The sequence below is a fragment of the Miscanthus floridulus genome, chromosome 10 (assembly GCF_019320115.1).
Source record: "Miscanthus floridulus cultivar M001 chromosome 10, ASM1932011v1, whole genome shotgun sequence".
Lineage (NCBI taxonomy): Eukaryota > Viridiplantae > Streptophyta > Magnoliopsida > Poales > Poaceae > Miscanthus > Miscanthus floridulus.
In genome coordinates, this window is record NC_089589.1 from 133,796,246 (window position 1) to 133,868,334 (window position 72,089).

General features: G+C 45.7%; 3 protein-coding genes and 1 pseudogene across 3 annotated transcripts; 3 read left to right on the forward strand and 1 right to left on the reverse strand.

Annotated features, from left to right (window-relative positions):
* Positions 1 to 1,156: 1,156 nt before the first annotated feature.
* Positions 1,157 to 7,311, forward strand: LOC136489707 (putative disease resistance protein RGA3). Its single transcript, XM_066486272.1, has 3 exons — positions 1,157 to 1,463; positions 1,555 to 2,165; positions 5,218 to 7,311. Exons 1-3 carry the CDS (start codon positions 1,157 to 1,159, stop codon positions 7,309 to 7,311), a joined length of 3,012 nt encoding a protein of 1,003 aa, XP_066342369.1.
* An 18,448-nt stretch (positions 7,312 to 25,759) lies between these two features.
* Positions 25,760 to 27,623, reverse strand: LOC136485765 (uncharacterized). The gene has a single exon (XM_066482607.1). The coding sequence runs from the start codon at positions 27,004 to 27,006 to the stop codon at positions 26,203 to 26,205; it is 804 nt and encodes a 267-aa protein (XP_066338704.1). The 5' UTR covers positions 27,007 to 27,623; the 3' UTR covers positions 25,760 to 26,202.
* A 12,737-nt stretch (positions 27,624 to 40,360) lies between these two features.
* Positions 40,361 to 42,541, forward strand: LOC136489708 (glutaredoxin-C8-like; annotated as a pseudogene).
* Positions 42,542 to 44,014: 1,473 nt separating this feature from the next.
* On the forward strand, positions 44,015 to 46,633 carry LOC136485767 (vacuolar protein sorting-associated protein 2 homolog 1-like). Its single transcript, XM_066482608.1, has 5 exons — positions 44,015 to 44,303; positions 44,878 to 45,008; positions 45,657 to 45,761; positions 45,956 to 46,216; positions 46,318 to 46,633. The coding sequence occupies exons 1-5, from the start codon at positions 44,267 to 44,269 to the stop codon at positions 46,456 to 46,458; spliced, it is 675 nt and encodes a 224-aa protein (XP_066338705.1). The 5' UTR covers positions 44,015 to 44,266; the 3' UTR covers positions 46,459 to 46,633.
* Positions 46,634 to 72,089: the final 25,456 nt, after the last annotated feature.

Sequence of the window (72,089 nt, forward strand, 5' to 3'; positions counted from 1 at the left end):
AGCATGCAGGTTCCATTCTAAGTTTGGTACTCGATTCTTGTAGTGTGTAGCAAGGATTGGATCGTCGCCTTTTTTTTTCCATTTTCCAGCTGGTCCATCTTATATATATAAGCTAAGGCTCATGCCTGATGCCTTGCCATTTGCCTTACACCCTCAAGAGCAGTTAGCCCAACTGAGACGCAAGCAGTACCTGCAAATTGAGGTGCCTCCATCCTCTATCCCGAAACTATATATGCAGTGAATACTTTAAAGTTCATTTCTGTAATGTCTTCTTACTTGCTTGCTTGCATTGTTCGACCATCCTTTTCCATTATATTCTCTAAACTTCACCTATATCTGTATTTAGAGAACCATGCCATAAATATTTCCCACATATATCTCTAGGTTTTGTTCTGTATACTGTAATACCTTATCACCATTTTTCTTGTGTGAAAATTTCATGAGAGAACTACCATATCTTGAATTTAGAGAGCAGTGCAGCCTCGCCATTTTCATCAAAAGCGTAGCCTCTCTATTGATGGAGAGTGAGAAGCGTGGTTTTAGATTGCAAAAGAGATGGAGAGTGCTTTAGAGAGTCTATAGGAGTCTGCCTTTTTGTTTTGTTTTCTAAATTTTATGATAAAGCGGTGTGTAGAGATACTCTTGGAGAAGTTTGTTTCTCTAGCTAGCTATACATGCATGCATGTTCTATTCACATTAATGCAGGATCATGCCTATAAAATGTACCTGTAGCAAATCTACATGTTAACTGCAAGTTCTATCCTTCTAAAAAAAGGGAAAAAAGAATGAGCGAAATAGGTAGCTTGAGCGAGGCTGGTTCTTTTCCAGCGTTAGTTTTAAACTCCCCGTTGCTCGCCTTTTGGTGTAAGTATAAGCATACTAACGTCTTGATCTTTGAACTCCCAGTTGCTCGCCCTTTTGGTGTAAGTAAGCATACTAAACGTCTAGTATCCCTTGGCAAATCTTAATTCACTTTAAAACAATAGATCTAGATTGAAAAAAAGAATTATCATGATCCAAATTATATGAGGGTCTAGAATAAGGTGATTTAGTACAAGTGGCACAAAAGAATAAATGATCATGTGGTTGTTCTGATGAAACAAGTGTATGATTCTGATGTAATTGTATATGTATAGGACGGACGTCTGGGGGAGCCATGGCCGCAATCTTGGATGCTATGGGACCCTACGTGATGCAGCTGATAGCCGACATGGCAACAGAAGAGGTGAAGATGTTGCTGGGCATATCTGGCGATATTGAGAAGCTAGAGAACAACATGGAAAGTATCAAATGCTTCCTTGCTGATGCTGAGAGGAAGCGCATCAATGAAAAGAGGGTGCAAAGATGGGTTCAGATGCTCAAGAACGCCATCTATGACGCCACTGACATCCTAGACCTATGTCAAATTGAAGCTGACAAGCAGAGGGAGTCGAAAGGTAGCAGCATGGTTGAAAAGGCTCCAGGTTGCTGCCGGCCATTGCTCTCCTGCCTACGGAATCCTATGTTCGCACATATACAAAGAGGCTCACAAGTTCAACTTCGTCATCAATCTAGGCTCCCACCCGGAGCAGAGGATGTCCACTAGCGAGAAGATGACATCTGAGTTTGTTGAGTCAGCTATTGTTGGTGAGAAAATTGAGAGGGAGACAAGGGAGCTTGCTCAAATGCTAACCATCAATGGACACCATGACATCAAAGTGGTGGCCATTGTGGGCCCAGGTGGCATGGGCAAAACCACCTTGGCCCAGAAGATCTTCAATGAGACCACCGTCCAAGGACACTTCAAAGTGAAGATATGGCTAAGCATCACCCAACACTTTGATGAGGTTGAGCTTCTCAGGACAGCAATTGAGCATGCTGGGGGTGTCCATTGTGGGGTGCAAGACAAGACCCTCCTCTTACGGAGGCTCACCAACACCTTGTCCGTGGGTAGGTTTCTCCTGGTCCTGGATGATGTGTGGAGTAATGTATCATGGAGCAATGTGCTTAGTGTTCCAGTCATAAATGCAAGTAAAAATCAACAGGGCAACTGGGTGCTAATCACTACAAGATTAGAAGACCTAGCCCTAAGGACCGGAGCCTCCTACCAACATCATGTCAGCCCACTCAACGAAGATGATGCTTGGTCCTTGCTCAACAAACAATTGCCTCCAACACCTGGCCAAGTTAGTGAACACATATACCATTTATTTTGCAGTTTAATGCACATTATTCCCTTAACTCTATCTATTCAGGGCCTATTTTGACATAGTAGGTTTAGAAAACTATGGTGTTACAAACTAGTTACAATATACAACTCCTAGTAAAGCCATAAGTACGCATCCAAATTATCGTGCTTTGTTGTTGAATCTAAAGTGACGCATGAATATGCATCTAAATAATCCACACTAATCCATTACGTGTCCACTTATACAGGTTTGAACCTTTGAGATATAAGTCTTAGAAGTTTGTGGAAATGTTTAGTACCTATATCTAATCAAATTGCTTGTCTTTGTGCCCTTTATCTCTCTTTTATTCTTTATACATAATAACCATATAGATACTCTGTTACCTCTACCGAAGTGTGATAATTTGACCAAGTAATCTATATGTTTTTCATCAATATTCACTATTTCTTCCTTTTTGTATCACAAAGTTGTGTGTCCGCAATGGTTGTAGTCCATGATGAGCTACGATGTCATGGACTACATCTTTTATCCTATTATTAGTCATTTGTAATTTTCTATGCATATATCTTAAGTTGAAACTCTAGTTGTATATTCACCTATTAAGAAAAAATAGCAGATATTAGGGAATGACCCCCATTACATGGAAGGAGCCACCTTGCAACAAGACATAAAAGCTTAAGAGATCCTAAAGACAACATCCACAGTGATAACCTAAACAACACATATTTGACAATGATTTCCAAGTTAAATCCCAAAAAAGTGCCAGAAAGTTTTGATAATGGCTCATTGGAAACATGGTGAACATTGTGTAACACACCAGCCTGTTAGAAGCATGTAGTTGTGTTGTTGGCCCATGCGTCCCATCTGCCAAATGAGGAGTTATAGTTGGTGTGTTTAGTACCACCTTGGAAGCTTAGGAGCGTGAGGGCGCGTGAGGGCTAGCTTATAATCCTTTTCATTCCAATTGTAGCACCTCTGGGTTAACCTTTTTATTATATAAAGTGATGACGAAAGTGCAAGAGATGTGTTATGCAGACCCATTCCACATGTGGAGCTGGGCTGTAAGCAGATTTCGAACATATGGTGTTATATGTAGTATTCAGAGCATCAACTCTTTTGGCATGTGACCAGGGAGGGGTGTACCAAGGGGTGGTTCTAGGCATCTGCTGTGTGTGGTGAGCTACCAAGTACATCAACCCTTCATGGGATGAATGTAACACCTCAGCCTGTTAGATGCATGGTGTTGGCCCATGTGGCACATGAGCAGTTACAATTGGTGGGTTTATTACCACCTTATATATTTATTAGTGTGAAGGCTTGTCATTGGAAAAATAGCATCTTTGGGTTAATCCTTTTACACAAATTGAGGACTGAAGTGCAAGAGAGTTGCTATGTGTATGCAGGCCCGTTGCACTTGAGGAGCTGGGTCAAATAAGCAAATTCTGGATGCAGAGTATTACACATTGTCATCGGATAATGGCACCAAAAACTTCCTAGTGATGCCCTTGAAACTGTATTAATTATTGCTTCCGTCATTCAAAAATAATTCTCATTTTTTGTTTTATTTAAAAACTTGTCCGGACAAATGACACATCTTTTTTCAAAACTCTTAGGCATTCTTTCATAGCAACGCACGGGCCTTCTTTCATATATTAAAGGCCAAAAAGTTTCTTTATCTTTCATCAATCACATTTGCCCGATGGGATCCAACAGACTCAATCTATTCCATTTGTGTACAACTTAGAGTAGGATGTCTAAGCATGATGCAGAGTCTATTTCCAAAACAAATTGGAATACAAAAGTGTTACCATGGTCCACCACATTTACCTATGTCTGTACAAGTTAAGTGTACGTTTAGGCGTGGTGCATAGCCCGATTCCAAAATGAAATGGAACAAATAACATGATTGTTGAGAGTTTCCTCCCGTACACATATGAGTAAAAATATAGCATGTGTCAAGGCACAATATAGAGTTTGATTTTAGATGAATTGAAACACATGAAGTGATTACTAAATAGATATCCAGCACTACATGAGTAATCTAACTACATGACAAAGTTCCCATTGCAACGCACAGGTATGTTTGCTAGTAATAACCTAAAGAAAACCCCTTATATGCATTTAATTATCCATCTCTATCATCATGAAAATAACAAAAGTAACACCTAAATATGCATCTAAATTACCCATATTTTTCATTAGTAAAAATAATCTAGGTAACATAAACATCTGCATCTAAATTATCGACTTGTACGACTATAAAAAGGTAATAAATGTACCTCTAAATTTGCATCAATATTATTATTTTTTTAGTATTAAACATAATCTAAGGTCACTTATAAGTCTCCAATAAATTACTCATCTCTCCCATCTACATGTAAGATTGGCCACTAAATCATAATTTGATTTTGGCAATTTATGCATTTTTAAGGCATGCTTGATTGGCTCTCGAAATTTTCCATGCCAAATATTCAGTTGTGAAAAGTTGCACAAAAATATTTGTCATCGATTTGTCAACCTAAATGTGCGATGTAGGCAAATTTAGGTAGCAAATTGAATGGAAACCAAAAATTTAGCGTCCATCAACAAATCAGCCAATGCTCCTAATGTGAGGTGGGCCCACAAATTCCAAACTGAACCTTTCTACTCCCTCTGTTCCATAAATAATTCAATTCTCACTTCCCAAGAAGTCAAGTAATTTAAATTTTGATCAAAATTATATAAGAAACTACTAACATTTATGATACAAAGTAAGTGCCATTAAATTATTACAGAATATATTTTCATAATAAATTTGTAGGGAGACATAAATGCTAATATTATTTATTAAAATTTTGTCACTGGAGCTATTTCGGCTAGCGCGAATCCCATAATTGCTCTTTTTGTGACAGGGAGTATTTATCATTTTAGCTTCTTCCGTCCGCGCAAGCGGGGCAGCATATACAAAAGATTATATAGTACAACAAATCGGCTAACTGCTTACCATTATTTTACAAATTAAATATTGTAAATATGTTTTATGAATGGAAATGGTTGTTTGTGCTGGTAGGTACATGGAACAGATCACCTAAAAGTTGTCGGGATGAAAATTATCAGTAAGTATGGAGGTTTACCACTTGCTATCAAAGTGATGGGAGGACTGCTAAGTACGAAGCCCCGAAGCGAGGGTGACTGGGAGGCTGTTTTGAAGCATCATGCATGGTCAGTAGCTGGATTGCCTAAGGAACTGGACAACGCGATCTACTTGAGCTATGAGGATTTGTCTCCCCAGCTGAAGCAGTGCTTCCTATACTGCTCACTTTTCCCTAAAGGTACAACTATTTATCAACGTGAAGTTGTTCCGATGTGGATCAGTGAGGGATTTATCCATCCACCAGACAGAAGCAGTAGTTCATATGATGATTGGCTAGAAGAAATAGCAGAAGGGTATTACCAGGAGCTAATCACGAGGAATCTTATTGAACCAAAATCAGCTCTCACTCGATACTCATGCACCATGCATGACGTGGTGCGATCTTTTGCAGAGTTTATGTCTAAAGAAGAATCATTGGTGGTCCAGGATCAGCAAGATGATGGTGGTAGCAAGATCAGCCATGTACGTCACTTGTCTATAGGATCAACCAAGTCAGCACTAGAATGGGATATTCTACAGAAGCACAAATCAGTAAGAACATTAATTATAAATAAAAGAATTAATGTTCAGCCTAGTGACTCATTTGGGAGATTGTCTACCCTAAGAGTGCTTTTTATAAGGGGTACTGATTGTGATAGATTGGTTGAATCTCTATGTCAGCTGAGGCACCTGAGATACCTTCACTTCCAAGATACAAATATATCTAGGCTACCTGGAGACATTCATAGGATGAAGTTCTTGCAGCACATTGTGGTTAACAGATGTCCACAGCTAGACCATCTTCCTAGCTGCATTACACAGCTTCTGCATCTAAGAACTCTTAACATGTATCTTTCCCATGACAATGTTTTAATACCCAAGGGGTTTGGTCAGTTAAAAAATCTAAGAACACTTTATGGGTTCCGAGTACATTTGGACAAGAATGGGGGCACGGGCTGGTGCAGCTTGGAAGAGATAGGGCCTCTGTCCCAGCTGAGGAAGCTTTCTTTACATGGTCTAGAAAATGTGTCTGCTAGCTCGTCCGCTGGAATGGCCATGATTAGTAGCAAGGAGCACCTTGATTACTTGGAACTAAATTGGACTAGCAGCGGATTCATGGGATTGAGTGATGAAACCAACAAGCAGCAGCAGCAGAGAGTAGTGGAGGAGGTAATTGAGAAGCTCAGCCTTCCATCCAGCATACGACATCTATACATTAAAGGAGGATACTTTGGTAGCCGGCTACCAAATTGGATGATGGCTCCAGCTACATGTGGCTTTAAGAGCCTGAGGATTTTAAGGATGGACAAACTTCATTATTGCACCCAACTCCCTGACGGTCTGTGCCAGCTCCCTAGCTTGGAGACTCTGGCCATTAATGACGCACCTGCCATCAAGAGTGTTGGTCCTGAGTTCCAGTCACCCTCCTCCCTAGCAGTGGGCGGAGTTATTGTCACTACTGGATCAGTAGTAGGTTTTCTTAACCTGGCAACTCTTCGTCTGGCTGGCTTGTGCGAATGGGAGGAGTGGGAATGGGAGGAGCAGGGTGAGGATGCAACAGTAGATGCCATGGCAATGCCTGCACTCAAGGAGCTCATAATTGAAAGCTGCAAGCTAACTTGTCTTCCACCAGGGCTCGCCAGTAGAAGGAGGCATGCTCTAAGAGAAGTGCGCCTGTACAGGCTGAGCAACCTGACATATATAGAGAACTTCCCTTCAGTTGTGGATCTTAGAGTATTGGACTGCCCGGAGCTGAGAAGGATCAGTGATATCTCTAAGTTGCAGAAAATCATTATCTTACACTGCCGAAATCTGGAGGTGCTAGAAGGAGTCTCGTCACTTGACAGCATGGAGATGTATGACGCCACCATGGAGACACTTCCGGAATATGTGACAACAGTAAGACCAAGATATCTCAAATTGACTTGCAGCAAGGAGTTGTATGAGTCCTTGTTAACAGGAAGCTCATCTGAGTACGACAAGATCAGCCATATCAAGTCACGGACCATTTCTGCTGAAGATGAAGATTAATTGCTGCACGACCATACCAGAAATAAATCACGTACTAATATTTTCAGGTAACAAGTGTTCCACATTACTTTTGGTTCACAGTGCAGTGCACCGCACACCTACATGTGCAGTCGTAGTACTTACTACGTAGTAGTACCGCTTAATACGCACTCAATTTTGAAGTATCATTATCCATTGATCCTGTATGTAACTAATATATATGCAGGGATCCTTATGGCGGAGCCGCATCCTGCTAGCTTGCAGCAGCCAGTACTCTGTTTTGCTCAATTGCTCTGCTTGATGCTGCCGGTGGGTGTGGTCAGTGGTCACACCCAGACTGTGTACAGAGGCCTACGAACGACATACTGAGGAATCATTGTAACCGGAGGCACTCTTGTTTTTCTTGGGCCTCTATATTTTATCTACTATGTATGTTTTTATTGAAGTAATGGACCTATGTATATTTGTACAAGTAATGGACCTGAGGTGCAGGACTTGTAATAAACAGGGAGCAGACATGGGAGCACCATAATGGTGATTATGATGTGCTCTGCTTTCTGACGCAGACAGGGCAAATGTCCAGAACGAGCCTTCCTTGTGAGTTGTGGATAATAGACGAACCAAGCATGGTGGCTTTGGTGGCCAAATCGACACTATTTGTCCGTCATTCTTTTTGTCTTAAATCTCGTTCTAACATTGTGAAGCAAAATCGTCTAAAAAAAACTTGTGAAGCAAAATGAACAAAACAAATAAAAGCCACCCTGTATTGCCCGACAGACCAATTCACAATTCCACTTGTAGAAGAAGATATCCGTCAAGTAGCATGTACATAATCTTTTTGAAAAAGAAAAAAGTAGCATGTACATAATGATCTTGTTCTTCCCAGCCCATTCGTGTAAAGCAAACAGATACTTGGATGACAACTACACTGAATGGATTTTTTGTATGAGTCCTTGTTAATACGCAGCAGCTCATCTGAGTACAACAAGATGAGCCATATCAAGTCGCCCACTATCGACTACTCCCATAGTCCCAAAAAGACCGTTGTTTTAAAAATGAACCTGAACAAGCACCTGTCCAGATTCATTCCTAAAACAACGGTCTTTTTTCTGGAACGGAGGGAGTACAATAAGATGAAGATTAATTGCTGCACGGCCATAACAGAAATAAATCACGTAGATATTCAGGTAACTAGTACATATTACTTTTGGCTCACAAGGCAGTGTGCGGTCATACTACTTTACGCAGTACCGCTTAGTACGCACTTTATTTTTTTCAATTATCTCTATGCATGGTTCTTCAGTTATGGCCAAATAGTGTAACGGATTAACAACAGCCACAGTTAAGGAGAGACTGCCCTCCTGGTGGCCCATCCAAACACGCCTGGTTGGACTGCGTAGATGTCAAAGTGTGTGAGCTAGGCCTTAAAGCACAGTCCAGTCTGCCCGAAGGAAAATCCAGATCAAGGCTGGATCCATTGAACCCCCTACTGGGCCCAAGAGCAGATAGGGTGTATTATTGTGTTGCAGGGCCCATAATCTGCTCGACGCTACCCAGGAACTCCGATGTTGGCGCAGGCGGCTGAATGAGCGCCTCCAGCAACATAGGATCCACGCCCATGCCCCCTGCAGGCCCCGACTCATCTCTGGACAGGAGTTCCATCACGGGGAGGGGCTCGGCGCAAACCTCGCGCACGCCCTACGTGTGTATGTACACAATTAATGGAATGGAATCCAACAAAACATGCCAGCTTAGAGCATCGGCAGTGTGTGTCCAAGCCAGTTCTATGCATTTAATGCATGTATAGGACCCGGTACGTTACACTGTGGCGTGGTTTCGATGGAGGAGCAAGTCCAAGATATAGAACCCACCCCCCTTTGCAATAAAAAATATATCACTCTGACACATGACAAATCTCCAACGGTTTCAACTGCCATGAGCTGATGAGCATTTAGATTTCAACGGTCAAGTGAAATGTAGCGTCAAGTGAAATGCAGCGTCACTTGACCATTGCCTTAAAAAAACAGTGTTCCTTGTTGCTTGCTACAGCACAGCGCTTCTTCAAAAGGAGCCCTAGCAGCCTGCTTCCTTCCTCCCAACAATCCCCCCTGCCTCCTTGTTCCCAGCAGCCTCTTCCTTTGCTCCCATCAATCTTTCCCTGCCTCCTTGTTCCCAACAGCCTACACAAAAATAGTGAAGCAAAATCAAAACAACTCAATACTCATGTTTCTTAGTTCATATGGAGCCCTCAGAGGGAAGTTTTGGTAGGTTGCTCGCCACTGATCCCAGAAATCCAAGAGCAGATAACACATGCTTCCAGCACATGCCAAATTTCGCACCCAACACTTTCAACTAGACTCAGTTCCCCACCCCACCACCACCATTCAACCACTCCCATTATCCCCAACATAGTCAACCTACTCATGCCATGCACAACTTGAATCCCTTCGTTGGTGTAGGCAACCTCCAACAGTATGCCCAGTGTTCACCAAGTTATCAAGGTTTTCAACCACTACCCAACTTTAGCTTCCTAGGTGGGATGTTTGTAGATGCTGCTGGTGGTGCATCTTCGCATGGCTTAGATTCAGTAACCCCGCAATCGCAAATAGGAGAGCTGGAGCAAGATGAAGAAAAGGAAGATTCAAGCGCCAGCAACCCTGATGAAGGAAGGAGGGCTGTGAGAATTAATTACACTGAGGACGAGAACCTACGCCTTGTAAGTCTTTGGATTAAGCATTCAGTAGATCCAATTCGTGGCACAGATCAGAGCAGAGAGGCCTACTAGAACAAGATAGCAAAAGCGTTCAATTCGGGCCTGGCTGAAGGTGCAAGAAGAATGTCAAAGGGATAGCTCAAAAGCCATTAGGGAAGAATTAATGCAGTTATTACCAAGTTCAATGGGATCTATGGTCGAATGACCTTTTGTAGTGAGGAATATGATGACATGCTAATGGACAAAGCACGTGCTGCATTCAAAAGAGAAAACAAGAAAAAGTCATTTACACTTGAATATGTCTGGAAGATTATGAGGAAGGAACCCAAATGGTATAGAAGTATACGGTATACCTGGTATGGATTGTTCAGAGAAGAACAAAAGGACAAAAGTAGATGAATCTGGAGCATACACTTCATCTTCCAACCAAGACACAGACAAGGGGGAGACATTCAAAAAAGTACGCCTAGAGGGGCAGAAGAAAGCAAAAGCTAGGAGGAGAGGAAAAGGAAAGGGAAAGGCCATACCACAACCTCCCCTTGGCTCGCAGCCAGATGAAGACATGGTTTTGTTTCACGATGCTATGTTGAAGAGAGCAAGTGCACTAGAGAAAACAGCAGAAGCACCAAAGGAAAAGGTTAGAATGGAAAAGATATGAAAGTACATGCAAATTTCGGGTGAGAAAGCACATATTTTTACAAATTGTGGAAGCATTAGAAAATTGGTCCCCCGTATTTTCAGTTAAGGAGAGATGCATTCGGTAAGGTTGGTCTTTCACCGCTGCAGAAATGCACGGCTGCACTCCGAATGTTAGCATATGGATCACCAGCAGACCTTATGGATGAAGCATTTGGAATTGCTGAAACCACAGCTTTAGAGTGTGTAATCAAGTTTGTTCAAGGTATTAGACACATATATGGGGAGAAATATCTTAGAAGACCTAATGGTGAGGATATCGAATGGTTACTTCAAGTTGGAGAGGCACGAGGGTTCCCAACGTTGGGAAGTCTAGATTCCATGCATTGGCGATGGGGAAATTGCCCAGTTGCATAGAAGGGACCGTTTACCCGTTGTGACTATAAGGTACCCACTATCATGCTCAAAGCTGTTGTCTCCTATGCCGCTGGATTTGGCATGCCTTTTTTGGCACACCTGGTTCGCACAAAAAAAAAAAGACGAAAGTGAAATGGAGGCGGATAGATTACTTGCAACAGCTAAAGCAGTAGCAGCTGGAGGTGGAATCTGACAAGCTCGACTCCAACGGGCCAGATTAAAGTAGATTCTCAAGACAAAATGACGCAGCTATCTACTGCACTTTTTGATATCGCAAGTAACATGATCTAGTCTTACCAGCTCTTGACAGAGATCCACACTGCCTGCTTCCTTGGCTTCACAGAGAATCAGAGTTGAGCCACAGATTCCAAAGGAGAGCAAGGAGAGTCTTCGTTCCATCATGGCAAGTTGGCAACATGCTCGTCACAGCCTTCAAATAGTAACCTCTAAAACTCAGTAGTACTGGATTACTATGTTACTGTAACATGCTACCGTAATTGCTTGAGATTGCTGACTCCTTTGCCTGAATCATATTAGGCCTGTCTGTCTATCAGCAGTTCAGTAGCACCTGAACCTGAATCTTTGCAAACTTGGCAGGCCATCAGATAAAAAAAAATCGACTGTCATCTGAGATACTTTTTTTTTATTGCCGACGTCAGATGCATAGAGTCATAGACAGCATGACGGCATGACACTTTCATTCGTCAACGTTGCCTGATGAGCCACCACCTATTCAAAATTAATGCAGGAAACAGTATGTGTTATGGATGTACCTAGAAAGATGTAAATCTAGATTTGGTCAGAGTCAAACTAATCTTAATCTGACTGAGTTTATGTAAATAGTATCAGTGTTTAACACTCCAAGCAGGTATATTATGAAGATATATTCAATGAAAAATCTCATGAATGCTTACTTAGTAGTATGATAAGTAGTAATATATTTTTATACAAATTTAGTCAAATTTTTTGTCTAATGCTATTTTGAGAATTGAATCCATTTTGGAACGGAGGTAGCAGTATATTGTCGTCGAGCCTTGGCTTGAAGGACCGTTAGTAGGATACCATAGTATATATCAAGACGCACATGCTTAAATTAAAATGACCATATCACAACACACACGTCATTATAATTAAAAGTGATGACTGATCAGATATGGCTTGGAGATATAATTCAGAGAGTGTGGCATATATAAGCCATGTTTCAGCCTTGCCAATAGTATCAGCACATGAAAGTAGTAGATCACGGTAAAATGTCTGCTTGCTCTGCATAGATTCTTAAGATAAAGGTATAATTGAATTTGCATCCAACGGGGGTATATGCTCTTAAGGGCAAATTTTCTGCATTCCCAAGACAAAATGCAGCTGCTATATGCCTATATCCTGTACTTTTTGGCATGGCAAGGAACATACTCATACCAGCTCTGATCTTAACTGATCCACAATTGGGTCAACATACAGTGCTTGCTTTCTTAGCTTCCTTGGCTTTCTTCCTTCCATGGCTTCAAAGCTCAAAGTTGAGCCACAGACCAGATCCATTCCAATTTCCAATGCAGGCAGTGAAAGGAGTCAACACATCTGCAACATTATCGTACCAACCTTCAAATAGTAACCTCTGCAATTAACAGTAATAGACCTGGACTACTGAATTGTGAATTCAGATATTATCAATAACTGGTGAGGTGAGTTAGTACATAGATAGGTATGTCTGCATAAGTACCACCTAAATCCTGCACACATGGCATGAGTTTAGATAATGAAGGACCAAAAACGGCGACCAGGGGTGAATGAGAGCCTCAAATTTCTTTCGAAATATTTAGCCGTTGTCCCAAAATCAAATCCTAAAAGCAAACGCACGCAAGATCGACTTGTTCATGAGCGAACAGGGGGCTAGGTACCTCCGGTGATGACCACAGAGTACTTCGAAACAATCGAGAACCAACGGAAACAAGCACACGATGGAACGCGAAAAATCAGCACACACTGGACAGGGGCGGACAGTCTGCGGTCTAGGCCCGGACTATCTGCAGTTCCACTCCCGGACTGTCTGCAGTCCAACCCGGACTGTCTAGCGTTCAAACTCCGAAAAACGACTGAGAGAAAATAGTTCTAGTCTCGACGTGCACTGCAGCGGCAGACTGTCCGCACCCTGAGCCTGAGCTGAGGGACGCTTCCTGGACGAGAACGACGGGGACCGAGCAGTCGCGGGTCTGCTCACTGGTGCCCAACCCTGATACCTCGACACATCCAATAGAGCACTCGTGCGCAAGGAACAGAAAGGGGCGAGGAAAAGAATGAATGGGAAACTAACAGAAGGGCCGGAGGAAAACAGGTGCTCGCCTGGAGGATTGATGCACGCTGCTGCCAAAGCAACTTGGCCAGGAGATGCACATGACCAGGATGCTAGCACTGGCAGCTCACAGGTGCCCTCACGGAACCACAGCAAGAACCTGATGAAGAACAGTAAAGAACGAACAGGGAAGGCGGCACCAAGAAATTCAACCAAATCCTACCCAAACCTCCATGATTCATCCCCAGAATTTGCATAGGAGAAATTCGACTTGCTTCAAATCTATCCCCAAGAAATCATCACCTGGGATTAACCCAAACTCCGAGAAAAATTCAGATTGCAGACAAGAACGAGTTTTTCTCCTCAAAAGCGAAAACCAGATCGATCTACGAGCTCGTGCCAAATTGATTTGAATCACTGGAGGGATTAGTTCAGCACATATCCTATCTCGTCATGGATCAACCAAAAACTCCCCAAAACATCTCAATCCAAAAACATGAAGCAAGAAAGGGGAGGGAGAAGGACGACGAACATAGAACGGCAAACACAAAAATACACAGCTCAAAGAGATGAACCCCGGAGGGGAACGTGAGGTAAGGGCCTCACTTTCCAGCAAATCTCATGTTCCAAACTCGAATTACACAGTTGAGTGAATAATCTGTGGACCTCTCTCAAGAACACTAAAGGGAGGGGGAAACCTAGGGCAAGGAGAAAATGAAATGGGCGAGGTAAGGGTGATTGGGCACCCTCGTCCTATTTAACAGGGCTATTACACAATCCCAATTTTACTGTAGATACTTTTGAGTCGAACCACTTAACCCAGGGACGTTATGGTCTAACCCGAGATAGTCTTCATCCGATGGCCACCGCGCCCTTCATGAGATAGTTTCGCCTCGACGCGAACTCCTCGATGCAGCCACGTGTCGTCCATTCCTCCTTGGAACCTCCGCCCGGGTTTTGAGGCCAAACCCGCGAAACCGTCACCTAGTGGTTTTGAGGCTCAAGCCACCAAACCGCTGCGAGTAGCGTACTCCATCCTCGACCGCCCGGGCTCCATGTCTTCCAGAGCCTCGCTCGACTTGCACGTCCGCCTTCTTGACTCGGTCAACACGGTCACTCCTCTATGTACACTTGCGCTTTTCGATGTCCCCAGATGTCAGCCACCGCAGCTGGTCACCCGGCCTCCTGGTCCCTCGGTCCAAGCCTCACGTCCGTCCTTCACTGCTCCCAGTCCATCGGCACGGCACGTCCCTACTTGACATTCACCTTGCCGTCAACCACCGCCTCCGAGCTCCACACCTGCGCACCACAAGCCAAGAGACATGTTGCACAACCCAACTCACGCTATGGTTAGTTCACAAACTCAACCCAAGACGCAAGTCACGTTGACAATTACTCATCACAAATCCGAACCACAAGGGCACATATCTATCAACCATGTGTTCGCAGACAAAAGATTTGACTTTCCGCACAACAACAAGGCTTGAATCGTCTTTCTTCAGAGATATGGTTCAGTTGTCACACACACATTTCCCGCTTGCCAAAATCAGATGCCCTTGAAACGAAATGAATTGACCCTTGCTTCATTCATCGGTCTTCAGTCTTCACTAATGAGGTGAGGCGTGTTGGTCCCTGGCTGCCCTGCACAGGTAAGCAACTAGCTTACCAGCACACACACTCACTCACTATGGCTAGAGATAGAAGAAGAGATTGAGAACAGCGCACACACACTCAGCACAAGCACCAGCGTTGGCCGAAGCCCTGCCTTTTGGTTTGTGGCAACTGAACTGAGTATTCCATTGCCCTTTGGATGGAATATATACAACTCTAACTGTACCTCTACCAAGTACATAGTTGTTGGACAACTAACTACTCCTGAGTACAAGAGTACACCAACTACCTACTCCTAAGGTACATAGTTGTTGGTCAACTGCCTACTCCTGAATACAAGAGTACACCAACTACCTACTCCTAAGGTATAGGGTATACCAATTAATCCTAGCAGTACAAAGCTTACCTCAGCCCACAACCAAGACATGGCTAATATAATAGCTACCAACTAATGTACTAGAGGTGGCCTCTTGCAACACTGCTACAGTACAGGAACTGGTCGGCAGAGCCTATCAATCCCTAACTCCCAACAGGGAGTGGTCGGCCGAGCCGACCAGTCTCCAACCAAGAAGAAATGGGGAGCAGCAAATTATGTCTAACAAGGCGCCCCTATTCTAGAGTCAGGGGACAGTAACCTATATATCATCATCCAGCTTATATTTATGAAGGACTACTGTTAGTAGGATAGCAGAGTAGGACGCACATGCTTAATTAATTTGACAGGACACCCATTTCAAATCACACACGTCATTAAGCCATGACTGATGAGATGTGGCTTGGAGTTGGAGATATATATAATTCAGAGATTAGTAGTATCTCAAAAGCCATGTCTCTCAGGTCAGGTCAGGTCATTCAGTGATGACATACAGTGTGAGGCTTCTGAATGATCGCTCTAGTGCTTTCTGCACAAAACTGGTTTTCAGAATGCCGAATGCGTGGATTCTTGGACGGATGGTGCAGTTGTAGGTATCTGTTAACGTACATCACCTACAAATCCCTGACGACTCCTTTTCCTGAAAGTTAAGACACATCAATTTCCCATGGTGGGTAAGAAAGACAGTGGCAGCAGACACATAAGCACAACTCATTCCACTTTCTCCAAGAACAACTCTGCTTCTCTGCACACTGCTACTATAAGAAAAAAAGGCTCAGATTTATGGATAGTACAAAGACCTTTAGTATAGTTTAATTTAACCTGCTGCGGATTTTTGCTGCCTGCTAGTTTCAGAATAAACAAGGGGCCAGCCGGCTTCACATGATCACTTGCATGCATGCATGATTTGCAGATCGCAATCTGTGTCGGGTGAGAAGAGAAGAAGCTTTGGCTTGGATGTAGACACGTCGTCATGTTCATCTGCTTTGGATTGGCAGCTCCTGGAGTAGCATAGCATTGCCATTTGGCATTTGCCATCCCCTTCCCCTGCTAGGCTACCAGACGAATCTTACGTTCGCTTAAAGCCTACAGAAAGGGCAATCAGTCCATTTCACGCACCCTCGATTGGTGTCTATCTACATGTTGCAGAATGCAGAGCACACTACACATCCAATCCAGGGTATCTATCTATCTACACACTAACTGGCACCAAACTGCGTGCTGCTAAGATTACGAACAATGATTGACTTGCTGCTTTGTTGCTAATATTCAGGTTTTTTTTGAAAGATCCGGTTACCCGGCATTTCATTGATAATAAGAACGGAGTAGCAATACAGCTTGGTTTACATGCGCGAGAAGCACTACCTATAGCAGCCTAAGCTGCGTAGGTAATGAAGAGCTAAAGTGTTGCTAATATTCAGTTACTGTAGAGGAAAGGAACAGCTGAGGACGCAGATGACGTTTCTTGCAGCGCCACCATGTTCTTGTTGCCTTCCTCACCACTCGTCTACTCTAAAAAAAAAACTACTCCCTCTATTTCAAATTATAAATTGCTTTGACTTTTTTAGTATATCTATTTTGTTATGCATATAGATAAATAATATGTCTAGATACATAGCAAAATGAAAGAACCAAAAAAGTCAAAGCGACTTATAATTTGGAACAACTCCGCCTATGTTGTCTCAATATAGCAGGTCCCAAGCCCTGGTAAAGGAGGAGGGTTGTGATAGGCATGGCGAGCCAACGTTAAATCTAGTCATTCTAATGGAGATGAAACCCGAAAGAAAACCGTTGGGGCGTAACCCTCTTAGCGACACGTCATATCGGAACCCGGGTATGGTGTTAAATGGGCAAGGGCCGGGTCGGCACCCCCTTGGTGACGCGTCGTGTCGCGATCTGGGCATGGTGTCAAGTGAGCAAGGATCGGGTCATCACTTCCTTAGTGGTGCGCTACATCGGCGCCCGGGTGTAGTGAAAAATGAGCAAGGGTCTTCACATCTGAGTCGACGGGTGCGAAGGGTAAGAAATCTAGTCAAACCAACTAGGATCCGTTTAAGTAATTGAAATGTAGGGTCGCTTACAGGTAAGTTAAGAGAATAAGTTGATACCGCGACTAGGAGGTGTGTAAATATATTATGCGTTCAAGAGACTAAATGGAAGGGTCATAAGGCAAAGGAGGTGGACAATACATGTTTCAAGCTTTGGTACACAGGGCCAGTCGCGAATAGAAATGGAGTAGGAGTTTTGATTTATAAGAGCCTCAAGAATGGTGTGGTGGGAGTGAGAAGGCAAAGAGATAGGATTATCTTAGTCAAGCTTGTCGTTGGTGATATGGTCTTGAACGTAATTAGTGCGTATGCCCCCCAAGTAGGCCTTGACGAGAGTGCTAAGAGACAGTTCTGGGAAGACTTAGATGGCCTGATTAGAGCTGTACCTAGTAGTGAGAAGCTTTTTATAGGAGATTTCAATGGGCATGTAGGTACTACAAGCGCAGGTTTCGAGACAGTTCATGGATATTTTGGGTATGGTAGTAGGAATCAGGAGGGGGAGGAAGTTCTGGACTTCGCGGTAGCTTTTGACCTGATGATAGCCAACACTTTCTTTAGAAAGAGAGAATCTCATCTAGTGACCTTCAGCAGCGGACAACACTCTAGCCAGATTAACTTTGTCCTCGCAAGAATAAAGGACAAACGAGCATGCTTAGGTTGCAAGGTGATACCAGGGGTGTGTGTTATTTCTCAACATAAGCTTTTGGTGGTAGACTTTCGTTTTCAGGTGCGTGCCCATAGGGATAAACAAGCTAAGATTGAAAGAACAAAGTGGTGGAAACTGAAAGGGGAGACGTCAGAGGTATTCAGGGAAAGGGTTATCAAAGAGAGTTCTTAGAAGGAAGAAGAGGACATAAACAACATCTGGGAGAAGATGGCAACCAACATTTGGAAGGTGGCCTCGGAGGTGTGTGGAGTAACCAAAGGAAGTGGAGGCGAGCCTAAAGATACTTGGTGGTGGAACAAGGAAGTCCAAAGGGCTATTAAGGAGAAGAAAGAATGCTATAGACGCTTGTACCATGACAGGAGTGTGGACAACATAGAGAAGTACTGTGGCAGAACCGCCTAATCCAATGCCTCCCAGGAGTACTTGTCTTCCATTAGACACTAAGCACCCAAAGGAGAACACTAAATTACTCGGTTCCGTCAGGCACACCCCAGGGGAGAACCCGAAAATCCACATTTTTGCCATCAGGATCATAAATGAGAGAATAAAGCTTACATCATTCTGAACCATTTCTTACATCACTTTTAATAGAACATCAGAGTATAATATTTATTAATATAACAGTGAAATGAGATCATATTATTAGAGTTATGAACAATTTAATTGAACAGCGAAATATAAACATGTGATCAGAATTACAGCGGAAATGAATATCTAATCATGACATGATGAAGTATTGATATATAAACTATGACAACAGATTATGAAACTTTCATTTATAAAAACATTTGGTGTGAGTTATAAATAACAACTACGATCGCAGCGTAAAGGAATCCTCGCTGAACCCACCAGGAGAAATCCACACACAAGAGTCAGCTCTAGCATCCACCTGTCACCTGCAACAGGGGGAATAAAACCCTGAGTACTCAATTGTACTCAGCAAGACTTACCTGACAGGAGAAAAGAAAAGACTCTAAGGATATGCAAGGCTATTTGGCTTGTGGGTTTATTGCATTTGCAGGAAGCATTACTAAACGTACGTCCTTATATTCAATTTTTTATTAATAGCCACATTGGTTCATTAACTAACCATTCTATGTAAGCACCTGTGCTACTTTCAAGCAGGCGATAAGCAATCAGATTTCATTTTTCCACCTTCCATCTTTCATCTTCAGTTCTTACTACGGTGCTAGGCCGCAGACGAGTCGTACCGGATTTCCCGGCGATTCGTGAATCAATGCCCCCAGCTGGGTACCCCGGAAACACACGCCCTGCTTGTACCCTAGGCACAAGCAGGACCAACCCATCACTCTCCTGTCCCGGGTGTCCAGGTCTCCGTCTAAACTGGGACTCTAAGCCCCCGCCCCTGAGTCTCGGACTCAGTGCGGTGCAAGGACCTCCTCCACCAAAATAAAACCCTGACAGTCGGTCCGGAAAGAGCCGGATCCACGACAAGAGAGCAACAAGTCTTTCAAGCGCCCATACCCAAGTATGTGCTCGGGATAATAAGTCTGTGACTTGCCTAGAGCCTTATGCAATGACCGGTCCTTAATTGACACAGGCATGGAAAACAGTGTAACCAAGCCATGCCCCGCGTCCACGGCGACACAACCTCTTACACCCACCAATACCCAAACCATATTCCTGCCCGGTCACCATTTATCCTTTCCACCATTTATATTTTTCCAAGTGATAATAATGCAGTAATATATTTCCTATAACTCGCGAGTGACAGACAATCACTCGACTTCTACCAAAATCCTGTAGCGTAGCATTCTACACGATCCTATCATACTAGTAAGACTCATAGGATATATATATGCAAGTGAGTTTCATTCAACTCCTTAAAACTTAATGCACAAATATAATTTAAACTACAGAAAAGTAGGGGTTATACACCGAGGCTTGCCTGGGTAAGATATATATTAACAAGTTAGTATCTGCATCTTCAGATCATCCACCATCAACTGAATAGAAAGCCCACTGCATCATCTCATGGAGAGAATACCATTACACCATATTCGGATTCCCAATCATCCTTCAATTGATTCGTTGATCCATCATCGTACCTATATGATATGCATGTGATGCAATGCAAAGATGTAATTAATCAACTGCAACCGTGACTCGTAAAATACGACGTACGCCTCTCAAGTTAATAGGCTAATTCTAATGACAACCGTACTTAGGCTACATATACACGTTGTCGGATAAGGCGTCATTTCCCAACAATTATTTTAGTTCTATAAACCAAGGTGTTTCTTTATTTTATTCTATCGATTTAATCTTTATTTGAAATAGGGCATCATTATCTTATTTAGCAAACTAATTATTCTAGAGCTACAAAAATTACAGTGAGTACCTAATATTGCTAGGAGCCTACTGTATAAATTTCAGATTCAACAATATTACCAATTGATCACAACAAATCCTACTAGTTTATACTTTTACAATATTAAGTACCTTAAATTAATTATATAACTTCCAAGAATATTATCAAACTATGTGAACCAAATATACTAACAGGTATATCATGATTTTTGGAACTAAACAAAACTAGTTTGGCATTTTTATGATTTTTCTACTATTTATTTTGAATTTCCAAGCATGCAGCCGGTTATTAAAATTGCAAAACACCAAAAAAGAAAGCTAAAACTCCTTGGGCCCGAAACGGCCCAGCTCAGCCTAGCCCAGCGAGCAAGCAGCCCAGGTGGGGCTGTCGCGCAATGCAAGCGGCCCAACGGGGACCGATGGTCCGTAGACGCGCGGCCCAGGCGCGGCACTAGCCGGTAGTGACACCCGACCGGCCCAGGCGCAAGCGGACCAAGGCCGGCCCAGGCGGTGGCGCGCAGAGCAGGCCACGGCCGTGGGGCGCAGGGCGAGTGGCCCAATAGGCCGGCGCGCATGACAGTTTTAAAAGTACATCCCTATGCTTCCATTTATTTTGTACGCCACTGTTCTAGTGAGTCTCAGTCATTACGCCTAGAACCCTAGAAAGATCATCTTCTTACACCGCAGTCCCCCTCGTCTTCTTCCCAAGCAGAGCATGAGCAGATGACGGCAGCTTCGGCCGATTCCTGCCGGAGGGACGGTGACCAGGCGGCACATGAGTAGTAGGGGGGCCGGTCGTGCATGCGGTTGACGATGACATGGCCCGAGGCGATGGCGACGGAGGTGAAACGGCTCCACGGCGGGGGCGTTTCGCCGGCTCCAGGCAGCAGGCGGACCCGACCGAGCTCGGCGTGGCCCCAGCGGGCGCTGCGGGGAGGGCAAACCGAAGGTGGAGCGGCCCAGCGCGGGTCGCGGGAACTCACGCGCGCACGCACATGACGGCCATGGTCGGAGCAGCAGGCCCCAACACGGACCTGAGGAGCGCGGGCGCGCTCGCTCGCGGGAATGAGCCAGCATCGGCGGGGCGCTGGCGTGCGGAACTGGGATGACGGCTCCTGCGTGGCACCAAGGGGCACGCTCGAGGCGGCAGGGAACTGGAAGGTGGGTGTGGCCATGGCGTGCGGAGGAGGCGCATCGGAATGGCAGTGTAGTGGAGCTCGCGCTGGGGAGCGAGTCGAGCAAAGCCACGCGCGGCACTGGTGCGTGGAAGGAGAGTGGCTTGGTGCAGCGGGGAGGTACAACGCTGTGGGCAGTTGGCCCAGCGTGGACCGCAGAACAACGCTGTGGGCAGTTGGCCCAGCGTGGACCGCAGAACTCACGTGCGCGAGGTGGGGAAAAAGAAGGGCACCGGTGCACACGTGGATGAGCAGCGCAGCGGGGCTCGGTCGACGACGGACTGGAGCTAGGGGCGCTTCCACCTCGGCAGCAGAAAAAGAGAGGGAGGGAGGAACAGCGTGAGGTTCGGCCTCCATGAGTTGACTCGACGCGGAATCGACAGCGCAGCACAGGCATCGACACGGCATGGCCAGACGGCGCTCGGCTCGGCTCTGCGCGCGACCCAGCGTACGAGGCAACAGCGGCAGTAGGCCACGGCTTGGAAAATCAATCGGAGACAGAGACAGACAGAGCAGAGAAGGACGGGGAGGATTTGGCCTGGCCCAAGGTGGCCGGCAGAGCGTGTCGGTTGGCACGGACAGCTCCAAAGAGGTGCTCCTACGCGCGGTCAACTACAACAGCGACGTGGCCGGCAACGCGACGACGTCGAGAACAGGCGAGGATGAGACCGCGTAAGGCAGGCAAAGAGACAAGGAAAGGGCCATTGAAAAGCAGGCGCGCGAGATAGAGCGGGGAAAAAGAGAAAGGACCTGGCGCACCGCCGCTCACAAAAAAAAACAAAAAAATAGCGTATGCGATAGCTCATACTAGTACCAAGCCATGGAACAAAATATTAAAGCGTTATGTGTTTATTTTACGCAAAACAAATCGCCACAAACCGCGCTTTAAAATATACCTTCCAAATTTATACCGATGACGCGAAAAGCTGGTTTTTAAATTTTGTTTTAAAATCCGGAAAAATCATTTCAGTAATTTTTCTTAGGCCAGAATCGTGGTGTTAAACGAGATCGTAACACCGGGGTGTTACAAGTACAAGGTGGCAAAGAAGACTGCAAAGCGAACTGTAAGTATGGTAAAGGGTAGAGCGTACGAGGATCTTTACCAACATTTGAGTACGAAGGAAGGTATGAAGGACATTTATAGGATGCCTAGGGTTCGTGAGAGAAAGACAAGGGACTTCAACCAAGTTAAGTGCATTAAGGATGAAAGAGAGCATCTCTTGGTGAAGGAGGATGAGATCCGACAGCGATGGCAAGAGTATTTTGACAAATTGTTTAATGGTGAGAATATGGACACAACCTTTCAGTTGGATGACTCTTTTGATGACACCAATAGGCGCTTTGTGCGGAGAATTCAAGAATCTGAGGTCAGAGCGGCGTTGAAAAGGATGAAAGGAGGTAAGGCAATGGGACTGGATGGTATCCCAATCGAGGTGTGGAGATGCCTCAGGGACATAGCTATAGTATGGCTAACCAAGTTGTTCAACTATATTTTTCGATCAAACAAGATGCCTGATGAGTGGAGGAGAAGTATATTGATACCGATCTACAAGAATAAAGGGGATATTCAAAGTTGTACTAGTTACCGGGGAATTAAGTTGATGAGCTATACTATGAAGCTATGAGAGAGAGTTACCGAGCATCGCTTCAGAGCAATAACGCGGGTCTCTATGAACCAATTTGGTTTCATACCCAGAAGGTCAACCATGGAAGCCATTTTCTTAATAAGACAAGTTATGGAGCGGTATAGGGAGAAGAAGAAGGACCTACACATGGTTTTTATTGACTTGGAGAAGGCTTATGATAAAATACCAAGGAATGTTATGTGGTGGGCTTTGGACAAACATAAAGTCCCAACGAAAAACGTCGGGCTCATTAAGGACAGGTACAATAATGTTGTGACTAGTGTTTGAACAAGTGATGGAGACACGGATGACTTCCCGATTAGGATAGGACTACATCAAGGGTCAGCTTTGAGCCCTTATCTGTTTGCCTTAGTGATGGATGAGGTCACAAGGGACATACAAGGGGACATCCCTTGGTGTATGCTTTTCGCGGACGATGTAGTGCTAGTTGATGAAAGCCGGACAGGAGTGAATCAGAAACTGGAGTTATGGCAGGAGACTTTGGAGTCCAAAGGTTTTAGACTCGGTAGAACTAAAACCGAGTATATGAGATGTGACTTCGGCACTACTACTAGGGAGGAGGAAGATATTAGTTTGGAAGGTCAAGTAGTGTCTAGGAAGGATACCTTTCAATATTTAGGATCAATGCTACAGAGAGACGGGGATATTGATGAAGATGTTAGCCATAGAATCAAACCAGGGTGGATGAAGTGGCGCCAAGCATCTGATGTCCTATGTGACAAAAGGGTACCACAGAAGCTAAAATGCAAGTTTTATAGGACGGCGATTAGACCTGCTATGTTGTATGTTGTAGAATGTTGGCATACGAAAAGACGACATGTTCAACAGATAAGTGTCGCGGAAATACGTATGTTGCGTTGGATTTGCGGTCATACAAGAAGGGATCGAGTTCGGAATGATGATATACGTGATAGATTAGGGGTAGCACAAATTGAAGAAAAGCTTATCCAACACCGGTTGAGATGGTTTGGACATGTCAAACGGAGACCTCCAGAGGCACCGATGCGTAGTGGAATCCAAAGCTAGGATAGTAACGTGAAGAGAGGCAGAAGAAGATCGAAGTTGACTTAGGTAGAGGCAATAAAAGGAGACTTGAAAGGATGGAATATATCCAAAGACTTAGCCTTAAATAGGAGTGCTTGGAAAATAGCTATTCATGTGCCTGAACCTTGATTGCTTCTGCTGGGTTTCAACTTTAGCCTACCCTAACTTGTTTGTGACTTAAAGGCTTTGTTGTTGTTGTTATTATTATTGTTGATTTATAATTTGGAACGGAGGAAGTAGCATATAGTAGTAGTATGCATCATTGTGTCATTGACACGGTGTTCTGGTGTGTTCCTAGTCTTCACACACTGGACTGAAATACTACTGGCTCAGCGTGACTGATAGAGTGAAGTCATTACTCAGCTTTTAAAAATGGAAAAGGTTGTTACAAGTGCCTAATTCCAGATAAGCATTCTGAAGTGACGGCAAAAGGTGGTTAACAACCGCCAAAATGACAGCTGCAGCCTGGATCTGTCCATTTATGCTTGCGCTTCTGAAAATTCCAAGCAGGACTTGACAGTTTCTGACTTGTGGATCATTGTGAATATAGCCCCAACCACTACCATCAGGAAGACGGGCACTGATGTTACCTTGTAATGTGCACTGCTAGTTGATTAGTCCACTATGCAATCACATTTCCATGGAAATAGCTTGTACCACCCTATTGGGTGAGGTTAAAGAATACTGCATGTGTCTGATATTGGTCAAGGAATCTTTTCTCTGAATCCTCCAAATAAACTTTGACTGTGCACAGCAATGTAATCAGAGAAGAATACATGGGAACAAACAAAGATGGCAGGCTTCTGGCGTGTGCACTCTGGTCACAAAACTCAAAGAGAGCTTATTTGTTTATTGAGGTTTATTCATTTATTTTTTTTGAGCTCTCTGCACTGGCGAAACTTAAAGAGTTGGAAGGGAATAATACTAAGGTAAATTCTAAAGTGGATAAAGGACACAAGCGTGGAGGTGCAACTGCACTGCACATGAAGGCATCATCGACAGCAATGGGAATATGGAGCCTTTTTCCTGAAGCTTTTTTCCCGGCAAGAACTTTTCTGAATGCTTTCACTGCAGAAATTAATAAAAAAAGGCTCTATGCTTTGGAACTTCAGGAGGAAAGGCAAGCCTGAAAAAATGCCTGCTACCATCACATAAAGGGTTCAACAATGGTCTGAAAAGATGGCATTGCTTATTTCTTGACACATGTTCGCCCTCTTTGTTCTAGAGGCGGTCTGAACAAAGGTGTGCCCAAAGGGACTTGAGAAGAAGACTTGGAAAAAATTTGCACTCTGAACAAACTCAAGTCTAAAAGGTTTTTGGCTTCAGATATGCGAAGCTACCGGAATTGTAAGCAACGACTGAATCAGCAAAGTTGATACGAATTGCAAGGGAAATGTATTAGGACATGTACGTCTGACAAATTGATTATCAGAAAGTGTAAAGTTGCACTTTCAGACAAGTCAGTGTGGGCTTTCAGACATCATAATCCACTAGTCATCCTCATATCATGTGCACGAACAGCTGTATACATCCTTCCATACATTTCTACAAGTACAATCAAACACCAAGGAAAAAGATATACCAAACAAGCTCCACTGAAGCACTACATCAAATTGGCTTCAAACATTTGTACCAAAAAAAATGAACACCTCACAAGGTCGCAAATTGGCATGTAGGATAGTAGTACTTACTGACAAATATGAAGAGAAACATATTGATCTGAACTGAAATTGTCAATTCCTCATCGGTTTGATGTTATATACATCCAATCACTGGTTCAAATTTGGCGTGGTCACAAGACCATAGACCAAACAAAAAGAAAAGAAAAAAAAAGTTTTACTACATCACAAGAGCTACTACAATAGCAGAACACTGAAGAATGCACAGGGAGGGAGTATGAAGAAAGTCGTTAATCCATCAAAACCTCATGTCCATCTGAACAGCTCTGCTCATCAGTCGCGCGCTCACTGATGGCCGCCGCTGGCGGCGGCCGCGGCGTTGGGTGGCGAAGGCGACGACGACGGCATGGGGATGACGCGGTTGTTCTTGGCCACCACGATGGTGATGTACCCGCCATCCTCGTCAGCAGCGGCCGCCGGCGACCTCCGCGCTCTCATGGCCTCCTCCTCGGCGAGCGCGCGGCGGTAGAGCTTCTCCTCGGCGTCCCTGAGGAACTGGAACTTGGGCGGCGGCGACACCGCCGGGGCAGCGCTCAGGCCCGGGCTGGCCGCGGGGGACTTGAACAGCGGGTTGTAGGAGTTGTCCATTGCGGCCGTGGGCACGGGCGACGGCGAGGCCCTGGGCGTGAGGAACGGCGGCGTCTCGGCGCAATGCAGCAGCTCGCCGAGGCTGCGGCTCCGGCCGCACCGCCCTCCGTCCTCGGACTCCAGGTCTTCCCGGGTCTCCTCCTTGATGGTGAACAGCAGGCGCGTGGGCCCTACGATGCTTCCCAGCCGCATCAGCTGCGCCTCCACCGTCTCGTCGTCGTCGTCGCCGCCGCTGCCGTCGACGGCCACCGCCACGGCGGAGGCCGGCTTGGGGACGGCGTAGGTAGACGCGAGCGCCGCCGGCGGCTTCTTGAAGCAGAAGAGCTGGAACAGCTCGCGCGAGGAGGAGGACGGGGACGACGCCGCGTCGGAGATGGCCGCGGCGCGCCGCCGCTGCCGGCGCTTGTGCACGAAGATGTAGTAGAGCTCGGTGGTGAGCGCCAGCAGGAGTAGCGACGACACCACGGCCAGCCCGACGCCGACGCTGCTCAAAGCTCTCATTTCTCCTCTCCTTGCTTTATCTTATCCAGTGGCGTCTCCTCCGTTTGGCAGAAAGAAAACTAAAAGCTAGCTTGGATCCACCATTAGAGACAGAGGAAGGGAGGAATGCGGAGGTGAACGGAAGAGCAAGAAAGCAGAGCAGCAAGAACTGAAAGCTCTGCGGCCTCGAAAGATTGACAGGGAGTTGCAGCCAGCAGGGAATGGAGCTGAATCTACAGGGCGCTGGATTTTGCCACCTATGCCTGGCTGTCAGAAGGAAGAACCGTTAGAAACTGAAACAACCACCAGTCAGAACAGACTGCTAAGAAGAGCTGCAGCAGTGGGATGAAGCAATGAAAGAGCTGAGGCTGAGCAGGAAGAAGAAGGAGAGCACAGCACGGACAGTTGACCCAAGCAGCCAAGCCTGCAGCTGCAGCGTCAGGGGAGGAGTGGAGGAGGAAGACAGAGGACCAAGAAGGCAAACCAGAGCAGGGATGGAGGGAGGGACAGAGTGCACCGAAACAGATGTAGCAGTGACTGACTCGTATGGTGAATTGGAGGTGATAAGGCGACGGCTCTGCGTCCAACGGAGAAGAGAGAGAGAAGCAGAGAGGTAGTAGGGGACGCGGCTTCACATCACATGGGGGAGGTGGTGCTGAGTGAGACCCGAGAGAGAGAGATGAGTGTGAGTGCTGTTTGCTTATGCAAAAGCCGAGGTATCGTTTAGTTGTACTTCATTTTGCAAAAATTTTTAAGATTTCTCGTCACATCGAATCTTTGGACGCATGCATGAAGCATTAAATATAAATAAAAAATAAAACTAATTACACAGTTTAGACGAAATTCACGAGACGAATCTTTTAAGCCTAATTAGACTATGATTGGACACTACCATTTCGTCAAAAAATTTGCAAACTAAACAAGCCCCGCAAAAATTGTGTCTGAGACTGAGAGAGAGGAGAGAGAGAGGAGGAGGAGGAGGAGGAAACAGTTGAATAAAAAAAAAACAAATGGATGTGTCTGGATTTGGAGCAGTCTTGATTAGATTGCGGACGCTGATGCTGATGGCCACGATGATTAGCATTAGCTTAGGTGACCTATTCAGAGCTCATGGATCCATCCGAGCTAAGTTTATATATTCTAGAACACCCAACTCGATTCTCTGAATATTTTTTGGGCCATGTTGGTGACCTTGCCTGCCTGAATTTTTCATCGTTGCAACTGGGAGGTCCAAGATTCTCTCACCAGTCACCAGCCAAAGGATCTGACGACGCCAAATAAACTGACCGATGAAATTCCACTGGTTTTCATCTGCAGGTTGCAAAGACCGTGCCTTGCCGTTACAAATGGTGCTCCATCTAGCTTTTGAAAGGGGTTTAGTGCTTTAATCACATCGAGACAAGGGCTGTGCATGCATTTTCTGATGAAATTCCACTGGTTTTTCATATGCAGGTTGCAAAAAGGCTGTCACAGACTTACAGTCACCCTGAAAGGCTGAAACTGAAACTGCATTGCAGCACGTCTCAGTTCAGTGCACTAATGATGGTCCACGAAGGGGTTTAGAGCTTTAATCACCTCAAGACAAGGGCTATGATTTTCACACTTTAAAAACACATGCAACACTAGACATAATCCATTGCACTAACATGCATATACTAGTACCAGACTACTACTAATAGTAGACTCAATCCATTGCATGCACTGGCCGACCCCTTAATTAAAGTAAGCAATCTTCCACAAGATTCATTGCCATTTCAAAATTTCAGGAAGTGGGTTTGATTTGTAGGTGAGGAGGGGCACTGGACACGGCATCTCCTTATCTGGTCCCAAACTCCCATTTGGGAGCACCTAGCTAGCTTCACACGCTGAAAATTGAAATGCTTGCGCAACCAAACAAATGGTTCAGCTCATTCTTCAGCAGCTTCTCACCAACCGTGTAAATGCGGATGTGTACAGGCGCGCATACGGACAGAAGAGTATGTACTGTGTAGTAGGACTGTACAGCACTGTGGTCCTTGTCAATTTTCAGTATGCCAACCTTCAGTGTTAAAAGGTGCAAGTTTGTAGATATGCATGAGTTCTGTAATCCAGCCTAGCTCTGTACATAATGTTTTCTTATTAGCAAGTAGTAAGTAGCATGGTTCTAAGATTTACTTGGAGCTAGAGAGATCAGCTTATTACTAATTAAAGTGTATGTACCACTCACTCACTCAACATGTGCTCAATTAGCCGTTGCGCCATCACAAGATTGGTTGACTGTTGCTTTTCTTTCATTCTTTTTACTTTAAAAAAGAGGAAATATCATCCATGATGAGGAATCAGCTGGGTGTTGAATTGAAAAATGTATGATCATCAGTATGGATATATATGTATATATATCTTGAATTCCTGGAGTGAGATGGTGGTGTCAGATATAAAGCTTTTCAGAGGCTAGCTGAATGACGATGACCAAGCGGATATGGAATACTCATTTTATATGTCACCAGAGGGGAGGGATGGACAGGCTGACATACAGTGATGCAACAGAGCACGAGGGTACACAAACAGGCCATGAGAAGAGCAAGGCTAGGCCGGCTGCAAGAAGCTCTAGGTCACCCGAGCTGCCGGGCAGCGGTGGCGGACCCCACCCACTATCGGAAACGTCTAAGTTGCCGAGTGTCAGGTGCTTTGCCGAGTGTTCTTTTTCGGGCACTCGGCAAAGACGCCTTTGCCGAGTGTTTTTTTTACACTCGGCAAAGAGGTTATTTGCCGAGTGTTTTTTTTAACACTCGGCAAAGAAGCTCTTTGCCGAGTGTTTTTTTGCCGAGTGTTATTTTTTTTACACTCGGCAAAAAAAATTTCAAAGCACATTTTGAAGCAGTAAATTAATTCAAATGAAAAAGTTTTCAACTACAAAGTTGTATAACTCATCAAGATGTACAATGTTTGTTTTGGTCTTTTCTTCATACGACAAAGTGAAAATAAATTTGTTCACAAATCTAACATATCTCTCTTGTAGTTTATGAAACTACAAGAGATATATATAAGATTTGTGAACAATGTTAGAACGACCATGTTGGATGAACAGATGATCAAACAACCAAAATAAACTTTGTAGATCTCGAAAAGTTATGAAACATTGTAGTTGACAACTTTTTGATTTGAAAACATCTTGTCATGCAAAACTGTGTTTGAATTTCAAAATTTTCAAATTCAAATTTTGTAAACGACCTCGGATGGAAAAACTTCCTAAACTAAAAGTGTAGATCTCGAAAAGTTATGAAACTTTGTAGTTTACAACTTTTTGATTTGAAAACGTCTTGTCATGCAAAACTGTGTTTGAATTTCAAAATTTTAAAATTCAAATTTTGTAAACGACCTCGGATGGAAAAACTTCCTAAACTAAAAGTGTAGATCTCGAAAAGTTATGAAACTTTGTAGTTTACAACTTTTTGATTTGAAAACATCTTGTCATGCAAAACTGTGTTTGAATTTCAAAATTTTCAAATTCAAATTTTGTAAACGACCTCGGATGGAAAAACTTCCTAAACTAAAAGTGTAGATCTCGAAAAGTTATGAAACTTTGTAGTTTATAACTTTTTGATTTGAAAACATCTTGTCATGCAAAACTGTGTTTGAATTTCAAAATTTTAAAATTCAAATTTTGTAAACGACCTCGGATGGAAAAACTTCCTAAACTAAAAGTGTAGATCTTGAAAAGTTATGAAACTTTGTAGTTTACAACTTTTTTATTTGAATTCGTTTAGGACCTTAAATATGCAATTTACACTCGGTTTAGTATAATATATTGGGAACTAAAACGGAATCTAGACACAAGTGAGAGTGTGGTGTAGTGGTAGAGGAGGTACGTGCACAGCGGGAGGTCTCAGGTTCGAATCGTGTCGGCTGCGTAGCCATGAAATTCACGCGAAAAATGTCGTAGATGGGTGGGCGCTGGCCGGTGGGGGCCTCCATCGATAAAAAAAATCTATTTTTTTTGGGTAAAAATTCCTATTTTTTTCGGGGTTTTTTTCGGTTTGAACTTTGCCGAGTATCGGGCACTCGGCAAAGGCTTTGCCGAGTGCCCGATAAAAGACACTCGGCAAAGTTGGCTTTACCGTCACTTTTTTTGGCGAGTGCTGTTCGCCGAGTGTTACACTCGGCAGTTTTATGCCTTTTGCCGAGTGTTTCGGGCACTCGGCAAACTCAAGGAGTCCGGTAGTGACCGATCTTTAATGCTTCGCTGCGACGTGGAAGAACTGGAGTGGGGGAGCGGCAGCCACAGTGCATTTCGCCCGCTTTTTGCCGGCGTCTCGCGAGTCGCCCGCTTTCTTCTCTCTCCTGCTTTCTCTCTCTTCCACGTCGGATTTCGCCACCTCTTCGCCGCTTATAATACTTGCTCTAAAACTGAAAAGCTGGCCTGGCCTTTTAATCTACAGGCCCATCATTGACAATGAACCTACATAAGTGCATTAGTGCATATGCACATCAATGATCTTTTTTCATTTCATTTCCACTGGGCACCTGAGCAGCCCTTTTCATTCCAACACTAGGATTGCTAGCAGTAGTAAAGCATGAGATGGCACAATGTGGAGCTGCACATGCATGCATGGTTGGACATTAAAACGGGAGACAGCTGAATCAGATGATTAATTAAGGGGACTGGATTATGCATGATATACTACTACAGTGATAGAGCAGATTCACTCGTGGGTTAGCTTCCAATTATGTTCTCTGCAAGGGCAAGGCAGTGCAGCATGTACCTATGAGATGTGGAGACCGGTTCCAGATTTCCAGGCCATCTGCAGACAGATGAACAGATGCAGTTAGGTGACCCGTCAGCAATAATGTTGGTATCTCAAGATATGAAAGTGTTTGTTGTTAACTGCTTAAGACGATGGACATGCCGAATTCCAGACAGGTGGGCCCCACATTGTGAGCGTGAGTGGGCGGACCAGGCATACATACATGCAGCTGAAATCATGCATGCGCTTGGGGGGCAGAACGGCCACATGGCATGCTTACTGGGTTGTGGGCTGGGTATGAGGTTAGTAATAATAAATACTATCACACTTGTGATGGGCCATGTAGCTGGTGATGGGCCGGATCTGGTAACTCAGAAATTTCAGTGATGAGCATCCAGATAGAAGGAGAAGGCCCAACACACTGGTGCAACACAATAATCTTGGCCATTCTTCTAACAGAGGAATCATTGCTGTTGTCCAGACTTGAATCATGGTGCAACTTCTGAAAGATTGGCTAAAGGCAGCTCTGCTCTGGGGTTATTGGTGGGCCTTTAGCACTAAAGAACTCCCTTGTTCCAGGGCTGAGTGACATAGAGAATTGAGGATGGTCAGGGTGCTAGAGCATTGCCTCTTGAACCAAATTGTTTGCCGACTCCTCTACTTGCTGAAGTTCTGCTTGCGGTACTGGTATGCACTGCTGCTCTGGCCAAGCTTGCCAGACACCATTTAGATTAGCTGTTGCTGCCGCATCAGGCAAATGAATTGGTTCCCAACACCCATCCATATTAGCCTGTTGCATTTCATCCAGATCCTGCAAGTTATCAAAAACTGGCTGCGGCTGATGTAGCTGATCTTGCTGACCTGAGAGAGGGTGAGGATTTCCATCAACAGGAATTCGGTCTTCATCACCTGCCTGTGCATCATTAAACTCTGAATTGAACACAAATACCGGTACACTCCAGCAGTTACCAGCACCTCCAAACAGAGAACCTTGATAAACAATAATGCTTCTTGGAATTTTGCTCATATGAATGACTGAGCAAACGAACCAAAACTATAGATTTAAACTGATTGTTGTTGGCTCAGGTGACAACCGAACAAAATGAGCTTATAGCCTGTGTAATGAACTCTTTGGTCTGGAATGCAGAGGAGAAGCTAGACACATAATCCAACAAGTTATCCTGAACGGGCAGACACGTAGATTAATTCCACGATCATGTTCCTCCACAACAATTTCAACACCATTCAGAAGCAAATGTGGACTCAGATTCAACTCTGAGTTATCACGATCATCTCGAGTGAAAGGACGCAAAGACTTGGGCCTCCAAAAAATCTTGGGCTTTGTTTAGTAAGACACCAACCGGCCTTGTGTCCATAATTGAGAAGGATTTGCAGCGACCTTTTCGGCCACAGTTGGAAAAGGAGTGGCCCAAACCCAGACACTTCCCACAACGATGGAGCTCCAAATTACCGCCCAAAATTTGGACTTGATCCACGCTTGTAGGCAAAATAGAACGAATCAGAATTTGACCGTCGATTTCTACCAGTGAAACTAAGAGGTTGATCTTGCAAACTCTGCAAATTCTATTTATGCACCTGAAAATTGAATTGACCAAAAGACAGATAAAAAAGGGACTGGTCTGCTTCAATGTCGAGTGAAATCTCTTGGGTGACGAAACTGGATTTGGAGTAAAACAGACTTTTTTCCCCAACGGGGGGGGGGGGGGGGGGGGGGGGGGGGTTTGCTGCTCCCCACCTGAATATATATTGATATAACCCCAAAACGGCTCGTTTTATGATTTACATCGTTTAGTAGGAAAAAAACAACAACAAAACCCCTCAGCACCAGGTCAAAGAGTGACGAAAACCTCAAATCTACTGGTGAAATGCAAAGACTACCACAAAAAGGTAAAAGAGTTCTTCGACGATGCCTCCAACGAGGTGAATGACGTCGAAATGTAATCACCATCAGCCTAGCAGGAGCTTGGCAAGGTTTTCACCGGAGCCTTATGCCGAAGGTAGCTGCATCGCAACCGAGGGGGGATCCGGTTGCCGCCACACCGCGCGGAGCCATTCTCAGAGTTGCGCGCGTCGATGGGGGGCGCACACTGGCAAGCTTCCGCGCCTGGATGTAGGGCGGGTGTGCCAGCCATCGCCACACCGCGTGCAGCCGTTCCCGGACTCGCCCGCGATGGTGGGAGGCGCGCACTAGCAAGCACATGCGCTTGGACAAAGAGAAGGGGGGTGCCGGCCGCCGCCACACCATGCAGAGCCGCTCCCAGACTCGCCTGTGATGGTGTGAGGCGCACACCGGCAAGCGTCCACACCTGGACAGAGGGGGGGTGCCGGCCGCCGCCGCACCACGCGGTGCCGCCCCCGGACTCGCCCGTGATGGTGGGAGGTGCGCACCGGCAAGCGTTCACGCCTGGACGGAGGAGGGAGGGTGCCGGCCGCCTGAAAGGTCCTTGTGTGGTTTTAGTAATTGAGTGACAACCTAGGTGGACTAATTGTGTTTATGTGATATACACAGGTGATTAGTCCACAGGTACATGTGTATGAGCAACGTATGCCATGAAGGTGAAAATGGCTTGGAGATGTTGCAAAGCTCACACATATGATGATGAAGGAGCTCATTGCAAATGAGACATGACATTGAGTCATGTGATCAAGGTGGAGAAGATCAAGACATGACTTGGCTTGATGGACCGGTTGCAAGCGTGAAGGGCAAGTCGAAGGCTTTGGAGCGATGGACCGCGTTGCGGTGAAGCTTAAGCAAGACTTGGCGCCGATGGACGAAGGCAATGGTAAAAAGCAAGTGAAGTCAAGATCAATGAACCAATATGATCACATGATGATATGAAGTGGATCATATCATTGTTGATCACGTTGGTGCATGTGTTGCATCGACATTAGAGGAGATGGAATGAAATGCGCAAGGGAAAGGTATAACCTAGGGTATTTTATTTCACCGGTCATAGGTGTGTAGAGAAGTTGATGACCGGGTTTAGGATAGATGGCCGTACTATCAAGAGGGGCAAACTTGTTTGCATATCGGTCATCTAGTGCCACTCGAGTGATCTAACTTTGCATCGTCGCTAGGATTGAGTGGCGTAGCAAGTTGAGTGGCTAATCCTTTGGAAAGTGATTGTGAAAATGCTAACACACATACACATGGTGGTGTACACTTGGTGGTGTTGGCACATTTACAAAGGAGATGAACTTGGAGTTGATATGGATCAACTCGGCAATGGAACGGAGGCGAGAAAGGTTTGAAACTCCACCGACGGAGTGTCCACCCGTAGAGTGTGGACAGTCCGACGGTGCCACCGGCGCCCTGTATAGAAAAGATAGGATTTCACAGTGTGCACTAGGTGCTGGTCACGCAATGATCGGACGCTGGGGTCCTGCGTCCGGTCAGTGGTAGCAGTGAAGGAACAGGCATCGGTCTTCGACCGAACGCTGGGTCACTTCGTGACCGAATGCTGGGTGGCTGCGTTCGATCCCACTGACATGGCAGCACAGAGAAGAGGAGAAATGACCAGACGCTGATGTTGCATCCGATCGTGACCAACCGGACGCGTCCGGTCATGAATTTTCACCTCTAGAAGCTTACTGGAAGTGATCGGACGCTGGGGCCCTACGCTCACTTTGAGCAGCTGCGTCCAGTCATCGCTTGACCGTTGAGATCAAGCGACTGAGGTTGAATGGAGGCGACACGTGGCGAGCATCCATTGACCGGACGCTGAGGTCCTGCGTCCGGTCAATATGACCGGCGCGTTCGATCAACCCGAAAAACATCCAGTGAAGGGGTAACGACCATTTTAGCCCGTGGGGCTATAAATAGAAGGGGGTCTCGGCCATGGCTTGGGCTGAGCACCGTGGGGGACTTTGTGTCCATGCTTGAGAGTGCTTTGGAGCCCTCAATCTCACATATGCTTGATAGTGATCATCCGATTGTGTGAGAGAGCAATTCTAGTGCGATTGCATCGTGAGGTTGCATTGAGTGGCACTAGGTGATCGAGTTGTAAGCCGGTGGTGCTTGTTACTCTTGGAGGTTGCCACCTCCTAGACAGCTTGGTGGTGGTCTTCGTCGAAGCCCGCAAGAAGCTTGTGCGGTGCTCCAGAGAAGAGCTTTGTGAGGGGCATTGTGCTCGTCCCGCGGGAGCCACGAAGAGCAACTCTAGTAAAGCGTGTCATTGAGCTGCCCTCACTTTCGGAGTAGGTTCTTGCGGTGCCCGACGTGCGGGCTTGGCGGGTGATGCCAATTAGCTGCCGAACCACCAAGTGAGCGGTCGACACAACGGGGACTAGCGTGTTGGCAAGCACGTGAACCTCGGGAGAAAAATCACCGTGTCAACTTTATTCTTCCCTTTGGTTTGCATCCTCGTCACACAGGCTTGTAATTACTTTCATATATATTGTGCTTGTGTAGTTGCTCTTGTAATTAGTTTGCTTGTATAGCTCACTAGTTACCTTCTTGCTTGTGTAGCATAGAAGTAGCTCCCTTGCGTGACTAATTTGGTTTATGTAACCTTGTTAGTCACTTTGCTTAGTTTGTGTAGCTAAGTATTTACGCTCTCTAATTTGACATTGATTGCCTTGTTATTGAGCATTGCTAGTGAGCTTAGTTGGCTTTATGCTTTTGCTTACTAGCATGTGTAGGAGCTCCCTCATTGCTTCAAATACTAGTGGCATATGTTTGTGTGACATTGCTCCTAGAATTGGTTAGGTGAGCTCAAGCTACCGCGGCACCTTTGTTGCTTAATTAGGATCTTTGCAAGGTGCTAGAGAACATAGATAGAGGGGTGTAGTCTTGGCTAGACCTATAGTTTTAATTTCACACTTGTTTCGGTTAGCCGACGCGATTAAATTTAGAAACGACTATTTACCCCCCTCTAGTCGCCATCTCGACCCTACACCGCCGCCACACCGTGCGGAGCTGTTCCTGGACTCGCCTGTGATGGTGGGAGGCGCGCACCGGCAAGCGTCCACGCCTGGATGAAGGAGGGGGTGCTGGCCGCCGCCACACCGCTTGGAGCCATTCCTGGACTCGCCCGCGATGGTGGGAGGTGCGCACCGGCAAGCGTCCATGCCTGGACGAAGGAGGGGGGTGCCGGCTGCCGCCACACCGTGTTAAGCCAGTGCCAAACACGCTCGCGATGGTGGGAGACACGCACGGGTAAGCGTGCATTCCTTGACGGAGAGGTGGGGGGTTGCTAGCCGCCGCCACACCATGTGGAGCCGTTCTCGGACTCGCCCGCGAGGTGGGAGGCGCACACCGGCAAGCGTCCACGAGTGGACGTAGAAGGGGTGCCAGTCGCCGCCACACCACGCAGAGCCGTTCTTAGACTCGCCTGCGACGGTGGGAGGCGCGCACTAGCAAGCGACCGCACCAACAAGGAAGGAGAAGAGGAACGAAGAGGATGCCTCCAAGGAGGAAGTGGTGTCCGCAGACGTCGCCGTCTGGGCTTTCGCCCTAGCCTCAAACAACCCACCTTTTGTGACCTTCTAGAGCCCCGCAGAGGGAGGCTGCAGAAAGCCCCAGGCACGGTCCGAGCAGATCCAGCCATCGGTAGCCGCAGCCGGCCCGGTCTGGCCGACAGCCGGCCTGGCCCCGGCAGCCGTGGCCGCTAGGCATGGCCCTGGCCGCCAGCCCCCGCTGACACGAGGTCATCACCCTAGCCTGGCCAGGGACAGGCCGTCAGCCGGCACAGCCCATGCCTGCTAGCCCTCACTGGCATGAGCCCGCCTCCCAGCCTGGCTAGATCCGGCGCCATTCACGTTTCTGTCATTTTGAAAGAACCTTTGTCCATTCTGCTTGTTCCTTCTCCTAGAGGCGTTTCTCACGCTCCTAATGAGTGGAAGCATCATGCCAAAGATGAAAATAGACATCAAAATGATCACCAATGGAATGTCAAAGATTATATATATGAAAACCAACAGAATTGTTGGCCACTGAAATCCTGAAACGTCGATCACTTTGATATTGAACATGAAAACCAAAGGGAGATCGACCAAGACATGAAGCCAAGACCCAAGCCACAGAATCTTCCGTCAAATGAAAGGTATAGCGGCGAAAAGTAATCAGGAGAAAGAAAGAGCCAGCAGGCGAATCAAAGGGGTGATGAACAGAAGATCCAAAAAGTTGAAGAATTTTTTATGAAACTTTCTTCCCATGATAAAAATTCAACTTTCTCTTCAACTCCTCTAAGTTTTCCATGAAGGAAGGACGGTGGGGAGGGAAGGAGATGGAGAGAGAACCTGGTTGAAGACAACAACACCAAGACCACAAAGCAAAGAAGGACCGGATCCCATTGATGCCACAGTGAAGATCATCATCAACACTAGAAGGGAGATGATCCATCACGGTGGTCGTCAGCGGCGGTGGGGGCGGTGGGGGTTGGGCAGGCGCTAATGAAGGGCCAAAACGTCTGTTTTACCATGGTACAATTCTTACTAAAGATCATTTGAAAAATGTTAGAAACGTCTTTTTTACTAACGTTTTTCAAATTATCCACGGTAACAATTGTACACAATCAAAATATACAAGAATCATGAACTTCCTTCACCTGCTTTTGTGTGATGAGTTTCCTAATGATAATCTGCTTGGCTTAGGTTGCAGTTCTCTACACACTAAAAAACTCGAAGTACCTGTGTTTTTATGTTTTTTTTTTTAACTGAACCTGTGTTTTTATTTTGACGGCAGAACTGTGTAACCTTCCACAAGAAGAAAAAGCAAACTTTTTACAGCGTCTAGCCAGATATTTCTTGATCATGTGATTCTAAACCTGAATATCCAGAATCGCCAATAGGTCTAGGTGTGTCCAAATGACGTGTTAGCCTGCAGCTCGACATCAAATACTGTAACTCAAGTAAGACATATTATTACAGTTAAAAAGAGAGGAAATTTCAGTTTCTACAAACTCAATAATCAAAGGTAAACTCATTGTAAGTTGTAACTAAATATTACAGTAAAAAAGAGAGAGCAAACTTTAGTTTCAACAAACTCACAAAGATCAAAGTAAACTCGCTATAAGTTGCAACTAGAAGATTTTCTTCTTGTTCCTCCTTATACAACAAAAACTTTATTATAGACACGTGCATGGCCATGGGCGGAGCCATGTTGCTCGTTGTGGGTGCGGCTACACCCACGCAAAATTAAAAAGACATTGGAAAGACTCAAATTTTCACCATATTTGCACCCACATTTCATAGACGATATCCCTGCACCCACAAGACAAGGCGCACCCCCCCCCCCCCCCCCCCCCCCCGCCCGTGTGCATGGCGCACGTGCACGTTCAGGAAAAAAAATGAGAGAGAGAGATGGGGGGGGGGGGGGTGGCATGCAGATGGTGCTTGGGCCAATGCGATTCAGATCGTGCTGGTGGGGCTGGGCTCGTGGTGCCGGCCGGGGCGATTGCTGATGGATTTCGTATTGTTTTCTGGGTACTCGTACTCGTATCAGACTCCGATGGATCAGAGTTTCGACGCCTGGTGGAGATCGATATCAGAGTCAAAGCATATGAATGAAGAAGGTTTATGATCATCAGACTCGAAAACCTCGGAGTTTGGACGCACACGTACAGGAAGGGATTTGCACGAAAGTCGATATCGTTTAGAGCCTCGGCTATGCTACCCGGTTCAGAATCCTACCAACCCGTTTAGATTGAAACAACTTTCCTACTTATATACGGGAGCCACACCACACCTAGTCAAAACTCAGAACCGGCCAGCGCCACTAGTAGAGAACAGACCTTTGATCCCCGGTCGAAATGGGCTCTAGTCCCGGCATTTTTTGCGCCCGGGACTAGAGATACCTTTAGTCCCGGTTGGTGGCTCTAACCGGGACTAAAGGTCCCTCCCAACGGCTTCTGCGCCAGACAGAGGTGGCAGGAACCTTTAGTGAGCAGGTCATCGATTCCAAGGGCGAGTTCTACTTCGACCCAACACTGCCATTGAAGCCAAGTTAGAGGATGAGAAGAAACTTGTTATATCACAACAACTGTAATGCAATCTTTTGTAATATATGCACATAAAATAATATAATGTAAAATACACATATGCATGCATGCATGTAAATATATATATGATGCATGCATGCATATATATATATATATATATATATATATATATATATATATATATATATATATTTCTATGCTTGAATTGTGTAATTTAATACGTTCATTGTGCTTGAACCGAAACATACTATACGCGCGTATAAATGTATAATTAGCAGCGTACAATACGACTTCGAAAACCTATTTTGAAAAGAAAACAAAAAAATGAAAAGAAAAAAAAAAGAAAAAAACATTTAGTCCCGGTTCGTATTACCAACCGGGACTAAAGGGTGCCGGCCATCGTGGCATGTCAGGAGGCACCTTTAGTCCCGGTTGGTGTTACCCACCGGGACTAAAGGTCCCCCTTTAGTCCCGGTTTCTGACCCGGGACTAAAGGACCCTCTTTAGTCCCGGATGCTTGCTCCCGGGTGGGGAACCGGGACTAGAGGAGGTTCCCCACCGGAAGTAAAGCTCTGTTCTCTACCGGTGTGCGTTAGTTCTTGGGTTCTCTAAAAGAAGTCTCCTTGTCTCCGTACGTACTCCTGCATCCATCTCGACTCGACCTCACCGGCGGCGGCGGTATCACGTACGATGGTCGCCGGCCGGCGGGTCGGGGTGGCGGCGGCAGCTGCTGCTGCGTTGGTCGCCCTCGCGGCAGTTGCTGCTGCGTTCATCGCCCTCGCGTCGTCATCGTCGTCGTCCAAGTCCTTCGTCAAGTCCACCGTGTCCGCCCACGACGTTGTCATCTTCTCCGAGTCATACTGCCCGTACGTATATGTGACCCCTCTCGCCCTTATTTTACATGCATGTCTGATCTACATAAGAAACTCTTTATCTTATGATGAGAGCACAAAATTTCACTGGCACTGCAAAAGAGCAAAGGACGTGTTTATTAGGGAGCTTGAGTTGAAGAAAGGGCCATATGTCGTGGAGTTTGATCAGCGAGGTTTGTTTTACGCTCATTTTTGTATTGCGCTAATTTACTGTTTTAGAGTGGTTGCTCTATATATGCGCCCCCCCCCCCCCCCCCTAGCTACTTCAGCCATGTTTTTTTGGCCGACTGGTGGAAGTGTCACACAGTTTTGTTGAAATAGCTAGGGTATAGTTATGAAATACATCTTTCGCAGTGTTTTCAGCCAGCAAGTTTTTGCAATTGTACAATTAGATTGAATAATTTGTTTTTCAGTTGCATAGGCAATGATACTATAAAATATAAATAAATAAATATATTGAACCCCAAAAGAAAAGGTAAAGTGTCCATGTGGGAGTATTCTTAAATGACATTCTGCTTGGAGATGTCCTATATATAGGATCGTATAGGTAAGCACAAATGTCTTCAAGTGTCTCTCAAGTCATAATGTGAATTACATAGAACCATATATAAACAAACACAAATACGTACGTCTTGATGAATTACATATATTGAACCATAAGCAAATTCAAATACCTCTTGATGCCCTCTGATTTATATATAATGTGGATAACCGAAAACATAAGCAAACTTGAGGATGGCATAGCCTTATTTCTCTTCCATTTCACAATTCTTCTGAACATTATTCACTGCTGCCACAGTGCCAATATGGTTAGTGTCGTCAGGCCAATATACGATTTATCCTTCCTCTGTGTGTCTGTGAAGACAGTGGAGAGTATATGCACATAATGGGCAGAGCATTACCGTTTAACTGATAAGATTGCACTACTGTATTGTTGTTTCTTTGGACCCATGCCTCTCATCCAAGTTAGTTTCATGTGCACTATTCAAGTTAGTCAATGTTATAAGGGATGTTTCATGGTAAATGAAAGACATGATACATATAGTAAATAAAACAGTAAAGCCACGATATAATTACCAAAATGGCAAAATCAGTGAGGAAACAGGACAGCAGACATCAGCAAGAAGACCGCCTTCTTTTTTTTTTAGAAAGGACGGTAAAAGCTTTGCCGCGATTTATATTAGAAGAAGAAAATAAAACAAAAGTTTATCCAGTTTTTTAGGGAAACTGGACCTAAAACCCCTACAACTAGGGATACAACAACTCACCGGAAACAACTCCGACACATCAACTGACCACAAACCACCAAAAAAACCACTACCTACAAGTCAAAGTCGCAACACAAAGAACCAGCGCCGGTACAAACAGCCGACTAACGAACACTACTTCCTCAGCCAAGCAACTCACAACCACGCTGGCCACAACTAACACGCAAAAGACTACAAAGACCACATCAACTCATTAAGCTAAAAAACACCGTGCACCCTTGTTCTTCCTATCTGTTTATTCCCTTTTTACATTACATAATAATAAACCAAAACAGTCAATTATATCAAATCGAACAATTTCCACTTGTTAAGTTGATTTTTGCCCTTGAGCATATTCTGGGACAGTTTGTGATGATGCCGTAATGCAACAATGTGTACCCTCTGTCGTGCAGACGATGGTTCGAAGATTCGGGATGCCTTATTTGACATAACTGGCCGGCGTAGTGTTCCTCAAGTTTTGTCCATGGAAAGCATTTGCAGGACTCTGACATACTTGACATATTGGGGCCGGGCCCACTGTTCCTCAAGTCTTTGTCCATGGCAAGCCCTTGGGCCAGGGGGCACTGACGGTACATTTTCTGTACACAAATCATCATATAAAATGGAGGCTTTGTAACATCCTTTGAATGCTCACACCTATTTTTTTTTCATGTTTACTTGAAAAAATTGCAGGTACTGTTGAGCCTTGCGAAAGTGGAAAACTGGCTAAACTTCAGGGCCTGTTCGCTTGAACTTATCAGCCGGCTTATCAGCTAGAATCTACAGTATTTTTCTCTCACAACAAAACAGCTTCAGCCGACTTATCAGCCGCTTTAATACCTGCCGAACAGTGAACATCGGAGCCAAGGACGATCTTTGAGTGACATGCTATGCTAGCATCAGTACTAGCCTCTTGTTTTTGAGTTATTAGGGGATTTTTATGCGACTCTGGTGATTAACATAGAAAGGATATCTAACCGAATGTTCTATTATAGTTTATTTAGACCCTTTGAACCGTACTTTGATTGCTCACCCATCAAGCATTATCTCGTGTGAATTCTGTCATTAGATTGGGCTTGGTGACTGCACAATGTTTCTTCCTTCTCTATCCTAGTATGCTACTATATAGTAACATGCACAAACCTAGATACTTTGATATACGTACTCGTAGCATTTTTCAATCATTGAAACATTTTGTTTTATATTGATAGCATGTACATTTCCAAAACTCCAGATATATAGGAACCGTGTACCGTCCATATACACCCTTTTTGTGACATTGGCCCCGTTCACTGGTCTGAAACTTGGTTGAAACTGGCTGAAAAATACTGTTCTGGCTGAATTGTTGTGAGAGAAAAACATTGTTCCGGCTGAAAAAAGAAGCCGAACAAGCCGAATATAGGGTAAGCCGTACTTTGTTTGTAGATTACTGATGCTGATTGAAAGTAAACCGTCGACTCTGTTGTACAAACTAAGCAAGCTAGATAGCTAGCTAGTGCTGGACGGAGCAATGGCGAATTGGCGATGGCCGGCCGATCGGGCGCATGCATGCATATGCATGCCAATCATTTGTACAACTTTTCAGATAAACACCTCTCATCATTTGTACAACTTCATTTAAGCATGCAGTTTCCCTACTCTTGTTATGCCAAGCATGGCGGCTCTGGATCGTAGTAATGTAAAATAAAAAAACATGCCGCACCACCTTTATGTTTTGTTCTATTTTTCTTCGGAGATCGTGAAGATCAGTACACACAGCCAGTACGTGTTCACGTAGTTGACTCTTGACTGACACCGTCTGGGCTGGCTTTGAAGTTGTTGGCTTCCCGGCCCAAGTAGAAAACCACGTGAGTCCTCCACATTTACGTGGGCTGGCCCGTTTACCGCATCGTCGGAAACATTTCTCAGTCCAGATGCCTACCAAGTCCACTCGTTCTGCTCAAAAAATAAAAAAATCCCTCTTTTTTTCTCTTAAAAAATTTAAATAAAAAAATCCAATGGCTAAATGTTTTACTTACTCACTGTTTAGCCAATAGCCACAGGAGGTTGTATTCACTCGAGAGACTCCAGCATCTCCCATTTTTTTTGGGGTGGAAAAATAGAGGCTAAATTAAAAATAGATGCCATGATTCAGAGGCTATATATTTTTTGGTGGAAAAATATGCGTTGACCAGGAGGGCGGGAGAGGAGCATCATCAGGTCGCAATCCCCAGGGAACGCGTCGCGGCTGCCGCTGGGCAAACCGCGTTTATATACGGCAAAAACGAACCCAACAGCAGCAAAAGCTTTTTCTTTCCTTCCTTCGCAACGAATCAAACCCCCATCCATCCCCAAAAGAGACCCCGCAATCCCCAATCTCACGCGCAGCGCAGACGAGGGAGGAAGGATTCTTCAGCGGCTCGCCGTCCCCGAATCGCAGCCGCCGCCCGGATCTGAGGGAACCAGTCGTCGTCTTGCTCCCCCGCCCGCCCGCCGCCATGAGCTTCATCTTCGGCAAGAAGAAGACCCCAGCCGGTACCTCTCCCCGCCTCTTCTCCTTGTTCTAGCTTGCTATTCGTTCGATTCCAGTCACTCCCCGATCCTCCCCTCCTGCCGGTGGGCAGCCCCCGGAGAAATTGGGCGTCTTTGTTGTCGCTCTTGGTCCCCGATCGAGAAATTCCTCGCCTTTCTCGGTTTCCCCGATGGAGAAATTACATATACTGCTGCTGATCTCGTTGGGGCTTCTCCACCCCTGTTATTCCCGGAATTGTCGCAATCATATTACTGTAGTTTACTTTTCCCAGTTTTATTATTATCCATGCAAAGTTATTGCTTTGTCCCCCCATGGCCCTGCTACTGACTGATGTTCTGAAAAGTTCAAATCAACCGTGCAGTGTAAGTTCTGCCCAGTTGTCTCGCTTAAGAAACAACATAGAGTAGTCAATAACCCTGCTGTATTGCTGCTATTTCCCATTCACATTGGGCATGTCCTGTCCTGCTGCTGGTTTAATTTAATCCTCAGGATGTCCGTTTATTCTCTCTTTTTTTTTTCGCGAACGACTTGCGTGTCAGGATGTCCGTTTACATTTCCTCGGTTGGTTAACAACAGAGCTGCTGCGGGAGAACAAGCGGATGCTGGACAAGTCCATCAGGGAGATTGAGAGGGAGAGGCAGGGCCTGCAGACCCAGGAGAAGAAGCTCATCAACGAGATCAAGAAGGTGGCCAAGCAGGGACAGATGGTATGTGCGAAGAAATAAAGTCGAAGCACCTTCTCTCTTGTTTGATCCGATTTGGTGGCATTTTCTTTGGGAATGGTTCAGCTCCAACTTGGAAGCTTTAAGTTTAATAAGGACATGCCCAGTCATATATTAATAATGCAATAAGTAAGGTCATACGAATATCATTCTTCACTGGGTAGCCTATTGCCAGGGTTGTATCTTGTGTTTCTGCTTAAATGTTTTTAGTATTGCTCTGACCAACTTCTGGAAATTTGAGGAAATATGGCATTGTATTGTATCTGATGGTTGGTGTGTTGGGGGCTTATTAAGGCATCTTAATGTGCGATTTTTGGCACGAATTCAATCATGCTCAAACTGTCTAGTTCAGTGTAAAGGCAGTTGGTTATACCTCCTGATAGGATAAGCTGGCTGATTTGGTTTGTTCAGAACCTTGTGGTTTTTGTTCAATGGATGTATGATATGCTCTGTTTTTTGGCTGCAATTGCTCTTAGTTTAGGTTTGAACATGTATAAATGTATTATATGTAGTAAATTAGATTTGAACTTTTTCAAAACTTTACATGTTGAAAAGAACGTGCTATTTTTTTTTGGTTGTAATTGCTTTACATGCTCATGTATTATATTTTGATATGCTGTAAATTGTTCGCAGGGAGCTGTGAAAATTATGGCTAAGGACCTTATCCGCACAAGACACCAAATCACAAAATTTTATGCCCTCAAGTCCCAACTACAAGGTGTATCTCTTCGTATTCAGGTAACTCAACTTTAAGAATTATGTTTATTTTGAGATAGTCAGATAACTGTGTGCGAATTGTGATGAATGATTACAATCTTAGTTGGCTCAATCTTTCCTAGCAAGGTTCACTGTACTGTAAAAAATTCAGATGTTCCTGTTATGCATGAGAGTCCTCTTTAAAATCTTGTATTGACTGGTGCCCAATTTTGTAGACTCTGAAATCAACACAAGCAATGGGTGAAGCCATGAAGGGTGTGACAAAAGCCATGGGACAAATGAACAGACAGATGAACCTGCCTGCCCTTCAGAAGATAATGCGGGAGTTTGAGATGCAAAATGAGAAGATGGAGATGGTTAGTGAAGTGATGAACGATGCCATTGATGATGCCTTGGATGGTGACGAGGAGGAGGAAGAAACAGAGGAGCTTGTCAACCAAGTCCTTGACGAAATTGGCATTGATGTCAACTCAGAGGTAAAAACATCGCCACGTTCTTCTGTTGATCCTGATGTAGAATACGCTGCCTTGCAGATGGATAATACTGATGTGCAATGTTGATTCTTCTCTATACCCAGCTTGTCAAGGCTCCTGCGACTGCAGTTGCTAAGCCCGTCGCAGCGGGGAAAGTTCCTGCACAAGCTGAAGCTGCAGGTGGGCCAGATGGTGGCATAGATGACGACCTGCAGGCGCGGCTTGACAACCTAAGGAAGATGTGATAACTGGAGCCTAACAAAACATATGCACACGCTTTGTTTGTAGTTTTATACTATAAAAATATTGCCATTACGGCAATCTTCTTTTTCATATCTGAGTTGCAGAGTGTATGGCATTGTCCATTGTACATAGAATATATATCTAGCACCATGCACTAGGCTGTGCGTTCTCTTCCAATGTTCCAATGCCATCGAGTGCATTTTGGTCGTGATTCAGATGCTGTTGTGAGGGAGTGCTCAACAGATAGTACCGACAAATGACAATGCTGTGCTCGACTTATATGGATAGCGATGAATTCGGATTAATTTTCCAAATTCCTTGCCAAAGCTTGCATTCTGCCCTCTTCACCTGATGTTCCACGGCTGAGAGAAGTCATGTTACATAATCCACGTTGTGCAGATGATGGGGACGCGGCTAATAAGTAGTGACTGCATTTGAAAGGCAGATGTGACGTTAAGCATTCAGAGTTCAACTGCATCTAAAAGGCTCCTTAAAACAACTCTCAAATTCTTTTTTTTGAGCGTGGCTAGCGCCCGGATGTCCGGACGCTAGCCCCCCGTTTGGATGCCCCGCGCCGCAGCTCCCTGTCCCGCGCCTGCTCGCTCACTTTTCGCCTGTTGCGCTCGCCAGCAAGCATGTGAGGCCTACTCGTGCCAGTGGGGACCGCCTCTGCCTTCCCGTGCCTGACACCTAGGTGAGACAGCAGAAAAAGCGAGGAGGGAGATGCAACACTCGATTAGATTTGAAACATCCAGATGCAACAATTGCAACATATGTCTGAAAACAAATGAGACATGCGTCTGAAACACTTGCAAAAACACCTGAAAACACTTGAAACTATTGTAAACATACGCAATATCTAGATAAAAAAATTGCATCATATGTGTGAAAACATATGCAACATCCAGATAAACACACTTGCAACATATGTTAGAAAAAAACAGATGAAACATTAAGAACAGGAGCTTGCAACATACATGTACAACCATTGCAACATGTGATCCCGATCTATTTTTGCTACATCCTGAAACACTTGCAACATACATTTGAAACATTTGAAATAGACGCTTGCAACATGTTGTTTTAGTGCAAATATCTCCTTGCTGCTTGGGAGAATGGAGGCTTGTCGGCATGTGGAGTTCGCGGGAGGCAGCGGCCCCGCGGTGCTTCTAGGAAGTGGCTCGGCGATGGCTGCGCGACAGGGCAGGGAGGCAATGGCCTCGCGCCGCGCCTAGAAGGGTCCGTAGCCGAGCGCCGCGACTCGCAGGCGGCTGTGCGCCTAGCAGGATCGGCAACCACACCGCCGCAACTCGCAGGCAACCGCGCGCCGAAACCAGGAGATGGCAGTCGCGCATCGCATCTGGTAGGGCTGGCAGTCGAGCGTCACATGCGGAGGGGAGCGGAGTCCCGCGTGCGGGAGCGAAGCCAAATTGATAGACGTGCGGGAGTTGATTTTGCTTTTTTAGGCTAGCGGAGCGGCGCATGCAACAGTGAGTGGAGCCAGACATCCGGCCGTCAGGCGTTTTAATGGTAGCATTAACGTTATTTTTTCTTGGCAAAAAGGAAAAAGAAAACCAGCTCTGTAATAGTTTCCATATATAAACTACCTTATTAAGATCAAGACTTAGGGCCTATTTGAGATAGCTCCCCCAGCTCCAGATGCACCAAAATAGTTGTACTTCACAAAAAGTTTGCTAAACAGTCTAGCTTCATCAAATCTGGATTCATCAAAAAGGTGGATATGAGGACCAAATTCACCAATTTGGTAAATTTTCTTGAGAGGTGCTCCACTAAACTCAAATTAATAGAGTTAGAGAAAATTACCCACCGCTACCACCGATAACACAAACATACCAATTGGTTTCTATTCTTTTCTGTCTGCGCTCTTCTTCTTCTTCCGTCGCGAGGGCGCGTCACTCTCTCCACCACTCTCTCCACCGCGGCTTCCCCGCGGCCACCCCATGCGCCTCGTCGCCGGGCCCGCCAACCCATGCGCCTCCCCGCCAGCCCCACCGGCCCCATCGGCCGCTGCTGCCTCTGCCGGCGCCTCCCTGACGCGCACCGCCGCCCCACCACGGCGCCTGGCCGGGTCTGCCCCGATTCGCTCCGCTGCCTTGGCAGATCCCTTCCTCCACCGCTCGTCCACGCCGCCGCCCCGGCCAGCCCCGCCCCGATCCTGACACGACGCCCCATCTAGCCCCGGCCGGCCCTGCTCCACCGGAGGCGAGACGAGCGGGAGCACGAGGAGCAGCGCGCGCATCCACCAGAGGCAGTGCGCACGTACCGGTGCCGCTGTCCGCGCAGCCGTTCATGTCTTCCCCAGCTCAGGCCGCGTGTCTTCCCTAGCGCCGGCCACGAGCCTGCCGTGGCCTTGCACCGGTCGCGGCCCCAGCCCCGCCTAACGCCCCCCCCCCCCCCCCCCCCCCCCCCCCCACACACACACACCCCGCCGCCGGCTGGCCCCGAGCCCGCCATGTACGAGTGCTCGAAGAAGAAGCAGAAGCCGGTGTTTTTTTTTCGCCTGACACGTGGGGCCAGGTGGCAGTAAGATAGAGAGCCACGGCAAATCTGGTCGTTCCAACAAAAATACCCTTGTGTGGATCTGGAGTTGCTTTGTAGCCAAACAGTTTCCTGCTAGATCCACAGTCAATCTTAGATCCACTAATAAAGCTGCTCTATGGTGAATGATAGATCCAAATTCACTTTTTTAGTATTGGAGCTATATCAAACATGCCCTTATAACCCTCCTGTAACTCATAAATACGCAACAGCTCCTAAAAAGTGAGGCCCCGTTTAGTTCAAACCCAAATTCTCAAAAAGTGCTACAGTAGCCATCCCATCGAATCTTATGATACGTGCATGGAGCATTAAATGTAGACGAAAAAAAAACTAATTGCACAGTTTGGTTAAAAATCGCGAGACGAACGTTTTGAGCCTAATTGGTCCATGATTAAACAATAATTGCCAAATAAAAACGAAAAGTGCTACAGTAGCCCAAATTCCAAAATTCGGCCAACTAAACACGGGCTGACTCAGCCAACCAATGATTATGCCAACAGGCACACTGTCACCCGCCAGTCCCACGCCCGCTTCGGCCGCCCTGCACGCCCATGTCGTCGTCTCGCCGCCCTCACCCGCACGGTCCATCTCAGTGAGCGGCCATGAGTGAGAACGTCAGATCTGGGGTGCAAGGCACCTGATATGTGCCCAGAGAGCGCAGATCTGGCTCGTCGCCGGCCACCTCGCTCGCCGGAATTCTAGAGCTCGGTATGAAGAGGAAGGTGGGAAGGAGAGGAAGAAGGGGTTGGAGATGCTGCGGACGGAAGCCTTTTTGAACGCCGCCGCCGCCACCGCGAGCCGGAGGGCGACGGCGGCGGCCGGGAAGAAGGCCCGACGGGCGGCGGGCGGAGGAGAGTCGCCCCCGAGTCGCCATCACGAGACGACGTGGAGGCTGCGTGGGGGGTTTCTCTCTCTTCTCCTGCCCAGCTGCGAAGCAAGAAGAAACTAGACGTGGAATCAATTTCATTTGGACTGATGAACAATACCGTACCATGCTTCTGCATCGGACGGTCAATATGGAATAATTTTGTCAAATAATAGCCACATTTATCTTTACAAAATGTTGGAGACATCTTTTGCATGGAGAGCATTTGGAGACGTCTAAATTAATTCAGATGCCGTGCTTAGTGATTGGTGGCATCAGGCTCGTCTGCAGGTGCCGCGTCACTTCCAACGAGGTTTCGACTCCATTGTTCTTTTGGTCTCTTTGGGAGCTGTGGAAGGAGCAAAACTGTCGGACTTTCTAAGCCAAGTCACTGTCAGCGTCTTCGCTATTTCAACGGATTGTCGAGGAAGCCAACGCCTGGGTGGGGGCGGGCGTCGGAGCTATGTCGGTGTTCACGGCGCAAGGTGCTTAGCAAAATTGTTCCTGTTATAATCGCTCTGTGTAAACCAGCCTTCGTCTAACGCCTTGGCACCTCGCCATATTGCGTTAGTCGCTTAGTAAACTCTTAATTTCTCCTTAACGAAACACGTGCTAAGCACTTTCTCAAAAAACAAAAAGAAAAATAGAAATGCATTTGGAGAGCATGTTGGAGACACCTTTTTGTCAAAGAATAGCCATATTTATCTTTACAAAACGATTTAGTTCTCCTCTTGGAGTTAATTTAAGCTAGTTATTACCAGTAAGCTGTGTCGATGACGCCAGGGGCGCGGCGGCGACAGGACCACGGCAGAAGGGGCAGGTGGCGTGGACACGGATCTTGTCGCCGACGCACGCGGCGTGGAAGTAGTGCATGCACGGCGGTAGCACCCTGAGGGCGTCACCGTCGTCAAGCTCTGCCAGGCACACCCCGCACGTGGCGTACTGCCACCCATCGGCCTTCAGATACCTGCAGAGCAGCGGCCTCGCCTGCGCAGCTGCCCGGCCCATCTCCACCTCCTCCATGCCCACTGCCGCTGCCTCTGTTGCCGTTGGCGGCGGCCTATCCTCGCCGACGCCGTTCACTACGCCAGATTCTCACATTAGGAACGGGAGCATTTTTACTGTAGAGGCGGCTGGGTTGGGGGCGCCCCTACAGTGGGCGTCCTCGGGACCCAGCAGCCCAGCCACCCCTACAGATGGCACTGTAGGGACGGCTGATAACATGAACCACCCCTACAGTTGGGGCTCATCTGTAGGGGCGGCTCAATCACCAGCCGCCCCTGCAGTGCTCATTTGTCTTTTTTCAAATTTCAAAATTTAAAAGGTTCAAATTTAGTCAAATGATAAGATAACCAAAATAAAAGTTATAGATCTTGATGAGTTGAACAACTTTTGTATTCATCACTTTTACATCTGAAATCATTTAGGGTTTGAAAATTTGGTTTGAACTTGATAAATTTCAAATTTCAAATTTTAAAATATGTAAAACATTGTCACATCCAAGTTTGATCAAACTTAAATGCTGAAGCATAATTTTAGAAATTTTTAGGAAAAAAAACCATTATATTTGGAGTTAGTACGAGAGAGAACAACTAGTTACAAAGTTTACCCACAGATTAAAAAGAGAAATCACACTGTTCTAGATGATCCTTGATCATAGTAAACAGTGTGATTTATTTTTTTAATCTGTTGGTCAACTTTGTAACTAGTTTTTCTTCCTCATACCAACTCCAAATCTGATGATTTTTTTCCTCATACGCACACGCACACACATACACGCGCGCACACACCGTCGCCAAGGTGGTCTGTCACATTCTTCGCCGCTGTTGCTCCACTGTCCACAGCCATCCCCGCTTTCGGGTGGCTTCTTCTTCTGCAGAGGTGGCAGCGGCAGAGCACTGCCACCTTCGGCATCGTCGTTGTTGCTCCATGGTCCAAGGAAAAATCTGCTGGTATCCAGCTCGTCGTCCTCCTTGTCGCCACAGAAAAAGGTGGAGGACACCCTAGCAAACGGTGACCATCACCGTGAGGGAGGCGCCGAACAACACCTGGTTTTTGGTCTCACGCGGCCATGATGACCATGGTGGGATGCCGGAGTCCGGTCCTAGCGGCTCCTGCCAGTTGCCCGCCAAGGGCGTAGTTGCCCATAGGTCGACGAGACGCTGGCATCCTCCCACCGCTGCCGCAGCCAGTAACGGCATTCTGGCCATCAATTGATCAGACAGAGCAAACGGCCACGCAGATTGAGATTGTCACACAGATTGAGGTCCACGGTAATGTTGCAACTGCGAGTTTGATCAATCAGTCAAGAACATAGTTTATATATATGAATAAGCTTACCATTTCTGAAACTCTGAACAAAAGTCTTTGTACAATTATATATACTTTTTTATTTTACAGAAAAGTGAGGAGCAAAACTGGACGAAGCAATGCGACATAGTGTTACCCATTCCACATTCACCACATAGTGTTTCAAACACACTACCAGAAAACGGAGATTTCATGAGGGGAACAATTTTTCCGTGAGAGTGCAAAGCACGCTCTCAAGAAAATAATCTTTTTCATGAGGCTGACGTAAATCTCATAGCGAAAACTCATTTTCATTAGAGTGCTACACATACCGTCATGAAATCAGTTGTTTTTCATGAGAGTGCTCCACGCAACGCCATGATAATGACTATCCCGCCACAAAATTGTCTATTTTCATGAGAGTGATCGTTTTCATGAGAGTCAACTTGCACCGCCACGAAATATGGTTTGTAGGTTTTTAGTACAAAAATGAATTGCTTAAATACTGGAAAACCAAGAACATGAACAAAACTTTTCTCCTTCGAATCTGCAGCGAATTTTTGTAACTAGTCTTTCTCCCTCGTGCTAACTTGTAAACATACCTAATTTAGTTTAAGAGAGTGCCCGAAGCGTATAAAAACATTCCACGTTGAACATTTATTTAGGAAATTAAGAGTACCATGGTTCCATTTTAGCATGCATAGTTATTAGTTTATTACTACTATTTCAGTCCTGATGGTTCGCATTCTAGGGAATCATATTGAAAATTGTATCATTTAATATAGTATAATTCCTGAAATATCAAGGTCAATGTAGTACCGGAGGAAATATGCTAAATATATGCTAAAAGAATTTTGTGTTGAGATATGTGACAAATTCCTTCCCAAAGAATTCAATAGGAGATTCTTGCAGCCTTCTTCTCTGGTGAGCTATGAGCTATCCTTTTTCTCTGATGAGGGCCAACTCTGGCGGACTTGGTTCTGGTAAGGGGCGTTAGGGTTTCAGGGTACGACGAGAGGTTGGGGGATTTTGTGCCTTTCCGGCTATAAAGTGATGCTAGGGGAGGCTGTCGGCCTAGCTGTGGAGTGGCAGGTGACGGAAGAGATGACTGTGCTGCCGCCTGTTGAAGATGTGGTGGAAGGCAGTTGGGCGAAGCCAGTGCCAGGGCCATCGTTTTTCGAGTGGTTAGGGTTTGCGGTGGTGGTGGTGACGGCAGCAACGTTTCTAGGGGCGAATAGGGAGGTAGAGAGGCGGTGGAGAGCATGATGAGACGACGACTTCTCGTCGGATTAGCTTGGGAGTGGTTGCGGGGCAGGGGCTTCGGCGGCTTGGCGCTGCCGAGGCCGGAGGCAGAGGAGGCCAAGGGCACAACAAACGGAGAAAGAAGTGGGAACAGTTGACTGGGTGTCTCTGTGGCCACAGGAAGAAAAAGGAAAAAGGTAAGGTTGCAGAAGGAGATCTGGACTGCAAATTTCATTTACAATGGTTAAAAATCCAACAGATCTTTTTCCAACAAAAATCCATCATTAGACATCTAAACGGTCAATTTTTTAAAGTCAAATGTTGGATGTGCATACACCACACAAAGCACATGCTAACCACTAAATGCACCACAACGTGTTATGTAACCTCATTTAATTTCACGTTTTTATTGTTAAGACTAGAATATATTTTTAATTGTCACAAAATAATTGGAAAGGTAATAGTATGCATCATTAAAGAAAAAACATATATAGAAAACAAAATAATACAATTTACCCAAATCATCATGAGCTTGAGCTACCAGTCCTGTTGTGTGGCTAGCCAGAGTGCACAGTCGAGCGCACTTGCGCCCGCACAAGTGTGCTCGATATATTGATTTGTCATCAACAATACCGAACGAGGCGAAAACCCTGTCGTCCAGTTAATTCTGGAAACCGGACTAAAACCAAAACAGCAGCCTCAACATAAGGGCAACATTATGGCCTATCCACAAATACAACAAAAACAGAGAAAAAGAAAAACTACAACACCAAGGGACTGGGACTCTTCGACAATGCCTCCAGGGAGGAAGATGACGCCGCAATGTAATCATCGTCAGCCAAGCAACAAGAGGCGATGCTACAGGACCTTGGCAAGGCTTTCGCCCGAGCTTGTGCCGAGGTGTTGAAAAAGGCAGACCATGGGGAAGCAACAGCAAGAGGTTCTTCAATGACGTCTTCAAAAAGGAGATGATCGTCGCTGGCCTTGGTGTAACACACAAACCATTAGACTTAAAACAACATGCTGAGAAAGGAAGAACACAAGCTCAAATCTCCTAGCAAATGGTGCAACAAGCACTACTAAAAAGTCACACACACACATGCACATGCACACACACGCGCACGCACACGCACACGCACACACACACACACACACACACACACACGCGCGCACACACCGTCGCCACAGTGGTCTGTCACATTCTTCGCCGCTGTTGCTCCACGGTCCACAGCCATCCCCGCTTTTGGGTGGCTTCTTCTTCTGCAGAGGTGGCAGCGGCAGAGCACTGCCACCTTCGGCATCGTCGTTGTTGCTCCATGGTCCAAGAACAAATCTACTGGTATCCAGCTCGTCGTCCTCCTTGTCGCGACAGAAAAAGGTGGAGGACACCCTAGCAAACGGTGACCATCGCTGTGAGGGAGGCGCCGAACAACACCTGGTTTTTGGTCTCACGCGGCCATGATGACCATGGTGGGATGCCGGAGTCCTGTCCCAGCAGCTCCTGCCAGTTGCCCGCCAAGGGCGTAGTTGCCCATAGGTCGATGAGACGCTGGCATCCTCCCACCGCTGCCGCAGCCAGTAACGGCATTCTGGCCATCAATTGATCAGACAGAGCAAGCGGCCACGCAGATTGAGATTGTCACACAGATTGAGGTCCACGGTAATGTTGCAACTGCGAGTTTGATCAATCAGTCAAGAACATAGTTTATATATATGAATAAGCTTACCATTTCTGAAACTCTGAACAAAAATCTTTGTACAATTATATATACTTTTTTATTTTACAGAAAAGTGAGGAGCAAAACTGGACGAAGCAATGCGACATAGTGTTACCCATTCCACATTCACCACATAGTGTTTCAAACACACTACCAGAAAACGGAGATTTCATGAGGGTAACAATTTTTCCGTGAGAGTGCAAAGCACGCTCTCAAGAAAATAATCTTTTTCATGAGGCTGACGTAAATCTCATAGCGAAAACTCATTTTCATTAGAGTGCTACACATACCGTCATGAAATCAGTTGTTTTTCATGAGAGTGCTCCACGCAACACCATGATAATGACTATCCCGCCACAAAATTGTCTATTTTCATGAGAGTCAACTTGCACCGCCACGAAATATGGTTTGCTGATTTTTAGTAGAAAAAATGAATTGCTTAAATACTGGAAAACCAAGAACATGAACAAAAGTTTTCTCCTTTGAATCTGCAGCGAATTTTTGTAACTAGACTTTCTCCCTCGTGCTAACTTGTAAACATACCTAATTTAGTTTAAGAGAGTGCCCGAAGCGTATAAAAACATTCCACGTTGCAACATTTATTTAGGAAATTAAGAGTACCATGGTTCCATTTTAGCATGCATAGTTATTAGTTCATTACTACTATTTCAGTCCTGCTGGTTCGCATTCTAGGGAATCATATTGAAAATTGTATCATTTAATATAGTATAATTCCTGAAATATCAAGGTCCATGTAGTACCGGAGGAAATATGCTAAATATATGCTAAAAGAATTTTGTGTTTAGATATCTGACAAATTCCTTCCCAAAGAATTCAATAGGAGATTCTTGCAGCCTTCTTCTCTGGTGAGCTATGAGCTATCCTTTTTCTCTGATGAGGGCCAACTCCGGCGGACTTGGTTCTGGTAAGGGGCGTTAGGGTTTCAGGGTACGACGAGAGGTTGGGGGATTTTGTGCCTTTCCGGCTATAAAGTGATGCTAGGGGAGGCTGTCGGCCTAGCTGTGGAGTGGCAGGTGACGGAAGAGACGACTATGCTGCCGCCTGTTGAAGATGTGGTGGAAGGCAGTTGGGCGAAGCCGGTGCCAGGGCCATCGTTTTTCGAGTGGTTAGGGTTTGCGGTGGTGGTGGTGACGGCAGCAGCGTTTCTAGGGGCGAATAGGGAGGTAGAGAGGCGGTGGAGAGCAGGATGAGACGATGACTTCTCGTCGGATTAGCTTGGGACTGGTTGCGGGGTAGGGGCTTCGGCGGCTTGGCGCTGCCGAGGCCAGAGGTAGAGGAGGCCAAGGGCACAACAAACGGAGAAAGAAGTGGGAACAGTTGACTGGGTGTCTCTGAGGCCACTGGAAGAAAAAGGAAAAAGGTAAGGTTGGAGAAGGAGATCTGGACAGCAAATTTCATTTACAATGGTTAAAAATCCAACAGATCTTTTTCCAACAAAAATCCATCATTAGACATCTAAACGGTCGATTTTTTAAAGTCAAATGTTGGATGTGCATACACCACACAAAGCACATGCTAACCACTAAATGCACCACAACGTGTTATGTAACCACATTTAATTTCATGTTTTTATTGTTAAGACTGGAATATATTTTTAATTGTCACATAATAATTGGAAAGGTAATAGTATGCATCATTAAAGAAAAAACATATATAGAAAACAAAATAATACAATTTACCCAAATCATCATGAGCTTGAGCTACCAGTCTTGTTGTGTGGCTAGCCAGAGTGCACAGTCGAGCGCACTTGTGCCCGCACAAGTGTGCTCGATATATTGATTTGTCATCAACAATACCGAACGAGGCGAAAACCCTGTCGTCCAGTTAATTCTGGAAACCGGACTAAAACCAAAACAGCAGCCTCAACATAAGGGCAACATTATGGCCTGTCCACAAATACAACAAAAACAGAGAAAAAGAAAAACTACAACACCAAGCGACTGGGACTCTTCGACAATGCCTCCTGGGAGGAAGATGACGCCACAATGTAATCATCGTCAGCCAAGCAACAAGAGGCGATGCTACAGGACCTTGGCAAGGCTTTCGCCCGAGCTTGTGCCGAGGTGTTGAAAAAGGCAGACCATGGGGAAGCAACAGCAAGAGGTTCTTCAATGACATCTTCAAAATGGAGATGATCATCGCTGGCCTTGGTGTAACACACAAACCATTACACTTAAAACAACATGCTGAGAAAGGAAGAACACAAGCTCAAATCTCCTAGCAAATGGTGAAACAAGCACTACTAAAAAGTCACACACACACATGCACATGCACACACAAGCGCACGCACACGCACACACACACACACACGCGCACACACTGTCGCCACGGTGGTCTATCACATTCTTCGCCGCTGTTGCTCCACGGTCCACAACCATCCCCGCTTTCGGGTGGCTTCTTCTTCTGCAGAGGTGGCAGCGGCAGAGCACTGCCACCTTCGGCATCGTCGTTGTTGCTCCATGGTCCAAGAACAAATCTGCTGGTATCCAGCTCGTCGTCCTCCTTGTCGCGACAAAAAAAGGTGGAGGACACCCTAGCAAACGGTGACCATCACCGTGAGGGAGGCGCCGAACAACACCTGGTTTTTGGTCTCACGCGGCCATGATGACCATGGTGGGATGCTGGAGTCCTGTCCCAGCGGCTCCTGCCAGTTGCCGCCAAGGGCGTAGTTGCCCATAGGTCGACGAGACGCTGGCATCCTCCCACCGCTGCCGCAGCCAGTAACGGCATTCTGGCCATCAATTGATCAGACAGAGCAAACGGCCACGCAGATTGAGATTGTCACACAGATTGAGGTCCACGGTAATGTTGCAACTGCGAGTTTGATCAATATGTCAAGAACATAGTTTATATATATGAATAAGCTTACCATTTCTGAAACTCTGAAAAAAAAATCTTTGTACAATTATATATACTTTTTTATTTTACAGAAAAGTGAGGAGCAAAACTGGACGAAGCAATGCGACATAGTGTTACCCATTCCACATTCACCACATAGTGTTTCAAACACACTACCAGAAAACGGAGATTTCATGAGGGGAACATTTTTTCCGTGAGAGTGCAAAGCACGCTCTCAAGAAAATAATCTTTTTCATGAGGCTGACGTAAATCTCATAGCGAAAACTCATTTTCATTAGAGTGCTACACATACCGTCATGAAATCAGTTGTTTTTCATGAGAGTGCTCCACGCAACACCATGATAATGACTATCCCGCCACAAAATTGTCAATTTTCATGAGAGTGATCATTTTCATGAGAGTCAACTTGCACCGCCACGAAATATGGTTTGCTGATTTTTAGTAGAAAAAATGAATTGCTGAAATACTGGAAAACCAAGAACATGAACAAAAGTTTTCTCCTTTGAATCTGCAGCGAATTTTTGTAACTAGTGTTTCTCCCTCGTGCTAACTTGTAAACATACCTAATTTAGTTCAAGAGAGTGCCCGAAGCGTATAAAACATTCCACGTTGCAACATTTATTTAGGAAATTAAGAGTACCATGGTTCCATTTTAGCATGCATAGTTATTAGTTTATTACTACTATTTCAGTCCTGCTGGTTCGCATTCTAGGGAATCATATTGAAAATTGTATCATTTAATATAGTATAATTCCTGAAATATCAAGGTCAATGTAGTACCGGAGGAAATATGCTAAATATATGCTAAAAGAATTTTGTGTTGAGATATCTGACAAATTCCTTCCCAAAGAATTCAATAGGAGATTCTTGCAGCCTTCTTCTCTGGTGAGCTATGAGCTATCCTTTTTCTCTGATGAGGGCCAACTCCGACGGACTTGGTTCTGGTAAGGGGCGTTAGGGTTTCAGGGTACGACGAGAGGTTGGGGGATTTTGTGCCTTTCCGGCTATAAAGTGATGCTAGGGGAGGCTGTCGGCCTAGCTGTGGAGTGGCAGGTGACGGAAGAGATGACTATGCTGCCGCCTGTTGAAGATGTGGTGGAAGACAGTTGGGCGAAGCCGGTGCCAGGGCCATCGTTTTTCGAGTGGTTAGGGTTTGCGGTGGTGGTGGTGACGGCAGCAGCGTTTCTAGGGGCGAATAGGGAGGTAGAGAGGCGGTGGAGAGCAGGATGAGACGACGACTTCTCGTCGGATTAGCTTGGGACTGGTTGCGGGGCAGGGGCTTCGGCGGCTTGGCGCTGCCGAGGCCGGAGGCAGAGGAGGCCAAGGGCACAACAAACGGAGAAAGAAGTGGCAACAGTTGACTGGGTGTCTCTGTGGCCACAGGAAGAAAAAGGGAAAAGGTAAGGTTGGAGAAGGAGATCTGGACCGCAAATTTCATTTCGAATGGTTAAAATTCCAACAGATCTTTTTCCAACAAAAATCCATCATAAGACATCTAAACGGTCGATTTTTTAAGGTCAAATGTTGGATGTGCATACACCACACAAAGCACATGCTAACCACTAAATGCACCACAACGTGTTATGTAACCACATTTAATTTCACATTTTTTTAGTTAAGATTAGAATATATTTTTAATTGTCACAGAATAATTGGAAAGGTAATAGCATGCATCATTAAAGAAGAAATATATATAGAAAACAAAATAATACAATTTACCCAAGTCATCATGTGCTTTAGCTACCAGTCCTGTTGTGTGGCTAGCCAGAGTGCACAGTCGAGCGCACTTGCTCCCGCACAAGTGTGCTCGATATATTGATTTGTCATCAACAATACCGAACGAGGCGAAAACCCTGTCGTCCAGTTAATTCTGGAAACCGGACTAAAACCAAAACAGCAGCCTCAACATAAGGGCAACATTATGGCCTGTCCACAAATACAACAAAAACAGAGAAAAAGAAAAACTACAACACCAAGGGACTGGGACTCTTCGACAATGCCTCCAGGGAGGAAGATGACGCCGCAATGTAATCATCGTCAGCCAAGCAACAAGAGGTGATGGTACAGGACCTTGGCAAGGCTTTCGCCCGAGCTTGTACCGAGGTGTTGAAAAAGGCTGACCATGGGGAAGCAACAGCAAGAGGTTCTTCAATGACGTCTTCAAAAAGGAGATGATCGTCGCTGGCCTTGGTGTAACACACAAACCATTAGACTTAAAACAACAGGCTGAGAAAGGAAGAACACAAGCTCAAATTTCCTAGCAAATGGTGCAACAAGCACTACTAAAAAGTCACGCACACACACACGCACACGCACATGAACACACACGCGCACGCGAAAGCACACGCAGACTCACGCGCGCGCACACACCATCGCCACGAAGGTCTGTCACCTTCTTCGCCGCTGTTGCTCCGCGGTCCACGGCCATCCGCGCTTTCGGGTGGCTTCTTCTTCTACAGCGGTGGCAGCGGCAGAGCACTGCCAACTTCGGCATCGTCGTTGTTGCTCCATGGCCCAAGAACAAACCTGCTAGTATCCTGCTCGCCGTCCTCCTTGTCGCGACAGGAAAAGGCGGTGGACACCCTAGCAAACGGTGACCATCACCGTGAGGGAGGCGCCGAACAACACCTGGTTTCTGGTCCCACGCGGCCATGATGACCATGGTGGGATGCCGGAGTCCTGTCCCAGTGGCTCCTGCCAGTTGCCCGCCAAGGTCGCAGTTACCCACAGGTCGACGAGACGCTGGCATCCTCCCACCGCAGCCGCAGCCAGCAACGGCATTCTGGCCATCAATTGATCAGACAGAGCAAACGGCCACGCAGATTGAGATTGTCACACAGATTGAGGTCCACGGTAATGTTGCAACTGCGAGTTTGATCAATCAATCAAGAACATAGTTTATATATATGAATAAGCTTACCATTTCAGAAACTCTGAACAAAAATCTTTGTACAATTATATATACTTTTTTTACAGAGAAGTGAGGAGCAAAACTGGACAGAGCAATGCGACATAGTGTTACCCATTCCACATTCACTTTCAAACACACTACCAGAAAACGGAGATTTCATGAGGGGAACAGTTTTTCCGTGAGAGTGCAAAGCACGCTCTCAAGAAAATAATCTTTTTCATGAGGTTGATGTAAATCCCATAGCGAAAACTCATTTTCATTAGAGTGCTACACATACCGTCATGAAATCAGTTGTTTTTCATGAGAGTACTCCTTGCACCGCCATGAAAATGACTATCCCACCACAAAATTGTCTATTTTCATGAGAGTGATCATTTTCATGAGAGTCAACTTGCACCGCCGCGAAATATGGTTTGCTGATTTTTAGTAGAAAATTAATTGCTTGAATACTGGAAAACCAAGGACATGAACAAAAAGTTTTCTCCTTTGAATCTGCAGCGAATTTTTGTAACTAGTCTTTCTCCCTCGTGCTAACTTGTAAACATACCTAATTTAGTTTAAGAGAGTGCCCAAAGCGTATAAAAAATTCCACGTTGCAACATTTATTTAGGAAATTAAGAGTACCATGGTTCCATTTTAGCATGCATAGTTATTAGTTTATTACTACTATTTCAGTCCTGATGGTTCGCATCCTAGGGAATCATATTGAAAATTGTGTCATTTAATATAGTATAATTCCTGAAATATCAAGGTCAATGTAGTACCAGAGGAAATATGCTAAATATATGCTAAAAGAATTTTGTGTTGAGATATCTGACAAATTCCTTCACAAAGAATTCAATAGGAGATTCTTGCAGCCTTCTTCTCTGGTGAGCTATGAGCTATCCTTTTTCTCTGATGACGGCCAACTCCGGCGGACTTGGTTCTGGTAAGGGGCGTTAGGGTTTCGGGGTACGACGATAGGTTGGGGGATCTTGTGCCTTTCTGGCTATAAAGTGATGCTAGGGGAGGCTGTCGGCCTAGCTGTGGAGTGGCAGGTGACGGAAGAGATGACTATGCTGCCGCCTGTTGCAGATGTGGTGGAAGGCAGTTGGGCGAAGCCGGTGCCACGGCCATCGTTTTTTGAGTGGTTAGGGTTTGCGGTGGTGGTGGTGACGGCAGCGGTGTTTCTATGGGCGAATAGGGGGGTAGAGAGGCGGTGGAGAGCCGGATGAGACGACATAGCTTGGGAGTGGTTGCAGGGCAGAGGCTTCGGTGGCTTGGCACTGCCGAGGCCGGAGACAGAGGAGGCCAAGGTCACAACAAATGGAGAAAGAAGTGGCAACAGTTGACTGGGTGTCTCTGTGGCCACAGGAAGAAAAAGGGAAAAGGTAAGGTTGGAGAAGGAGATCTGGACCGCAAATTTGATTTCCAATGGTTAAAATTCCAACAGATCTTTTTCCAACAAAAATCCATCATAAGACATCTAAACGGTCGATTTTTTAAGGTCAAATGTTGGATGTGCATACACCACACAAAGCACCTGCTAACCACTAAATGCACCACAACGTGTTATGTAACCACATTTAATTTCACATTTTTTAGTTAAGATTAGAATATATTTTTAATTGTCACAAAATAATTGGAAAGGTAATAGCATGCATCATTAAAGAAGAAATATATATAGAAAACAAAATAATACAATTTACCCAAGTCATCATGTGCTTTAGCTACCAGTCCTGTTGTGTGGCTAGCCAGAGTGCACAGTCGAGCGCACTTGCGCCCGCACAAGTGTGCTCGATATATTGATTTGTCATCAACAATACCGAACGAGGCGAAAACCCTGTCGTCCAGTTAATTCTGGAAACCGGACTAAAACCAAAACAGCAGCCTCAACATAAGGGCAACATTATGGCCTGTCCACAAATACAACAAAAACAGAGAAAAAGAAAAACTACAACACCAAGGGACTGTGACTCTTCGACAATGCCTCCAGGGAGGAAGATGACGCCGCAATGTAATCATCGTCAGCCAAGCAACAAGAGGTGATGGTACAGGACCTTGGCAAGGCTTTCGCCCGAGCTTGTACCGAGGTGTTGAAAAAGGCTGACCATGGGGAAGCAACAGCAAGAGGTTCTTCAATGACGTCTTCAAAAAGGAGATGATCGTCGCTGGCCTAGGTGTAACACACAAACCATTAGACTTAAAACAACAGGCTGAGAAAGGAAGAACACAAGCTCAAATTTCCTAGCAAATGGTGCAACAAGCACTACTAAAAAGTCACGCACACACACACGCACACGCACATGAACACACACACGCACGCGAAAGCACACGCAGACTCACGCGCGCGCACACACCATCGCCACGAAGGTCTGTCACCTTCTTCGCCGCTGTTGCTCCGCGGTCCACGGCCATCCGCGCTTTCGGGTGGCTTCTTCTTCTGCAGCGGTGGCAGCGGCAGAGCACTGCCAACTTCGGCATCGTCGTTGTTGCTCCATGGCCCAAGAACAAACCTGCTAGTATCCTGCTCGTCGTCCTCCTTGTCGCGACAGGAAAAGGCGGTGGACACCCTAGCAAACGGTGACCATCACCGTGAGGGAGGCGCCGAACAACACCTGGTTTTTGGTCCCATGCGGCCATGATGACCATGGTGGGATGCCGGAGTCCTGTCCCAGTGGCTCCTGCCAGTTGCCCGCCAAGGTCGCAGTTACCCACAGGTCGACGAGACGCTGGCATCCTCCCACCGCAGCCGCAGCCAGCAACGGCATTCTGGCCATCAATTGATCAGACAGAGCAAACGGCCACGCAGATTGAGATTGTCACACAGATTGAGGTCCACGGTAATGTTGCAACTGCGAGTTTGATCAATCAATCAAGAACATAGTTTATATATATGAATAAGCTTACCATTTCAGAAACTCTGAACAAAAATCTTTGTACAATTATATATACTTTTTTTACAGAGAAGTGAGGAGCAAAACTGGACAGAGCAATGCGACATAGTGTTACCCATTCCACATTCACTTTCAAACACACTACCAGAAAACGGAGATTTCATGAGGGGAACAATTTTTCCGTGAGAGTGCAAAGCACGCTCTCAAGAAAATAATCTTTTTCATGAGGTTGATGTAAATCCCATAGCGAAAACTCATTTTCATTAGAGTGCTACACATACCGTCATGAAATCAGTTGTTTTTCATGAGAGTGCTCCTTGCACCGCCATGAAAATGACTATCCCACCACAAAATTGTCTATTTTCATGAGAGTGATCATTTTCATGAGAGTCAACTTGCACCGCCACGAAATATGGTTTGCTGATTTTTAGTAGAAAATTAATTGCTTGAATACTGGAAAACCAAGAACATGAACAAAAAGTTTTCTCCTTTGAATCTGCAGCGAATTTTTGTAACTAGTCTTTCTCCCTCGTGCTAACTTGTAAACATACCTAATTTAGTTTAAGAGAGTGCCCAAAGCGTATAAAAAATTCCACGTTGCAACATTTATTTAGGAAATTAAGAGTACCATGGTTCCATTTTAGCATGCATAGTTATTAGTTTATTACTACTATTTCAGTCCTGATGGTTCGCATCCTAGGGAATCATATTGAAAATTGTATCATTTAATATAGTATAATTCCTGAAATATCAAAGTCAATGTAGTACCAGAGGAAATATGCTAAATATCTGCTAAAAGAATTTTGTGTTGAGATATCTGACAAATTCCTTCGCAAAGAATTCAATAGGAGATTCTCGCAACGTTCTTCTCTGGTGAGCTATGAGCTATCCTTTTTCTCTGATGAGGGCCAACTCCGGCGGACTTGGTTCTGGTAAGGGGCGTTAGGGTTTCGGGGTACGACGATAGGTTGGGGGATCTTGTGCCTTTCTGGCTATAAAGTGATGCTAGGGGAGGCTGTCGGCCTAGCTGTGGAGTGGCAGGTGACGGAAGAGATGACTATGCTGCCGCCTGTTGCAGATGTGGTGGAAGGCAGTTGGGCGAAGCCGGTGCCAGGGCCATCGTTTTTTGAGTGGTTAGGGTTTGCGGTGGTGGTGGTGACGGCAGCAGTGTTTCTATGGGCGAATAGGGGGGTAGAGAGGCGGTGGAGAGCCGGATGAGACGACATAGCTTGGGAGTGGTTGCAGGGCAGAGGCTTCGGCGGCTTGGCACTGCCGAGGCCGGAGGCAGAGGAGGCCAAGGTCACAACAAATGGTGAAAGAAGTGGCAACAGTTGACTGGGTGTCTCTGTGGCCACAGGAAGAAAAAGGGAAAAGGTATCCAATGGTTAAAATTCCAACCGATCTTTTTCCAACAAAAATCCATCATAAGACATCTAAACGGTTGATTTTTTAAGGTCAAATGTTGGATGTGCATACACCACACAAAGCACATGCTAACCACTAAATGCACCACAACGTGTTATGTAACCACATTTAATTTCACATTTTTTTAGTTAAGAATAGAATATATTTTTAATTGTCACAAAATAATTGGAAAGGTAATAGCATGCATCATTAAAGAAGAAATATATATAGAAAACAAAATAATACAATTTACCCAAGTCATCATGTGCTTTAGCTACCAGTCCTGTTGTGTGGCTAGCCAGAGTGCACAGTCGAGCGCACTTGCGCCCGCACAAGTGTGCTCGATATATTGATTTGTCATCAACAATACCGAACGAGGCGAAAACCCTGTCGTCCAGTTAATTCTGGAAACCGGACTAAAACCAAAACAGCAGCCTCAACATAAGGGCAACATTATGGCCTGTCCACAAATACAACAAAAACAGAGAAAAAGAAAAACTACAACACCAAGGGACTGGGACTCTTCGACAATGCCTCCAGGTTCTTCAATGATGTCTTCAAAAAGGAGATGGTCATCACTGGCCTTGGTGTAACAGACAAACCATTTGACAAAAAACAACATGCTGACAAAGGAACAACACAAGCTCAAATCTCCTTGCAAATGGTGCAACAAGCACTACTTAAAAGTCACACACACATGCACACGCATGCACATGCACAAGCACACGCACACACACGCGCGCACACACCGCCGCCATGGAGGTCTGTCACCTTCTTCACCGCTGTTGCTCCACGGTCCACGGCCATCCCCGCTTTCGGGTGGCTTCAGCTCGTGCAGCGGTGGTGGTGGCAGAGCACTGCCACCTTCGGCATCGTCGTTGTTCCTCCACGGTCCAAGAACAAACCTGCTGGTATCCTGCTCGTCGTCCTCCTTGTCGAGACAGAAAAAGGCGGTGGACACCCTAGCAAACGATGACCATCAGCGCGAGGGAGGCGCCAAACAACACCTGGCTTTTGGTCTCACGCGGATTTGATGACCATGGTGGGATGCTAGAGTCCTGTCCCAGCGGCTCCTGCCAGTTGCCCGCCAAGGGGTGCAGTTGCCCACAGTTCGACGAGACGCTGGCATCCTTCCACCGCAGCCGCAGCCAGTAAGATCATTCTGGCAATCAATTGATCTGGCTGAGCAAACGGCCACACATATTGAGATTGTCACACAGATTGAGGTCCACGGTAATCTTGCAACTGCGAGTTTGATCAATCAATCAAGAACACAGTTTATATATATGAATAAGCTTACCATTTCTGAAACTCTGAACACAAATCTTTGTACAATTATATATACTTTTTTATTTTATAGAAAAGTGAGGAGCAAAACTGGATGAAGCAATGCAATATAGTGTTACCCATTCCACATTCACCCCATAGTGTTTCAAACACACTACCAGAAAATGGAGATTTCAGGAGGGGCACAATTTTTCCGTGAGAGTGCAAAGCACACTCTCAAGAAAATAATCTTTTTCATGAGGCTGATGTAAATCCCACAGCGAAAACTCATTTTCATTAGAGTGCTCCACATACCGTCATGAAATCAGTTGTTTTTCATGAGAGTGCTCCACGCACCGCCATGAAAATGACTATCCCACCACAAAATTGTCTATTTTCATCAGAGTCAACTTGCACCGCCACGAAATATGGTTTGCTGGTTTTTAGTAGAAAAATAAATTGCTTAAATACTGGAAAACCAAGAACATGAACAAAAGTTTTCTCCTTTTAATCTGCAGCGAATTTTTGTAACTAGTCTTTCTCCCTCGTGCTAACTTGTAAACATACCTAATTTAGTTTAAGAGAGTGCCCAAAGCGTATAAAAACATTCCACGTTGAACATTTATTTAGGAAATTAAGAGTACCATGGTTCCATTTTAGCATGCATAGTTACTAGTTTATTACTACTATTTCAGTCCTGATGGTTCGCATTCTAGGGAATCATATTGAAAATTGTATCATTTAATATAGTATAATTCCTGAAATATCAAGGTCAATGTAGTACCGGAGGAAATATGCTAAATATCTGCTAAAAGAATTTTGTGGGGAGAAATCTGACAAATTCCTTCCCAAATAATTCAATAGGAGATTCTTGCAGCCTTCTTCTCTGGTGACCTATGAGCTATCCTTTTTCTCCGATGAGGGCCAACTCCGGCGGACTTGGTTCTGGTTAGGGGCGTTAGGGTTTCGGGGTACGACGAGAGGTTGGGGGATTTTGTGCCTTTCCGGCTATAAAGTGATGCTAGGGGAGGCTGTCGGCCTAGCTGTGGAGTGGCAGGTGACGGAAGAGATGACTATGCTGCCGCCTGTTGAAGATGTGGTGGAAGACAGTTGGGCGAAGCCGGTGCCAGGGCCATCGTTTTTCGAGTGGTTAGGGTTTGCGGTGGTGGTGGTGACGGCAGCAGCGTTTCTAGGGGCGAATAGGGAGGTAGAGAGGCGGTGGAGAGCAGGATGAGACGACGACTTCTCGTCGGATTAGCTTGGGACTGGTTGCGGGGCAGGGGCTTCGGCGGCTTGGCGCTGCCGAGGCCGGAGGCAGAGGAGGCCAAGGGCACAACAAACGGAGAAAGAAGTGGCAACAGTTGACTGGGTGTCTCTGTGGCCACAGGAAGAAAAAGGGAAAAGGTAAGGTTGGAGAAGGAGATCTGGACCGCAAATTTCATTTCGAATGGTTAAAATTCCAACAGATCTTTTTCCAACAAAAATCCATCATAAGACATCTAAACGGTCGATTTTTTAAGGTCAAATGTTGGATGTGCATACACCACACAAAGCACATGCTAACCACTAAATGCACCACAACGTGTTATGTAACCACATTTAATTTCACATTTTTTTAGTTAAGATTAGAATATATTTTTAATTGTCACAGAATAATTGGAAAGGTAATAGCATGCATCATTAAAGAAGAAATATATATAGAAAACAAAATAATACAATTTACCCAAGTCATCATGTGCTTTAGCTACCAGTCCTGTTGTGTGGCTAGCCAGAGTGCACAGTCGAGCGCACTTGCTCCCGCACAAGTGTGCTCGATATATTGATTTGTCATCAACAATACCGAACGAGGCGAAAACCCTGTCGTCCAGTTAATTCTGGAAACCGGACTAAAACCAAAACAGCAGCCTCAACATAAGGGCAACATTATGGCCTGTCCACAAATACAACAAAAACAGAGAAAAAGAAAAACTACAACACCAAGGGACTGGGACTCTTCGACAATGCCTCCAGGGAGGAAGATGACGCCGCAATGTAATCATCGTCAGCCAAGCAACAAGAGGTGATGGTACAGGACCTTGGCAAGGCTTTCGCCCGAGCTTGTACCGAGGTGTTGAAAAAGGCTGACCATGGGGAAGCAACAGCAAGAGGTTCTTCAATGACGTCTTCAAAAAGGAGATGATCGTCGCTGGCCTTGGTGTAACACACAAACCATTAGACTTAAAACAACAGGCTGAGAAAGGAAGAACACAAGCTCAAATTTCCTAGCAAATGGTGCAACAAGCACTACTAAAAAGTCACGCACACACACACGCACACGCACATGAACACACGCGCACGCGAAAGCACACGCAGACTCACGCGCGCGCACACACCATCGCCACGAAGGTCTGTCACCTTCTTCGCCGCTGTTGCTCCGCGGTCCACGGCCATCCGCGCTTTCGGGTGGCTTCTTCTTCTACAGCGGTGGCAGCGGCAGAGCACTGCCAACTTCGGCATCGTCGTTGTTGCTCCATGGCCCAAGAACAAACCTGCTAGTATCCTGCTCGCCGTCCTCCTTGTCGCGACAGGAAAAGGCGGTGGACACCCTAGCAAACGGTGACCATCACCGTGAGGGAGGCGCCGAACAACACCTGGTTTCTGGTCCCACGCGGCCATGATGACCATGGTGGGATGCCGGAGTCCTGTCCCAGTGGCTCCTGCCAGTTGCCCGCCAAGGTCGCAGTTACCCACAGGTCGACGAGACGCTGGCATCCTCCCACCGCAGCCGCAGCCAGCAACGGCATTCTGGCCATCAATTGATCAGACAGAGCAAACGGCCACGCAGATTGAGATTGTCACACAGATTGAGGTCCACGGTAATGTTGCAACTGCGAGTTTGATCAATCAATCAAGAACATAGTTTATATATATGAATAAGCTTACCATTTCAGAAACTCTGAACAAAAATCTTTGTACAATTATATATACTTTTTTTACAGAGAAGTGAGGAGCAAAACTGGACAGAGCAATGCGACATAGTGTTACCCATTCCACATTCACTTTCAAACACACTACCAGAAAACGGAGATTTCATGAGGGGAACAGTTTTTCCGTGAGAGTGCAAAGCACGCTCTCAAGAAAATAATCTTTTTCATGAGGTTGATGTAAATCCCATAGCGAAAACTCATTTTCATTAGAGTGCTACACATACCGTCATGAAATCAGTTGTTTTTCATGAGAGTACTCCTTGCACCGCCATGAAAATGACTATCCCACCACAAAATTGTCTATTTTCATGAGAGTGATCATTTTCATGAGAGTCAACTTGCACCGCCGCGAAATATGGTTTGCTGATTTTTAGTAGAAAATTAATTGCTTGAATACTGGAAAACCAAGGACATGAACAAAAAGTTTTCTCCTTTGAATCTGCAGCGAATTTTTGTAACTAGTCTTTCTCCCTCGTGCTAACTTGTAAACATACCTAATTTAGTTTAAGAGAGTGCCCAAAGCGTATAAAAAATTCCACGTTGCAACATTTATTTAGGAAATTAAGAGTACCATGGTTCCATTTTAGCATGCATAGTTATTAGTTTATTACTACTATTTCAGTCCTGATGGTTCGCATCCTAGGGAATCATATTGAAAATTGTGTCATTTAATATAGTATAATTCCTGAAATATCAAGGTCAATGTAGTACCAGAGGAAATATGCTAAATATATGCTAAAAGAATTTTGTGTTGAGATATCTGACAAATTCCTTCACAAAGAATTCAATAGGAGATTCTTGCAGCCTTCTTCTCTGGTGAGCTATGAGCTATCCTTTTTCTCTGATGACGGCCAACTCCGGCGGACTTGGTTCTGGTAAGGGGCGTTAGGGTTTCGGGGTACGACGATAGGTTGGGGGATCTTGTGCCTTTCTGGCTATAAAGTGATGCTAGGGGAGGCTGTCGGCCTAGCTGTGGAGTGGCAGGTGACGGAAGAGATGACTATGCTGCCGCCTGTTGCAGATGTGGTGGAAGGCAGTTGGGCGAAGCCGGTGCCACGGCCATCGTTTTTTGAGTGGTTAGGGTTTGCGGTGGTGGTGGTGACGGCAGCGGTGTTTCTATGGGCGAATAGGGGGGTAGAGAGGCGGTGGAGAGCCGGATGAGACGACATAGCTTGGGAGTGGTTGCAGGGCAGAGGCTTCGGTGGCTTGGCACTGCCGAGGCCGGAGACAGAGGAGGCCAAGGTCACAACAAATGGAGAAAGAAGTGGCAACAGTTGACTGGGTGTCTCTGTGGCCACAGGAAGAAAAAGGGAAAAGGTAAGGTTGGAGAAGGAGATCTGGACCGCAAATTTGATTTCCAATGGTTAAAATTCCAACAGATCTTTTTCCAACAAAAATCCATCATAAGACATCTAAACGGTCGATTTTTTAAGGTCAAATGTTGGATGTGCATACACCACACAAAGCACCTGCTAACCACTAAATGCACCACAACGTGTTATGTAACCACATTTAATTTCACATTTTTTAGTTAAGATTAGAATATATTTTTAATTGTCACAAAATAATTGGAAAGGTAATAGCATGCATCATTAAAGAAGAAATATATATAGAAAACAAAATAATACAATTTACCCAAGTCATCATGTGCTTTAGCTACCAGTCCTGTTGTGTGGCTAGCCAGAGTGCACAGTCGAGCGCACTTGCGCCCGCACAAGTGTGCTCGATATATTGATTTGTCATCAACAATACCGAACGAGGCGAAAACCCTGTCGTCCAGTTAATTCTGGAAACCGGACTAAAACCAAAACAGCAGCCTCAACATAAGGGCAACATTATGGCCTGTCCACAAATACAACAAAAACAGAGAAAAAGAAAAACTACAACACCAAGGGACTGTGACTCTTCGACAATGCCTCCAGGGAGGAAGATGACGCCGCAATGTAATCATCGTCAGCCAAGCAACAAGAGGTGATGGTACAGGACCTTGGCAAGGCTTTCGCCCGAGCTTGTACCGAGGTGTTGAAAAAGGCTGACCATGGGGAAGCAACAGCAAGAGGTTCTTCAATGACGTCTTCAAAAAGGAGATGATCGTCGCTGGCCTAGGTGTAACACACAAACCATTAGACTTAAAACAACAGGCTGAGAAAGGAAGAACACAAGCTCAAATTTCCTAGCAAATGGTGCAACAAGCACTACTAAAAAGTCACGCACACACACACGCACACGCACATGAACACACACACGCACGCGAAAGCACACGCAGACTCACGCGCGCGCACACACCATCGCCACGAAGGTCTGTCACCTTCTTCGCCGCTGTTGCTCCGCGGTCCACGGCCATCCGCGCTTTCGGGTGGCTTCTTCTTCTGCAGCGGTGGCAGCGGCAGAGCACTGCCAACTTCGGCATCGTCGTTGTTGCTCCATGGCCCAAGAACAAACCTGCTAGTATCCTGCTCGTCGTCCTCCTTGTCGCGACAGGAAAAGGCGGTGGACACCCTAGCAAACGGTGACCATCACCGTGAGGGAGGCGCCGAACAACACCTGGTTTTTGGTCCCATGCGGCCATGATGACCATGGTGGGATGCCGGAGTCCTGTCCCAGTGGCTCCTGCCAGTTGCCCGCCAAGGTCGCAGTTACCCACAGGTCGACGAGAC

What these genes read in the sequence shown, in the direction of transcription:
- LOC136489707 (XM_066486272.1), top strand. Translation starts at nt 1,157, where the DNA reads ATGGCCGCAATCTTGGATGCTATGGGACCCTACGTGATGCAGCTGATA. An exon ending in CATGGTTGAAAAGGCTCCAG is followed by an intron (nt 1,464 to 1,554) that starts GTTGCTGCCGGC and finishes TCATCAATCTAG; the next exon opens with GCTCCCACCCGGAGCAGAGG. An exon ending in TGCCTCCAACACCTGGCCAA is followed by an intron (nt 2,166 to 5,217) that starts GTTAGTGAACAC and finishes TTGTGCTGGTAG; the next exon opens with GTACATGGAACAGATCACCT.
- LOC136485765 (XM_066482607.1), bottom strand. Translation starts at nt 27,006, where the DNA reads ATGAGAGCTTTGAGCAGCGTCGGCGTCGGGCTGGCCGTGGTGTCGTCG.
- LOC136485767 (XM_066482608.1), top strand. Translation starts at nt 44,267, where the DNA reads ATGAGCTTCATCTTCGGCAAGAAGAAGACCCCAGCCG. An exon ending in TGGCCAAGCAGGGACAGATG is followed by an intron (nt 45,009 to 45,656) that starts GTATGTGCGAAG and finishes AATTGTTCGCAG; the next exon opens with GGAGCTGTGAAAATTATGGC. An exon ending in GTGTATCTCTTCGTATTCAG is followed by an intron (nt 45,762 to 45,955) that starts GTAACTCAACTT and finishes CCAATTTTGTAG; the next exon opens with ACTCTGAAATCAACACAAGC.